The sequence below is a fragment of the Lissotriton helveticus genome, chromosome 9 (genome assembly GCF_964261635.1).
Source record: "Lissotriton helveticus chromosome 9, aLisHel1.1, whole genome shotgun sequence".
NCBI lineage: Eukaryota > Metazoa > Chordata > Amphibia > Caudata > Salamandridae > Lissotriton > Lissotriton helveticus.
Genome location: NC_136070.1, coordinates 469,460,023 through 469,532,111, shown reverse-complemented (window position 1 = coordinate 469,532,111; position 72,089 = coordinate 469,460,023).

The following is a 72,089-nucleotide window of genomic DNA, read 5'->3' as shown; positions in this document are numbered from 1 at the left end:
ATGGCAAGAATGGTCTACACCTGTTTGGCCTATTTAATTTACCTGTCAGTCCCTTGTAAAGTGGTATCCCATATACACATGGCTGGTAAATGAAATGCTACTGGTGGGCTTGCAGCGCTGATTGGGCCAGCCACCACAGTAGCCTTTCAAACCTACCTGTCAGTCCCTTGTAAAGTGGTATCTCATATACCCAGGGCTGGTAAATTAAATGCTACTTGTGGGCTTGCAGCGCTGATTGCGCCACCCACCATGTAGCCTTTTAAACCTATCCCTGGCCTCTGCCATTGCAGGGCCTGTGCGCGCAGTGTTACTGCCGCTGTGACGTGGCACCTAAAGTGTGTGCCATGTCCGTGACCCCCTTTTACTACATGTCGGTCACCCCTAAGGTAGGTCCTAGCTAGGCCTATGGGAAGGGTGCATTGTAGGTAAAAGATAGGACATGTACCTTAAGTGTGTGACATGTTCTGGTAGTGACAAACAGCCATTTTGGTTTCTCACTACTCTGGGGCTGCCGCTCCCATAGGAATGCATTGGGGATTCCCTGATATGTGGTTCAGTGGTAATTCCTATATGAGAGGAGCAGCATGGTAAAGTTTGGCATGTTTGAAATAGTAATAATAAATGCTACGCAATGGTGCGCGCAGATTTATTATAACTATTTTAGACATGCCACTTTTAGAAGATGGCATTTCTGTGTGCTATATGTCTGCCTGCCTGATGTGAATTTCATGTCTGGCTTTTGAGTGACAAGGGCTGGTGAGCTGTGTGTAGCTCCAGGAGGGGCAGGGTGAGTCATCGCTAGGCTGAATGAGACATCTGCATTTGAAGTGGTGGGAGGAGAAGTCCTTGGTAGGTAAAAGATAGGACATGTACCTTAAGTGTGTGACATGTTCTGGTAGTGACAAACAGCTATTTTGGTTTCTCACTACTCTGGGGCTGTCGCTCCCATAGGAATGCATTGGGGATTCCCTGATATGTGGTTCAGTGGTAATTCCTATATGAGAGGAGCAGCATGGTAAAGTTTGGCATGTTTGAAATAGTAATAATAAATGCTACGCAATGGTGTGCACAGATGTATTATAACTATTTTAGACATGCCACTTTTAGAATATGGCATTTCTGTGGGCTATGTGTCTGCCTGCCTGATGTGAATTTCATGTCTGGCTTTTGAGTGACAGGGGCTGGTGAGCTGTGTGTAGCTCCAGGAGGGGCAGGGTGAGTCATCGCTAGGCTAAATGAGACATCTGCATTTGAAGTGGTGGGAGGAGAAGTCCCTGAATAGGATCATGCCTGCACCAGTGAATGCTGGCTCCACCGCCCCTGTGGTGTGTCTAATGACGAGCCCTCACCTAACAATGGAGAAGAGGAGCCCTGTCAACAGAGTGCTCCAAACCCCCCTGAACCAGTTGGATCTTGTTCCCCCAACGCCCTGTCCTGCAGACAAAGGGAATGGTGATATAAATGTAGGGACTGTGACCCCATGGGTTGTGCATGGGTGCTTACTGGGAGCCGTGAGGCCGAAGGACTGCTGGGCAAAGAGGAACTGCCGTGGGACCCAGCTGTTGCTACCTGGGGCGGCCCCTACATGCTGGCCTGCCTGTGCCCAGCTCTTGCCTTGGTGGCATTGGACTTTCCCCCTGGTTTGCTGGGAAGCTGCCTGCCATTACACCAAAGGAAGCACACTCTGTGCAAGGAGAACACTGCCAGGAGTGAGGAAAGTGATCTGCTGAGAGCGCGGGCTGAGCGCTTTTTGCTCCTTGCCCCCACTGTACCCCTAGTGCTGTGCTTGTGTACCAGGAGTGTGTGGTGGTCTATTTTCCTGGGAGCCCTAGGAGGGGCTCCTGCCTTCCGGCACTCGTGATTTCCCTGCTCATGGTAGGAGAGAAGGGGCCACAGGAGTAGCGGAGACTTTGCTTCGAGAAACACATCTGGCCAGGAAGCCAGGCAGCTGTGGCCTGGTTGTTGGCGTGGCTGCAGGCCAAAAAGCAGGAAGTGAAGCCGCGGCAAGAGACCCTGCGAATATCCACATGTTGCCTGGAAGCCGTGTGAGGCCGGAAGACAGGCAGGTGGTGGGCGGGTGTTAAGAACGTAGATACAAATTCTATGTTGAAAGTTCCTTTATTATATGAGCCAACACATTTGATCCTACAGTGGTTGGAGCGGAACTGCCATCAGCTCGGCACAAAGTCAAAGTCACAAAGTCAAAAAGATTTTATTTGTATTGGTACTCAACAGAGGACCACAAATATAGCATTAAACAATTAATAGAGAACAAAAGAAAAGAAAATTTACATCATTGATCAGTATAAAAATAACAAGAATTTAAAAAATGTATAGAAATTATAACATACAAGTTCGTTCGGAGGCTGTTTACACACTGTTAATAGTTCTTTTACCTTTGCGATCCTGCAAATGCGATATATTGGATCAAGATACATAGCACGTGCTACTATTACATTAGAACTAGGGCATACAAATAATAAATGCTCAATGGTCTGGTCACCCCCTTGACAGAGAGAACATAGTGGGGATTCTCCGGATGACCATCTCGATTTAAAAGATTGCACAGGCAATATGCCCAGTCGTAGCATTGTGATCGCCCTCCTCGCGCAATGCGTAAGGGAAAACCCAATGTACGGCTGGATATGTTTATACTCCAATAAGTCCGTGAAAGATTTGTAGGTTGATAGTTTATCGCTATGTGCAAGATCGAGGTCATAACTCAATTTTGGGGTAAAACATTTAAGAAAAAGTTTCAATTGTGATACAGACCAGGTGAGTAGCATGTCTGGACAGATTTTGGCCATTCGAAATGCGACAGTCATGGTCCCTAGAAAAGTTTGTTTAGCAGCTTCTGAATCGAAAGTTTCGTTTTTCAACAGGAATCTTAGCGTTCCCTCCTTTGCATGGAGGAGGTTGTAAGCCCACCTAATAACGTTAGCCACGGCCGTAGCATAAGAGCTTGTTATGGAAAATTCTAGTCTTAAAACTTGAACTGGTATAGAGTCTGATACCTTCATAATTCTTTTCAGGATTTTTCCTTCTTTACGATCCATGTAACCCCACTGCTTTATAGGAATGTATTCCGTTGCATAGGATAGGACGGCAGGAATCTTTACTCTGTATATTTTTAACAGTGAGGAAAAATGCCTGCTACCAGTAGCACTATAAAGTCTAGAAAGTGCTCCAGCATGTAGATCGGTTTTCTTTATTAAGTTATCTATATGTTTTGTGTTTTTTAAATTCTTTGAGAGAGTCCTGCCAAGATATATATATTCATCTACTTCATCTATCTTTTCTCCACCAAGCCTCCAGATGTATTTAGCACTTGATTTCCTCCCAGAAAAGGCTACAACTTTTGTTTTCTTTATATTTGGGATTAGAAAGTTTTCTTTTGAGTATTTATACAGGATGTCTAGTAGTTTTTGCAAGCCAAAGGGAGTAAGAACAAACATCACTATATCATCAGCATAAAGCAACGCATGAATACTTTGTTTATTGATTTTTGGAGGCAAACTCGAGCCCTGTTGTAGCTGATATGGTAAGTCACTGAGATATAGAGAAAATAACATTGGGGCTAAGAGACACCCTTGCTTAAGACCATTGGCTGTTTTTATTATTTTCGTTAAACCTTTTTCACCCCCCATTTGTACTTGACACCAGGTATTGGTGTGGAGGCTTACTATGACCTGTAGCAGTTGTTCAGAGATGCCAAGACTCCTTAATTTGTTCCATAGTGTAGGTCGATCGACGCGGTCAAACGCGGTAGAGTAGTCGATGAATGCTGTATAAACAGTCTGAGTTTTCCGTGTTACGTATTTATCGAGGATAACCTGGATGATTGCAATGTTATCCGTAACAGAGTGCTTAGGTCTAAAGCCAGCTTGAAACATAGGTATTAGACCCATCGAGAAAGCCCAATTTTTAAAATGTTGTAATACCTCTGCAGCGAAAAAATTTCCGGTGGCATCCATCAGTGCTATTTGACGATAATTTCCTGCTACTATTTTGCTCCCTTTTTTATGTATGGGGATGATGATACTCCCCTGCCATGATTTTGGTACTTGTCCAGTATTAAAAATGTGGTTGAAGAGTGGTGTTAACATGTGACTCCATTCCTTGGGGTCTACCTGCAGGACCTTGATGGATATTTGGTCAGGTCCAGAGGCACCAGTGTTTCTAGCTTTTCGAATATGTGCTTCTACCATTATTGCGGTTGTTTTGGGAATTGGTGGTTGATGCTTTTTCTTGATGTTTTCTGCACTGTTTTCATTTGGTTTAGCCAAATTTGCTTTATAAAGATCGGTCAAATAAATTTCCCAATCCTTAGGCGGAACCGGTATGGCTTGTAGTTTCTTTTTTGTTCCGGTTAATTTGGCTATTAGGGACCAATATTTGCGCTGGTTATATTCTTTTGCGGCTATTTGTATATCGACCCAATTGCGATCTTGAAGAGTTTTTTTCTGACTAAATTTCTCTCTTCTCAACTGATTTTTTAATTTGTTTATTTCTTTCTCTCTTGAAGGAGAAGAGTTTATATATTGAGCACGTATCAGTTTGTTAAGTTTTTTCCTAGTTAATGAATTCCGGGTTTTATTTTTGTTTATATTTTTCTTCGTTTTGTTTCCTGTAGTGTCCTGATGTAACTTATTAAATAGTGCCTCTTTAAGATCCTTAATTATGTACTCAAGATTTGCTATAGGGTCGACAGAATAAGTTTTCCTTAAAAATTGTGTATATTTAATCAAAGCTGATATTTTGTCCATCATCGATGAGTTCCAAAAAATGCGTCTCTGTTTGCTGTTTACCAAGGTTGTATTTCTATATAGGATGATCTGTCCTACAGCTGTAGGGTGAGCTGACCAGCAGGTGGTTAATTGCATCAGTGCATGATCGCTATCTGCTGTAAAGTTAGAGTGCAAATACATAACTGTTTCAAATAAATCCATACCGCAGATGATGTAGTCTATAATAGAAAGGGTCCCATTTCCCCGTCTAGTGTATGATGCCGGAATATCTCCTTCGACGTTACCATTCAGGATTACCCCATTTATGTTAGGCAGTACTGATAGCAACATTTTACCTCTTTTATCTGAGTGAATTGTTTTGGGGAATTGTGGAGTTGAAATATCCAGTATTTCCTCATCATATATACTTTCCCACTTTCTTATTTCAGAGTTTGAAATTTTTCCGTTAAAGTCACCCATAATTATATAAGACAGAAAAAATTGGTCCTCTATTATCTGCTTGATGGTTTCCATGATATCTACAAATAGGGTGTCCTGCTTTTTCCCGGGTGGAGCGTATATATTGAAGAGCAGAATTGTGTTTTTGGGGGCAGTATTATGAGTGCTTAAAAAGAACTTAATGCATTGTAAGTTGTCACGGTTAGTCTCGACTATTTCCTGAGCCCACAGTTATTCTCCCCTCATTAGAATAGCCAGACCTCCTTTGGCGTGGCCCCGGTTAGTTGCTTTAGCTGGTATATCATAGACATAGTAGCCTTTCTGAGAGAAGGGTTCAATTGCCCAAGTTTCTTGCAATGTCAGGATATCAGGCTGGTTAATTAGAGCTTCAATCATTTTGTTTTTAGTTCTCCCAGCCATGTTCCACGATGTAATCTTTAATCCATTGTTAAACAGGGTGTTTCGGGCAAGTGGAAATTTTATTGCTATTCAGTGTCTCCGATATCCAAGACCAGGACTTTACAGTATCAGTGGCTCTATCCTCGCTTGAGTCTAGATACCAGACTGCCCTTTCCCCATTGTTCACTTGAATTTTCAAAATATCCTCCCTTGGATGCATACCTCCTGAGTAACTTGATCCTGAATCTACTGGCGTAGAGGGAATTCTGAGAATATTTTTAGATTGCGCACTAGAGATTGATCGCGTATGATCCTTAAACATTTTGTAGGTTTTGTTTTCTTTAGGTTCAGATTTTTCGATTACATCGTATCCTAATTTGTGTAGTGTCTCTTTTTCATTAAGAATGATCCCAGGTAGGACTGGTGACCAGAAGGAAACCAATGCAATTTTGTTGTAATCTTTTTTGGGAAAAGTCACTAAATCTATTTCATTACTGGTCAATGATTGGAGAGGCCATATATGTTGCAGAAGATTGAGTATCCTACCTCTATTGAGTGGAACGTTATCATTTGGAAAAAGTTCTTCGAATTGGAGTAGTTTAGACTGTGTCTTTTCACCGCATTGGGAATACCTCTCGTCACCTCCTCCGACCCCTATGTTTCTGTGTCCTGTTGTTATAAGTGTCCTTACTGGAAAGTATTCATCTGCTCTTGGGTTCAATATTTGTATTTTGTCTACGATGTTTCTATTAGTGGATCCCGCTTTTTTCGTGGTGTGAGGCTTTATAATTTCTTCTTCTTGATCCTCTCGATGTTTTTGAGGTGTAATAGATTTTTGAAATTTTAGCTTGCGGGTTTTCTTTTTGTGGATCCTTCTTAGAGGTTTTTTCTCCTCTTTTTTCTTCCTTCTTGCTCAATTTCCATATTTGTATTTATTATTTCTCCTTTTACAGTTTCTGATATGTTTTTAGTGCTGGTGTCCTGATCGTCTTTGACAGAATCATTATCATACATATCCGTTTTTTTTGATTTTGAGAAAATTGAAAATTGTTTTACGTTTTTTTGAGGTTTTTCTCTAAATAATTTTTTTAAGGAGTAAAGTGTAGATTCATTTTGAGTTTCCAACTTTTCCCTTTTTTGTGCTTCTATTAGTGCAATTTCTGAGGTCTGAGTACTAGAGTCGCATTTTATTTGTTTCTGGACGTTTTCCACTTGCTTAGTATTATTGCTTAATTGATTTTCCGTTAATTTGAGGGACTCTTTTTTCCTTTTCTCTTCTACTAGGAACTTTAGTATACCTATTTGGACATCTAAAGTTTGATCTGAATTTTCTAGAATATTTCCTAGGAAGGAGAGAACCGATTCTAATATTTCTTGTAGCGAAAATAGAGCCTTTGACATTGGTGTTGCGGAATTAGCAAAATTATTGTTTTCAAATAAGAGAGGATCCAGAAAAGAGTCAATTTGCAAAAATTGTTCTGATGTTTTTTTTGAAAAACTATTAGATAGCTTAAATTCAAAGTTGTATTCTACTGACTTCAAATTGTTTGCACTTGGATCCTCAGGCTTGTGTAGGCTCCCAGTGCCTCTTATAGGAGTTGAGGATTTTAGGAGAATTGCCTCGTTGTCCAATGAGTCTCGATCCTGTAAGGAGTGGTTGGACTTATTGTTAGGAACCAAATCGCTTAAATTTAGAGTCAAATGAGGTGTCACTGATGAGCTCGTTTGTTCCCCAATACTTAGGTGTGGATTAAGTTTAATTTCTGTTTCCGGCATATTCGTATTGAGTTCCCTTTTAGATGGTAGAGCTGAAAAGTAATTACTAATTGCCGGGGTTAAGGTAATTTGGCCGTGTTTTATTGCTTTATCTGTAGATTTCCTAACAGCTTCCTCAGTACCCATTCGCTTCATGAATATTGTGCGCGAACGTAATTTTTTAAATCCCATTTCACTTTCCTGTTGAAAACGTATTGATGTTGATAGTACTGATTTCCCAATGGATCAAGTTCTTACTACTAGTGACGAGTCAGTGCGAATCTCTGTCAACCCCACCTTACCGGCGAATGTTTGGTAGAACACGGACCACCTTTGTATTTGTGTGGAAGTCCTTTTTGCAAGAATGCACTGTAGATGTGAATTTTGGACACAGATGTTAGTAGGGTGGCCCGTCCCGTCCTCGTACGTCCCCGGACGGCCTCAGACGGCCCGCCCTTTGCCTGGGCTTAGCCCCGGGCGCTCCCGCGCGCTCCCGCGCAGCGTAGCTTCAACGTATTTATAATGGGGGTGAAAGGAGGTGGGCGGGGCGGTCAGGGAGAGCGGGCCAGGTCACACGGCCAGTGGAAGAACCGGGACTCCTGGGAAAGCGAGTCCGGGTTTCCACGCTCGCAGCCCTGCCCTGTCGCACACCCCTCTGGCACCACGGCGAACAGGCGCTCAGTCCTTAGAGCGAAGCGGGACCCGCGGAGCGAGTTCCGCAAGGTGTTGGTTTAAAAGAGAGAGTTTCTGCAAAGTCTTGACTGTGGCGGCTGGAAGCACAATCAGAAGGTATCCCACAGCGCTAAGGCGTCCTCGCCTTTTCTGCTGGATGGAGGTGGGCGGGGCGGTCAGGGAGAGCGGGCCAGGTCACACGGCCAGTGGAAGAACCGGGACTCCTGGGAAAGCGAGTCCCGGTTTCCACGCTCGCAGCCCTGCCCTGTCGCACACCCCTCTGGCACCACGGCGAACAGGCGCTCAGTCCTTAGAGCGAAGCGGGACCCGCGGAGCGGGTTCCGCAAGGTGTTGGTTTAAAAGAGAGAGTTTCTGCAAAGTCTTGACTGTGGCGGCTGGAAGCACAATCAGAAGGTATCCCACAGCGCTAAGGCGTCCTCGCCTTTTCTGCTGGATGGAGGTGGGCGGGGCGGTCAGGGAGAGCGGGCCAGGTCACACGGCCAGTGGAAGAACCGGGACTCCTGGGAAAGCGAGTCCCGGTTTCCACGCTCGCAGCCCTGCCCTGTCGCACACCCCTCTGGCACCACGGCGAACAGGCGCTCAGTCCTTAGAGCGAAGCGGGACCCGCGGAGCGGGTTCCGCAAGGTGTTGGTTTAAAAGAGAGAGTTTCTGCAAAGTCTTGACTGTGGCGGCTGGAAGCACAATCAGAAGGTATCCCACAGCGCTAAGGCGTCCTCGCCTTTTCTGCTGGATGGAGGTGGGCGGGGCGGTCAGGGAGAGCGGGCCAGGTCACACGGCCAGTGGAAGAACCGGGACTCCTGGGAAAGCGAGTCCCGGTTTCCACGCTCGCAGCCCTGCCCTGTCGCACACCCCTCTGGCACCACGGCGAACAGGCGCTCAGTCCTTAGAGCGAAGCGGGACCCGCGGAGCGGGTTCCGCAAGGTGTTGGTTTAAAAGAGAGAGTTTCTGCAAAGTCTTGACTGTGGCGGCTGGAAGCACAATCAGAAGGTATCCCACAGCGCTAAGGCGTCCTGGCCTTTTCTGCTGGATGGAGGTGGGCGGGGCGGTCAGGGAGAGCGGGCCAGGTCACACGGCCAGTGGAAGAACTGGGACTCCTGGGAAAGCGAGTCCCGGTTTCCACGCTCGCAGCCCTGCCCTGTCGCACACCCCTCTGGCACCACGGCGAACAGCCGCTCAGTCCTTAGAGCGAAGCGGGACCCGCGGAGCGGGTTCCGCAAGGTGTTGGTTTAAAAGAGAGAGTTTCTGCAAAGTCGTGACTGTGGCGGCTGGAAGCACAATCAGAAGGTATCCCACAGCGCTAAGGCGTCCTCGCCTTTTCTGCTCGATGGAGGTGGGCGGGGCGGTCAGGGAGAGCGGGCCAGGTCACACGGCCAGTGGAAGAACCGGGACTCCTGGGAAAGCGAGTCCCGGTTTCCACGCTCGCAGCCCTGCCCTGTCGCACACCCCTCTGGCACCACGGCGAACAGCCGCTCAGTCCTTAGAGCGAAGCGGGACCCGCGGAGCGGGTTCCGCAAGGTGTTGGTTTAAAAGAGAGAGTTTCTGCAAAGTCTTGACTGTGGCGGCTGGAAGCACAATCAGAAGGTATCCCACAGCGCTAAGGCGTCCTCGCCTTTTCTGCTGGATGGAGGTGGGCGGGGCGGTCAGGGAGAGCGGGCCAGGTCACACGGCCAGTGGAAGAACCGGGACTCCTGGGAAAGCGAGTCCCGGTTTCCACGCTCGCAGCCCTGCCCTGTCGCACACCCCTCTGGCACCACGGCGAACAGGCGCTCAGTCCTTAGAGCGAAGCGGGACCCGCGGAGCGGGTTCCGCAAGGTGTTGGTTTAAAAGAGAGAGTTTCTGCAAAGTCTTGACTGTGGCGGCTGGAAGCATAATCAGAAGGTATCCCACAGCGCTAAGGCGTCCTCGCCTTTTCTGCTGGATGGAGGTGGGCGGGGCGGTCAGAGAGAGCGGGCCAGGTCACACGGCCAGTGGAAGAACCGGGACTCCTGGGAAAGCGAGTCCCGGTTTCCACGCTCGCAGCCCTGCCCTGTCGCACACCCCTCTGGCACCACGGCGAACAGGCGCTCAGTCCTTAGAGCGAAGCGGGAGCCGCGGAGCGGGTTCCGCAAGGTGTTGGTTTAAAAGAGAGAGTTTCTGCAAAGTCTTGACTGTGGCGGCTGGAAGCACAATCAGAAGGTATCCCACAGCGCTAAGGCGTCCTCGCCTTTTCTGCTGGATGGAGGTGGGCGGGGCGGTCAGGGAGAGCGGGCCAGGTCACACGGCCAGTGGAAGAACCGGGACTCCTGGGAAAGCGAGTCCCGGTTTCCACGCTCGCAGCCCTGCCCTGTCGCACACCCCTCTGGCACCACGGCGAACAGGCGCTCAGTCCTTAGAGCGAAGCGGGTCCCGCGGAGCGGGTTCCGCAAGGTGTTGCTTTAAAAGAGAGAGTTTCTGCAAAGTCTTGACTGTGGCGGCTGGAAGCACAATCAGAAGGTATCCCACAGCGCTAAGGCGTCCTCGCCTTTTCTGCTGGATGGAGGTGGGCGGGGCGGTCAGGGAGAGCGGGCCAGGTCACACGGCCAGTGGAAGAACCGGGACTCCTGGGAAAGCGAGTCCCGGTTTCCACGCTCGCAGCCCTGCCCTGTCGCACACCCCTCTGGCACCACGGCGAACAGCCGCTCAGTCCTTAGAGCGAAGCGGGACCCGCGGAGCGGGTTCCGCAAGGTGTTGGTTTAAAAGAGAGAGTTTCTGCAAAGTCTTGACTGTGGCGGCTGGAAGCACAATCAGAAGGTATCCCACAGCGCTAAGGCGTCCTCGCCTTTTCTGCTGGATGGAGGTGGGCGGGGCGGTCAGGGAGAGCGGGCCAGGTCACACGGCCAGTGGAAGAACCGGGACTCCTGGGAAAGCGAGTCCCGGTTCCACGCTCGCAGCCCTGCCCTGTCGCACACCCCTCTGGCACCACGGCGAACAGGCGCTCAGTCCTTAGAGCGAAGCGGGACCCGCGGAGCGGGTTCCGCAAGGTGTTGGTTTAAAAGAGAGAGTTTCTGCAAAGTCTTGACTGTGGCGGCTGGAAGCATAATCAGAAGGTATCCCACAGCGCTAAGGCGTCCTCGCCTTTTCTGCTGGATGGAGGTGGGCGGGGCGGTCAGGGAGAGCGGGCCAGGTCACACGGCCAGTGGAAGAACCGGGACTCCTGGGAAAGCGAGTCCCGGTTTCCACGCTCGCAGCCCTGCCCTGTCGCACACCCCTCTGGCACCACGGCGAACAGGCGCTCAGTCCTTAGAGCGAAGCGGGAGCCGCGGAGCGGGTTCCGCAAGGTGTTGGTTTAAAAGAGAGAGTTTCTGCAAAGTCTTGACTGTGGCGGCTGGGAGCACAATCAGAAGGTATCCCACAGCGCTAAGGCGTCCTCGCCTTTTCTGCTGGATGGAGGTGGGCGGGGCGGTCAGGGAGAGCGGGCCAGGTCACACGGCCAGTGGAAGAACCGGGACTCCTGGGAAAGCGAGTCCCGGTTTCCACGCTCGCAGCCCTGCCCTGTCGCACACCCCTCTGGCACCACGGCGAACAGGCGCTCAGTCCTTAGAGCGAAGCGGGTCCCGCGGAGCGGGTTCCGCAAGGTGTTGCTTTAAAAGAGAGAGTTTCTGCAAAGTCTTGACTGTGGCGGCTGGAAGCACAATCAGAAGGTATCCCACAGCGCTAAGGCGTCCTCGCCTTTTCTGCTGGATGGAGGTGGGCGAGGCGGTCAGGGAGAGCGGGCCAGGTCACACGGCCAGTGGAAGAACCGGGACTCCTGGGAAAGCGAGTCCCGGTTTCCACGCTCGCAGCCCTGCCCTGTCGCACACCCCTCTGGCACCACGGCGAACAGGCGCTCAGTCCTTAGAGCGAAGAGGGACCCGCGGAGCGGGTTCCGCAAGGTGTTGGTTTAAAAGAGAGAGTTTCTGCAAAGTCTTGACTGTGGCGGCTGGAAGCACAATCAGAAGGTATCCCACAGCGCTAAGGCGTCCTCGCCTTTTCTGCTGGATGGAGGTGGGCGGGGCGGTCAGGGAGAGCGGGCCAGGTCACACGGCCAGTGGAAGAACCGGGACTCCTGGGAAAGCGAGTCCCGGTTTCCACGCTCGCAGCCCTGCCCTGTTGCACACCCCTCTGGCACCACGGCGAACAGGCGCTCAGTCCTTAGAGCGAAGCGGGACCCGCGGAGAGGGTTCCGCATGGTGTTGGTTTAAAAGAGAGAGTTTCTGCAAAGTCTTGACTGTGGCTGCTGGAAGCACAATCAGAAGGTATCCCACAGCGCTAAGGCGTCCTCGCCTTTTCTGCTGGATGGAGGTGGGCGGGCGGTCAGGGAGAGCGGGCCAGGTCACATGGCCAGTGGAAGAACCGGGACTCCTGGGAAAGCGAGTCCCGGTTTCCACGCTCGCAGCCCTGCCCTGTCGCACACCCCTCTGGCACCACGGCGAACAGGCGCTCAGTCCTTAGAGGGAAGCGGGACCCGCGGAGCGGGTTCCGCAAGGTGTTGGTTTAAAAGAGAGAGTTTCTGCAAAGTCTTTACTGTGGCGGCTTGAAGCACAATCAGAAGGTATCCCACAGCGCTAAGGCGTCCTCGCCTTTTCTGCTGGATGGAGGTGGGCGGGGCGGTCAGGGAGAGCGGGCCAGGTCACACGGCCAGTGGAAGAACTGGGACTCCTGGGAAAGCGAGTCCCGGTTTCCACGCTCGCAGCCCTGCCCTGTCGCACACCCCTCTGGCACCACGGCGAACAGGCGCTCAGTCCTTAGAGCGAAGCGGGATCCACGGAGCGGGTTCCGCAAGGTGTTGGTTTAAAAGAGAGAGTTTCTGCAAAGTCTTGACTGTGGCGGCTGGAAGCACAATCAGAAGGTATCCCACAGCGCTAAGGCGTCCTCGCTTTTTCTGCTGAATGGAGGTGGGCGGGGCGGTCAGGGAGAGCGGGCCAGGTCACACGGCCAGTGGAAGAACCGGGACTCCTGGGAAAGCGAGTCCCGGTTTCCACGCTCGCAGCCCTGCCCTGTCGCACACCCCTCTGGCACCACGGCGAACAGCCGCTCAGTCCTTAGAGCGAAGCGGGACCCGCGGAGCGGGTTCCGCAAGGTGTTGGTTTAAAAGAGAGAGTTTCTGAAAAGTCTTGACTGTGGCGGCTGGAAGCACAATCAGAAGGTATCCCACAGCGCTAAGGCGTCCTCGCCTTTTCTGCTGGATGGAGGTGGGCGGGGCGGTCAGGGAGAGCGGGCCAGGTCACACGGCCAGTGGAAGAACCGGGACTCCTGGGAAAGCGAGTCCCGGTTTCCACGCTGGCAGCCCTGCCCTGTCGCACACCCCTCTGGCACCACGGCGAACAGCCGCTCAGTCCTTAGAGCGAAGCGGGACCCGCGGAGCGGGTTCCGCAAGGTGTTGGTTTAAAAGAGAGAGTTTCTGCAAAGTCTTGACTGTGGCGGCTGGAAGCACAATCAGAAGGTATCCCAGCTCGGCGATCATCTGGGAACTGTCAAACGGCACAGTTGCCCAGCTGATGACTTCACTGCGGACGGTGTCCTCGCAGGGACACACCGCAAGCATACTGGTACGGTGTCCGGTAGTGGACACCAGCATGTTAAACACAACACACCCCCCTCCTATAGGGAGAAAACAGAACAGAGAACTGGAATGAGGGAAAGCTCCCTTAACTACATATATAGTCCTTAAGATTAGCAGGCGGCCCTAACAGTCTGCCTGCCCTGCTCCTGACGATGGGTTGCGCAGGTTCGCACACCGGGACGGTGGGTAAACTGCGTCTTGTACCTACTGGCAACGTTGGAATGGTCGTGCGGTCTTCGGGTAGTGTGTCTCCGTGCACCCCTTCATCACTCCGTTCTCCTTGGTGGGCTGGAATGTCAAGGTCAGATTCAGTGTCTGAAAAATATTGAGTAGCAGGGCCACCTTTCCGCGTTCTTGTACGCTCATCATTGGGTGCAACAGACGTGTCTTCTTCCATCTCTCCTACAGGATGTTTTTGGGGAGACAGCGCTGAGAAATGCTAAACCTTCCCATCACTTAGGCGCGCCAAATTGCAAAATACCTCTAGTACGACCAGTGGTTTGGTGTATCTCTCTAGACCTTTGCCGATGTGTCCGCTTTTCTTTACCTTCACAGTATCTCCAGCCTTGATCACCACTTCCTTGCATCCGTGCTTGTTATCGTAGGTACTCTTGCTCTTGAATTGCGCTTTAGTTAGTCTCTCCATCATTGTTTTGGATGACCAGTGTACTCTGCGGGCAGCCGTAACCCAACCCACATTGTCCTTCGTGAGTGGAGTTCGTCCACGCATCAGTTCGAATGGACTGTGGCCCGTAGACTCACAAGGTGTAATCCTGTAGGCCCACACAGTTTTCATTATTTCTTTCTTCCAGTCCAGTTGGTTTGAGTTGGCTATCTGAATGATACCTTTCAGTACTCTGTTAAATCTTTCTACTGCTCCGTTGCCAGCTGGGTGGTACAGTGAAGTTGTTTTGTGTTCGATGTTGTGCTTCTTCATGTACTCCTTGAACGAATCCGAGCTAAATTGTACGCCGTTGAAACTTACTACTTTTTTAGGTAGTCCCTCTCGTGTAAAAGTGTCCTCTAAAACTTGGACAACATGCTGTGTGTCCGCCTTTCTGGTGACCTTTAACTCTGGCCACTTCGTGTAGTGGTCGATTAGGACTGTAATGTACTTTTGTTCGTACCCATCGGACACTGGTTCCATTATGTCAATCCCAATTCTTTCCCAAGGCATGGACGGGCACTGTATTGGCTGCAGGGGAGGTCTGAGAGTCACTTAAGTTGTGTCTGCCTCCACACATAACTTACAGTTTCTCACTGTTCTTTCTACATCCCGGCAGATACCTGGCCACCAATACATGTTTTTAACTCTACTCTTGCTTTTTGCTATGCCCAAGTGTCCTTCATGGCATATTTCCAATATTTTTTCCCGGATAACCATCGGCGGTACATATTGACCGCCTCTCATAAGCAGTCCGTTCTCCATGGACAATTCATCCTTCACTTCCCTGAAAGGTTTCATTCCATCTTTCAATTTATTTTTGCTAGACCAACCTTCTTTGGTCATTTGAACTACCCTTCCAATGTCTTCGTCCTTCATTTGTTCTTCCAACCATTCATCCTTCGTTATTCCGCTCGAACATTCCCACAAATTTGCTATGCACAACTCATCTGTTTCATTTGTCTCAGTCTTGTTGTATGCCTTGATGGGCATTCTGCTTAAAAAGTCGGCCAACACGATCTTTCCGCCAGGAACATATTGTATGTTGTACATGTAATCGAATCATCGCATCGAGATTCTCGCAAGACGTGGTGAAGCTGTGTGTAGACCTTTTGCAGTGAGCACCTTCATTAGGGGTTTGTGATCTGTGCATAGTTTTATTTTCCTTCCCCAGATGTGCTGCCTAAAGTGTTCGAGTGCCCAGACACAGGCTAAAGCTTCCCATTAAATTACTGCATATTTTTCTTCGGCTGGTGTCAAGGAACGTGAAGCAAATGCGATTGTGTATTCCTTTCCTTTTGCATCCTTCTGTGTTAAAACTGCTCCTATGCCTTTGTTGCTGGCATCTGTTGTTACGTAGTTTTCTAGAGTAGGATCAAATCCCTGTAGAGGTAGTGTCTTGCACATATATGTTAAACACAACAGCGGGGCTCCCGTGGTATCGATGAGAGCCCCGCGTGCTGCCCCTGCCTGGTGATTGACAAGGAAAAAGAAGTCTAACCCTGTGAGGGGAAGCCAGTCGACAGAGATCTCGCTGCGTGGAGATCAACCGGCCCTACTTTTCTGGCAGAAGGAGGAGGGCACAGGGTGACCGGAACCCTACTTCACTGAGCAGCAGACGTCTGCGACCGGAACCGCTCCGCCCCCTGTGTTTGGTGAGTTGGAAGGAGCAAGGGTGTTTTGCGGCCGCACTTGTGAGTCTCCCGGGATGGGGGAGCTCCCAGAGCTCGGTTGGTGCCGGTGACCAATGGTTTACAGCTGCACCGTGGGGACCTTCTTTGAAGGGGACCAGGGAGAGTTGCACCCCGCTCCCTCCCTCATATTATGGGCATTGTCTCTGCTGCAACTGCAACCAAGGCGCTAATGGAAGCTTCGTGAAGGGGCCTGGAGTTGGCAAAGCCCACACATGGTAAGGGGCACTGCGGGGCGAGCCCAGGACAGGGCCTCCGTCTGAGAATGTCCTGATTTGGGGACAACAACACTGGGTGGTAACACACCTATTGAGGGGCTGAGGCTCCCAACGGGTGAACAGTAGTGAAGGGACCCTGATGGATTTATAACAAGTGACACCTATATCCTACTGTAATGTGTTTGCATAGTATGTGCCCCCTTTGAGAGTGGGTACTTTGGTGTACTATTACTAATGGTAATATGAAAACGCACTAAGCTAAGTACCCATGTGTCCAGGGTTAATGGTGCATTGCACTACTACTGATTATGTTGCACCTAATAAGCGGTGCCAGGTGCTGTTAAGATGTATGCCTAAAGTGATTTATGCATGATATGTTTATGCTAAGGGCTTGTACCAGTTCTTACTGGTTGTGTTATTACTTAACTGTCCTAATGGTTCTGACAGTGGCCCGATTGGCCCCTTTTTTTTTATAATCCCTGTGAATATTGCCTAGTGCCAGTTGGCACAGTGTAACTGTGTGATTATGTTTCTATTGTGTTTATGATAATGCAAAGACTATTTTTTATATAATCTTCTGTGGAGTTCCCTTTTATAGTGTGCCTAGTGTGTTGCTGCTGTGTGTGTGTGTTGCGCAAACGCTTTACACATTGCCTCTGGGATAAGCCTGACTGCTCGTCCCAAGCTACCAAGGGGGTGAGCAGGGGTTATCTTCAGCGTGTAACTCTCTTGCCCTGACTAGAGTGGTGGTTTCTGCCTGGCTTTGGCGCAAGCCTTAACCAACCAGAAATCCCATTTCTAACAACAAGCATAACAGATTTTGACGTTGACTGACTTTTAGTCGGATGTATGGCTTTAGTCACTATGCCCCGAATCATGTTCCACACATCACCTGCCATTAATAGTGCAGGATTCTGAGGCGATCTAGCCCTCCTGCGATTCTTCTGACTATGTTGCTCATCCTTGCTTACTGAAGAAGAATTCATATGTCTCCGTTTCCTGTCTCTCTTTGCCTCCATATCGTGTTCTGTTCACCACCAGTATTTAAAAAAACACTGACCACCAGTATTTAAAAAAACACTGACTGCAAACACTGCAGCATGTTCAATACCCTTGAACATGCAAAGCAATGGCTCAAACGTACCAATGAGAAACAAGCCTAGCTTTTAAAGCGTGCCCCCTCACTTACTTGGTGGAAATCTCCTTTGTACATGTTTTTGGGGCATTTTGCTGCCTCTGTTACAGCCGACATCCTTACAAGCTCCCCTCTCCCTGAGAAGCCAGAAAGTACACCACGCACATGTGCGACTGTCGGGGATCCATCTGGGAAGCCCCACTTTACAAAAGAGGAGACTACCCAGCCACGTCTCAGTCTACCCCTGGTTACAAAAAAAGAAATCAAAAGCTGCACCGCCACTAAATGTGTCTAGGTGAATGTCTAAGACACAACCAAAAATACAGGACTTGGCTAGGGTGGGTGGAGATTGTATACCTTCACTGTCAGTTATTGGGTGTGTCTGAGGCTGATCCACTTTCAAATAGTAATTAATCAAGTCAAAGCACCCTTGAGGGGGTAATCAAATAAACCAAAGTCAAATTCAGATTACGCCTGGAGAAGTTTCTTTTAGTAATAATACATCTGCTTTTCTGAACTATCCATAAATGGAAGCAATTGATAGTTTGTAGTTAAACAGTGAAATGCCAGAGACTACTGATACACTAGTCAGTCCAAAGCACAATATTGATGTTGCAGGAGATATTGGAAGAGGTATGGGATTGCAATCCTCAAATGCCTCCAATGTATTCACTTTTACAATTTACGCTTCTCTCAATTAACAAAAAATGTTTAGGCATGTTCATCACGCAGGACCTGATTCAAAAAAGACATTGTAAACAGGTTGTGCGATTAGCTAGACATTCGAATCAAAAGTCTAACTCACACATTTGGAGAACAATTCAGTTTTTTAAGGGGCCAATAGGGATCTCAGGAATATACAAAGAAATTGACAACTGTAACACATTTCCCTGTGCACACCAAGGCAAATCATGTATCAATGGACACTTTGAGATTCAGTCAATGACTTGTTAGGTTCTTTTTCCCTACTGAGATTTGTTTTACTTGCAGAGAAATAATTTCTTCTTATACACACCGATTAAATAATTGTGTGTTTTCTCTCCATTATAACTCATGAGAATTACTTAGGGTCTTGGCTGCTTACCCAAGGTGACAGCTGATTTTGGGCACAATACTGCAGACATCTGCCATAGAAATTTCCGCATCAAAAACATTCTCTGGAGTTTAGCGGGTGGATCCCAAATGAAACCCATTGAAAGCCTACAAATGCTGCATATCCCCAAACTCAGGAAACCTAGGGGCAGCTGTGGTCCGTGCAGGTAACAGTGGTGGGGCTGTGGGACCGGGTTAGGGGGTATTTCGAAGGACGATGCAGAGGGAAAATCAAATAAATAATTATTTTTCCCTTGGCATCCTTCCTCCAAATTCCCCCTTACCCGGCCCTACCGCCCCACTGATGTTACCTGCACAGACTGCAGGTGCCTACAGGAATTCTCATATGGGTCATCCTGTAAAAGCATGGGTCATCACAAGGCTGGGATAGATTCCTGTGTGAGGATGATCTGGTGTGGATCAGCATGGATTGGGTGAAAATTGCAGGCCAGCTAATCTAGGTGACGGAGGTTAGGATTAGAATATATGTATGATGAAAATATATGGTTGTGGTATGTTTCCCTACATGCAACGGGTGGGTTCTTGTTCTGTTATATTCCATATTTTCTGAATGTATTGCACTGACTATGTCCCCTGAGGAAACACCAAACTCATTGAAAATGCATATGCGTCTCAAACCCCATTCTCAAGAGACCCAGGGAAAAACAGAAGACAGGCCTTTGCAGACGTTGGTTCATATATGGGCGAGGTTAGGCAAACTAATCATGTTTTGGAAATATGACTAACTTCATGGTCAGCATGTTCTCCCAGCTAGCCAATCAGGGAAAGGAAGGTGGGGCACCCTGCGATTGACACCAGGATGTATAGGTGTTGAAAACATACAGCTGTAGTATATTTCCAGACAGCCATGGGATGACACCGGTGATGACTAAAATATGTCATGTGAGTGCCTACTCACAGCCAGCCAATCAGGGATAGGGACTTCTGACTTAAAGCACATTCCATACTCAGTACACAAATAGAAACTATATAATTGTTGTACTTTCCATAGAGTCCTGAGTTGAATATTGCCCATCAAATGAGCAGTGATTTGGCCGCAATTTAGTGGCTGCATTAATGTTACAAAATTGTACATTCTTCATTTCCCAGGAGAATCCATATATTTGATATTTCTATGCTCCAAATATTCAGGAATTCATTTTTAATTAGCATTTTCCGATTTATGTTTTACATTTTATAAATATAACAAAATATTTTACTAATTTGTCAAAAAGTTTAAATATTGTCCACAGCACATTAGGTCTTGAGACTACAGTGAGATATTGATGCAGAACTTTGCGCCCTTAGTTACCCCTAAATGTACAAAAAAAAAAATATATTCTGTATTGGTGCACAAAGAGACTAAAAGGGTGCACGGTCTTGACGAACCTAATGAAGACTTGTTGGAAACCCACAGAGATGATCAAATACCCAGCAATTAAAAGGTTAAACGTTCTTCTTGCTTATTAGTGATACATTTTTAACATCAGGTAACGTACCGAGTTACTATGTAGCATGCCAATTAGCTATGAATGCGTGCATCTCTTAATAAAGAAAAACACTGTATAGAGACATACTAGCGAGGATGAATTGCGTGCAGTGTACTGAAAAGTGAAAGTAGAGAACGGTTACCACTGGCTACCAGCAGCCCACTGAAAACACTAATTAAACTGCAGGCATCCCCCCCAAGAGACTCCAATGCGTGATCACGCCATCTCCTGCTGAGGTTAAAAATAGTAATTGCTTCTATTCTTTACCTTATGGTTGTAATAACTGCCAGGTTACAACTTACGTTGCTTATCAAACGAAACCTGCTTTTTTTATAACTTAACAAAAGGCAATACATGTCTTTGGATTCGGCCATAGATGTATCGTTGGTCATCTTTGCTGAAGAAAAATAACAGATTATTTTTTTTTTAATCTGGTTTTGATAGAATTTAACTAACTTTATAAAAACAATATCATCATTTAATATTTTGAAAAAAAAACAAAAGGGCAAGGAGCTTACAATGGGTCTTGGGGGCAGCCAACCAACGGGAGGTCTGGCCCCTGGGATATTTGGGGAAGTGGAGCAGTTCAAGACTGCTGTGGGTTGGGCTGGTTTAAACTATTATATAGTCCAAGGAATATATTTTGATTTGCCAGCCACCATTGTATTGTGTTGGGTGATAGGGTGGCTATAGATTAGCGTTTTTGGTGTGCAGTAGTTGTGAGTTTATGGCGTTGTCAATGCGGTATTGCATAGTAAAATGTTTAATCTAGTTAGGGCTTACCGCATGTGTAAGGACAGCAGCGGATAAAGTGACCTAGGCATTGCGGCGGGAGTGCAGTGTCGTGAAAGCTGCCCGGTGTGTCCCTGCGCAGGAACAGGTACAAGTGAGTAGTTGGGGCTGCTCTCGCGTTACGAAAGCTGCCCCAAGAGGAAGTGACGCAGACCATAGGGCACGACCAAGGCCCGAGCAGCCTGCAGTTGAGTTTCACACCGCTAAGGGGGGCTTGGGGGGGGGCAGCCGACCGCAGGGAGGTCCCCACCCCCGGGCTGATTGGGAGGGGCTAGTGGGGGGGGGTTGCATCAGGGCACCGGCCTTGGGCTGGTTTTGGGCTGGTTTTGGGCTCCCTCGGTTCCTACTGGGGGAGCCCAGCTATATGTCCCTCTGGCCCCTCCTCCCGGCCACCATTTTAGGTTGAATGACCTGGTGGCCGGGAGCTCATTAGATATTGGAAATTTTAGTCAGTTAAAAAAATTTTTGTGGTTTATTCTTTAATATGTCTGGTGAGGATTACCGGGTTCTGGAGGCGATCCGCCTCCTCAGTGAGGCTGGACGCCTGGACTTGGTGTTAGGAGACGTGCCTGGAGCGGCGCGTCCTCGGCGGCAGGCCTCGGCGCGGGTTGCGGCGGCGGTCGCGGCGTGTGGTTCGCCGAAGAGGTCACGTAGGGAGGCGGTAAGTGAGAGGGGCCGCCCGCGCTCTAGGAGGGCGGCCCCTGGTACCGTGCTGCTTGCGGGGGGGGAACCGGGTGCGTCGCACGAAGCGGGATTGGGTGAGGGTGTGGTGCCGGCTCCCCTGGGGGCTGTGGGGCAGCCGGCGAGGTCGCTTTCGGTCCCCGCTGTCAAGGGCAGGCGGGCCGGTAAGCGCGGAGGCAGAAAGCGCTCGGCTTCTGCCTCCGTGGTGCATGACGCAGAGCCATTGCGTGGGGAGCTGGCGGTTGATGCGCATTTCGAATTCTGTGCGCCGCGCGCTCAGGTTGAATGTGGTTTCTCTGCATCAGTGCCGGCTGGCATATCTGGTGCACCCTCGGTTTTGGGGGAAACTGGTTTGCGTCAGGAGGCTGATTTGTTGGGTACTCGTGAGGGGCTTACTAATGACCGTGTTTTCCCGCCAGCTTCCGCTTCTGGGCCGCAATTGGTGAGTGAGGTTGTGCTTCAGCCTACAGTACATCCTGGACTGTTAGGGGACGGGGAGGTTTTTGTGCCTTATAGCCCCCTGTTGTTTTCCCCCCCTGTTTCTACCCGGGGGGAGGTACTGTCAGTCCTTAGTGGTTCTGTGGGGGAGGGGGAGTGGGCGCAGATGGAAAGGAGGGCGGGGGCAGGTTTGCTGGGACAGCAGTCTGGTGGTGTTTTGTTGGGTGATCCACAGGATGTTTCTGGGTCTGGCAGGGGGTTCATTGAGCCTTGTGAGGGTGGTGCTGTTACTTTTCCTCGGCAGGGGAGTTGCGATAGGCAGGTGGGTGTTAGATCTTGGGAGGGCCTAGATGTTTTTCCTTCTTGGGCTGAGGGGGTTCGTGATGCGGGCAGGGTTACACCCATCCAGGGCACTGATATGCGGAGTGGTTTTGGGGGCACTTTGAGTTTTCCGGGTTTGCCTGTTGGGGTCAGATCACTTGGGAGGTTGGAGCAGCCCCGCGCTGATATCCAGCAGAAAGGGCAGGGTGGACTGGCATCGGGTCCTGCGTCCAAGATTGTTCAAGAGTTGCTGGACTGGAGTAGTGGAGATGAGGTGGTGGAGCCTTCCCCTCCTCGGAGGGGCTTATCGGTTCAATATAGGGGGTCTGTTGCTAGGGAGGTTGGTAGGGTGCAGTTTCAGGATTCTGGTTTTTGTATGGCTAGTGGTGTCGATAGCTTTGGCCGTTCTGGTAGTAAGGGTCCCGGCACATCAGTTCAGCCTTTTGCTTTGCAGGTCAGGGAGCGTCGTGGAGAGGCAGACTTGGTAGGGTGGAGTGCGGCCCAGTTGCACCGAGGAGAAGGGAGGGTGGAGCCTGGCGCGGCATACCCCGTACCGGCGAGGGACCCCGGCGCGGTCAACATAAGCAGGTCAGGCGCGACCTCGTTGGCCCCAACGTCTTCATTACAGGATCTCGGCGCGGTCAGCAGAAGCAGGTCGGGCGCGGCCTCGCTGGCCCCAACTTCTCTTTCTACAGGTATCGGCGGGGTCGGCAGAAGCGGACCCGGCGCGTCCTCGCTGGCCCCATTGTCAGGTTCCTTGGATATCGGCGGGGTTGGCAGAAGCAGGACCGGCGCGTCCTCGCTGGCCCCACATGTTTCTTCTCATCAGCAAAGGGATTCATCGTTGGTTCAGTTGCACAAATCTGGTCAAAGTTTGGGGGAGTACAGACGGGTCCAGTCGGCTCCCCCGCCTCAAATGTCAGTACGGGCTGGTAAGGCCCGGGTTGGTTTCAGAAGTCCGTCAAAAGAGTTGGCCCCTCCGAGGTTGGAGGAATCTTTGGTTTTAGATTATGATGAGGAGAGCCCCGAGGAGGGCGAGATACCTGCTAAGGGTGCAAGGGGGGGGCTTTTTCACGCTTCTGATGATGTTTTACAGGCACCGGTGGTGGTGCGTCCGAGAGCTACAGTTTCCAGACCAACTCGAGAGAGCGGCCCCGTGGTGAGGGTTCCTCGGTCAGGCGTTGATGTTGAACAGATGGCATGGAGAGAGAGGCCGGCCCAACTGCCTTTATTGAATCCAGGTGAGCTTGCTGGGCCGCGGAACAAGCCTTTGATGGTTTCTGTTGGAACGGGGGGGGATCCTCCTTCAGAGGGTGTGGATTTTAAGCTCCACAAGGGTCGTTATGTTAAGGATCAAGGAGTGGGTACGAGTGACGGGGGGGTGGGTTCTAAGGTGGATTCCGGGACTGTTACGGAGCCCATGGAGGTAGGTAAGGACCCCCCACACAGCAAGGAGCTTAAAATAAAGAAATTGCCTTACATGGGCGTCACAAAACCTTTGGGCGCTCATTTAATGCTGTCTACTAAGGAAAGGATTTGGAAAGGGGAGTACGTTGAATTATTGAAGCTTTTACACAGGGAGGTTAGGTCTAAGGAGGGGTCTAAGGAGGAAGAGTATGAGTTGGCCAAGCGCCCAAAGGTTCCTTTGACCATAGAAAACTGGACAGCGGCATTTCTTATATACGCTAGTGTGTATTGTGAGAAATTCCCTGAGCGCTGTGTGGCACTTTTTAAGTATATGGATGTGATCAGGAAAGCGCAGATTACTGGTAGTGGTTATGCCTGGTCACAGTATGATGAGGAATTCCGGGCTCGGATGGCTTGGGATCCTGAAGCGAAATGGGGGGAGTTGGATAATGACTTGTGGCAACACACTATGGGTGCCTCGGCGGGTGGTAAGACAATTTTCACAGCTAGTGGGTATCCATTACCTTCACGGCCCTTTCAGGGTAGGCCCACTCGGGGAGGGGTGGGTGCAGCTGTGTCAGTACAATCTGCCAATGGGACATGTTGGGATTTTAACAGAGGATATTGCCCAAGAGACTATTGCAAATTTCGACACGAATGCTCCCAATGTGGTAAACCGCACCCACTGTCCAAGTGTTGGGGGCCTCGGGTTACAGGGGGTAGACAGTGGTCACAACAGACAGCCAATGCCCCTGCTCCTGCACAGCAGCCTCAATCTTACAGGGGGGGGGAAGAATACTTCTGGAACTGGGCCCAAAGGCTCATACGCCAGTTAATCCTTTTCACTTGGCTGTGGCTCTGAGGGGCTACGGGAATGTCGAGGCTGCTAAGTTGTTGTTGGATGGTTTTCAGGAAGGTTTTCGTTTGGGTTACACAGGGCCGCGGTTGCGGCGTTGGTCAAAGAATCTAATGTCGGCCAATGAACATCCAGAGGTGGTGCAAGACAAATTGGATAAGGAAGTGCGGGAGGGAAGGATGGCGGGTCCTTTTGATGATTGGCCCTTGGAAAATCTTATTGTCTCCCCAATTGGTGTGGTGCCTAAGAAAGAGCCTGGGCAATTTCGTTTGATTCAACATTTGTCATGGCCGGAGGGCTCATCAGTTAACGATTTCATTGATGGTGAGGCTGCTTCAGTGTCTTATTCTTCAGTGGATGTGGCCATGGCCCTGGTTGTATCTGCCGGCACTGGTGCGGCGATGGCAAAATGTGACATCAAATCGGCATTCCGTTTATTGCCTGTACATCCTGGGGATTGGGATCTTTTGGGGATTCAATTTCAGGGGAAGTGGTATGTGGATAAGGCTCTACCAATGGGTTGTTCCATATCCTGTGCGTTATTTGAGACCTTTAGCACATTTCTCCAATGGTTTTTCACCGACACGTCAGGACATCAGCTTGTGACTCACTACCTGGATGATTTCTTTTTTGTAGGTGCTCCCAATTCCTCAGCATGCCAGAATGCTTTGCGAACATTCCAAACTCTGATGGAATTTTTAGGTGTGCCGTTGGCACCGGAAAAGACAATGGGCCCCTGCGCGACCATGTCTTTTTTGGGAATCGAGATTGATTCTAATGTTATGGAGGCACGTTTACCTGTGGATAAAAAAGAAAAAATGTTGGACCTCTTACATGTCATGTTGAACAAGGCAAAGGTGACAGTGAAGGAAGTTCAGGTGCTGCTGGGCCATCTTAACTTTGCTTGTAGGGTGGTCAGGGCAGGTAGAACTTTTTGCAGGCGTTTGGGTAGAGCTCTGTCTGGTCAGTTTTTACCTCACCATCACGTTCGCTTGTCAGCAGGTGTTAAGGAGGATCTGCGGATGTGGGTAGCCTTTCTGCACTCTTTCAATGGCATTCCTCTGTACAGAGAAGAGAATTGGATTTGGGACGTCCAAATTTTTTCAGATGCTGCAGGCAGTGATGGTTTCGGTCTTTACTGGCAGGGCAGATGGTGTGCTGAACAGTGGCCTGCTGCGTGGAAGAACGGAGGCAGGAGTATTGCCTTCCTGGAGCTTTTCCCTGTGGTGGTGGCGTTGACTTTGTGGGGTCAGGAGCTTTCTCACAAAAAAGTGCTGTTTCGAATTGATAATAAGGCTGTAGTGGACATTATCAATCGGCAGTCGGCCAGGGATGCTCACATCTTGAAGCTCTTGCGAGTCTTTGTGTTGGGGTGCTTGACGTATGACATCAGTTTTAAGGCCTTACACATTCCTGGGGTGGACAATGACATTGCGGATGCTTTGTCTCGTTCACAGTGGGAGAGATTCCATGGGCTAGCCTCGGAGGCGGACAGGACGCCGACCCGCATGCCGGAACATCTGTGGACTGTAGGCGAGACAGGGTTTTGCAGCTGGTGGTAGGTTCGCTTGCAGTTTCCACTAGGACAGCGTATGAATTGGCCTGGAAAGAGTTTTTAGAATCTGGGGCCGGCTGGCGCGCTCCGGGCTGGAGACGATCTGAAGATGTGGTACAGTTCATTCTTCACTTGATAGACAGGGGGCTGACACGTGTGACGATTGCTGGAAAATTGGCTGGTATTGCGTTCATGGGCAAATTGCTGTGGGGCTATTCTCCTTCGGCAGGGGAGGTGGGTAAGCGCATGCTAGAAGGTTGGTCTAGGGAGAGGGGTAGGGAACATATGGTTCGCCGACCTTTGTCCTGGCAGACGTTAGCCCGAGTTTTGCAGGTTTTGCCCTCTGTTTGTCTGAATGGGTTTGAGGTTTGTCTGTTTTCTACTCTTATGGTTTGGATGTTTTTTGGTGCTTTCAGAGTTTCTGAGTTACTGGGGTCGAAAGTTACGTTTGGGGTGGGGTGGGAGAATGTTCGATTTTTGGAAGCGGGGTTGCACATTTGGTTGGCTCGAGCAAAAACTGATCAACACAGCAAAGGGAGGGGCATCTGGCTGGAAGCTTCTTCCCCTCCTGAGACGTGTCCTTTGGGGTGGGCCAGGCGTCTGCGGGACTGTTCGGGGGCCGCCTTGGAGGGCCCTGTTTTTCGACATGTGGATGGTTCCAGGGTGACGGAGTACCAACTGCGCATGGTTTTGCGTAAAGCGCTGCGCTTCCTGGGCTTGGATGAGACACAGTATGGTACACATTCTTTCAGGATTGGGGCAGCTACAGAAGCCCATAACAGGGGTTGGTCGCAGCAAGACATTATGTCTCTGGGGCGTTGGTCCTCCAACTGTTTTAGGCGCTATGTGCGTACTGATCCTGTTATGGCGCCTGCGGATGATAGTTTTTCTTGAGTTTGATGCTGCTTTTCTTTTTCAGGTTCAGTGGCCGGCCCCCGTTCTACTGTCATGACGATCTGGATAGTGGGACATTCTTTCATTAGGCGCGCGGAAGATCAAGCTATAAGAAGCTATTTTGGTTCCACACTTGGTTTTAATTCTCGTCTTTTTCATGTTGTATGGAAGGGGAAGGGAGGTATGATCTGGAGGGAGCTTATCCCGGCCTTGAATTCTTGGTTGGTGGGAGGTGTTTGTCCTGACGTGCTGCTCTTACACCTTGGGGAGAATGACCTTTGTGGGGTGAAAGGGGTGGTTTTATTGAGAGCGATGAAGAAGGATCTTTCTCTTATTCGTCAACAATGGGCGGGTTGCCATGTTTTATGGACAGAATTGGTCCCTAGAAGAACCTGGAGGGGTGCGATCAAGCCTAGGGCGGTTGATAAGGCGAGAAGGAAGTTGAATCTGGAGGTTTCCCGTTTTTGTAGAGATCTGGGTTTTGGGCGGGTGTCCCATAAGGACATCCGTTATGACAATGTGGAATTCTTTCGCGGCGATGGTGTTCACTTATCTCGTATAGGGATGGATTTATATCTATTGGAATTGCGAGAGGTGCTCTCCAGGTGTTTGAAGATTCAACATTTCTTGGGTTGAGCTTCTAGTTCCTTGGTTGGTCGGTTTTGGGGGCCAGAAAGAGAGGAGGGTAATTCCTTCCCCCTCTTTTCTGGGTGGCGGAAATTGGGCGTTCTTGGTCAGCAGGGACATGAAGCTTGTTGGGTTTTTGCTAAAGTTGGGCTATGGCTGGAAAAGTTTAAATAGTTGTTTCGCGGGGTGGTTACAAGGTTTTGGGTAATGTAAGTTGTTGGGGGGTAAGTTTTGCAATGTGATGTTTTGCCGTGGGTTGGGATGATATTTAAATGATTATCAGGTTTTGGTATTGTTTGAATTGTAATTATGTTGTGCTGGGTGGGGGCGGGGTTTGTGACGTGGTAGGGGCGGGCCTGACGTTTGGGGTTGTAAGGTAACATCTTATTTAGTGAGGACTAGTTTTGTGAGGCGGTTGCCAGGTTGGTATTTTTGTAAATATGCACCTGTTTCAATAAAAGCGGCCTTTTGCACACTTTCAATTTGTCTGGTGTCTGCTCACCCCCCCTCACCCCTCCCTCCCAAGGGGGGCTTGGGGGGGGGCAGCCGACCGCAGGGAGGTCCCCACCCCCGGGCTGATTGGGAGGGGCTAGTGGGGGAGGGTTGCATCAGGGCACCGGCCTTGGGCTGGTTTTGGGCTGGTTTTGGGCTCCCTCGGTTCCTACTGGGGGAGCCCAGCTATATGTCCCTCTGGCCCCTCCTCCCGGCCACCATTTTAGGTTGAATGACCTGGTGGCCGGGAGCTCATTAGATATTGGAAATTTTCCCTCCCTCCCTCCCTTTTCTCAGTTAGGTTTTTCTCTTACTTTCCCCGGGTCTTTTATTTATTCATTTATTTATTTATTTTCATTATTTATTTGTTTATCTTCCATAATTTTAGGGTCTTTTGTCGGAACAGGTGGATATGGGGTAACAAAACATGTTGTTCATTGTCGCTTGGAACAGGTGCCGTGCGGAAATTGGGCGTTCTTGGTCAGCAGGGACATGAAGCTTGTTGGGTTTTTGCTAAAGTTGGGCTATGGCTGGAAAAGTTTAAATAGTTGTTTCGCGGGGTGGTTACAAGGTTTTGGGTAATGTAAGTTGTTGGGGGGTAAGTTTTGCAATGTGATGTTTTGCCGTGGGTTGGGATGATATTTAAATGATTATCAGGTTTTGGTATTGTTTGAATTGTAATTATGTTGTGCTGGGTGGGGGCGGGGTTTGTGACGTGGTAGGGGCGGGCCTGACGTTTGGGGTTGTAAGGTAACATCTTATTTAGTGAGGACTAGTTTTGTGAGGCGGTTGCCAGGTTGGTATTTTTGTAAATATGCACCTGTTTCAATAAAAGCGGCCTTTTGCACACTTTCAATTTGTCTGGTGTCTGCTCACCCCCCCTCACCCCTCCCTCCCAAGATCCTGTGTATGCAGCCCTCAAGGAATGGCGGTTTAGTTAATTGTGAGCGCATGGAGTCCCATTGGCCCAGAAAGGCTTCACGCATGATAGCGGGACATGTATGCGGGTACGCGCAGCTAGGGCGAGCGCTACAGCAATGTTGGTGGCGATGCCAAGGGGTGACAGGCAGATCACGTTGGGGAGACAGCGCAGAGGCCGCATTATTGACAAGAGATTTTACCTTGAGTCGTTACTCATTATTAAGGGCTGTCTGCATTGTATTAGTCACTTGCCTGTGGCTCAGGTTTATAGAGCATGTAGAGAGAGGTCTGTTATATATGTGGTCAATTCTGCTATACGGTAATCCCTTAATTTGGTCTCTTTCATGACATCTTAGAAAGATGATCAGGTGTTATTATTGTGGCCATTTGCAGGAGGTCATGCCCTAAATCCTGAACGGTCAGAGGATTAACTTCAATCACAATAATACAAGATTTTCTTAATCTTTCATTTGGCCCTGAAGATAAATTCACATATTTTTAGCATATGCGATATTGGAATTTTAATTTTACAATTCATTTACTATACTCCTTATTTAGAACAGATATTCATACTACAGGATGAGTCTCATTATTTTCAATTTAAATTTAGGATACAAAAGGTGGGTAAATCATTTTAGTGACTCAGCATTGCCATTGCATTGCTTAGTTATTGCTCTGTTTAGTTTCTTATCGTTTAGAGTTGAGTAGTGGTAGGTGGTTGCTGGAGTTCGGTCTAGGTTAGGTGTGTAGTGAATGAGTTAAAAGCCTCTGGACTCGTTTTCTTCTTTTCTGTAGCACTAATAGCAGTGGCAGACTTAGGAGAGCTTAGTGCGGCTCAAAGTCCCTGAGGTAAAGAGAAGGCAGGGCACCGTTTAGCAGACTGGACAGCGGCAGTGGACAACACGATATCTGCCCCAAGAAGGTCTTGCGTGGCCTCGGCGGTGAACCTGGCTGGAGGGTTAAGTACAATAGAAAACAGGCAGTAATGTGGGACGCAGCCTCCCGCTTCACAGAAGAGCCCGGGAGGGCAAGGTAAAACCCCTCAGAGCAGCATGGAAAAATGTTGGTGGTGCAATCGGAATAAATGGCGCAATGGTGGGCATAGAAAGATGTCAGGTGGGGGAGGGTAAAGAAGTGTTTAATGTTTCACTGTTAGATTATAATGAGGCTAGCATGGGCAGAAGGTGAACTATGGGACAATGTTGGCCCTCACTAAGAGGAGTCAGGTTGGTGGCAACAGGGGGCAGGCTGGGGGAGGGGGACAGGCTGCTAATACATGTCTGCAAAAACAACAATTGATGGACGGAATGTTGCACATTGGCAAAACATTGATCCCCAGTCACAGATCTGGGTTTAATCCATCGTTATTTGGCTCACCACACCACCCCAGTTCAGACATGGCCATATGCAAATCAGTCTTGACCCTGTGCCTCACGGGAACAGTCCAGCCCGAACTGCCAAGCCATGTCTTCCTTGGACCGGAATCAAGCATCCTAGGACCGGTTTCTGGATATCAGCCGTCATCAGCCAGGATAGCTTGATTCCAGTGGCATGGAGAGCACAGGACTCACGTCTGAGCATACCCGTCCCACTCGGGTGACAAATGCAAAAACAACAATTAATGGACGAAATGTTGAACAATGGCAAAACATTCACCACCAGTCACAGATCTCAGTTTAATCCATCGTTATTTTGCTCACCACACCACCCCAGTTCAGACATGGCCATATGCAAATCAGTCTTGACCCTGTGCTTCATGGGAACAGTCCAGCCCGAACTGCCAAGCCATGTCTTCTCTGGACAGGAATCAAGCATCCTAGGACCGGTTTCTGGATATCAGCCGTCATCAGCCAGGATAGCTTGATTCCAGTGGCATGGAGAGCACGGGACTCACGTCTGAGCATACCCGTCCCACTCGGGTGACAAATGCAAAAACAACAATTGATGGACGAATTGTTGCACAATGGCAAACATTCACCCCCAGTCACAGATCTCGGTTTAATCCATTGTTATTTTGCTCACCACACCACCCCAGTTCAGACATGGCCATATGTAAATCAGTCTTGACCCTTTGCCTCATGGGAACAGTCCAGCCCGAACTGCCAAGCCATGTCTTCCCTGGACCGGAATCAAGCATCCTAGGACCGGTTTCTGGCTATCAGCCGTCATCAGCCAGATAAGCTTGACTCCAGTGGCTTAGTGAGCAAGGGACCCACGTCTGGGCATACCCTTCCCACATAGAGTGAACAGAAAAACACACAAGATGATGGACGGAATGTTTCACAATGGCAAAACATTCACCCCCAGTCACAGATCTGGGTTTAATCCATTGTTCTTTTGCTCACCAAGCCACCCATTGTGCAACATTCCGTCCATCAATTGCTGTTTTTGCATTTGTCACCCCGAGTGGCACGGGTATGCTCAGACGCGAGTCCCGTGCTCTCCATGCCACTGGAATCAAGCTATCTTGGCATTCACTGGGAGTGAATGTTTTGCCATTTTGCAACATTCTGTCTATCAATTGTTGTTTTTGCATATGTCACTCCGAGTGGGACTCCATCATCTTGTGTATTTTGCTAATACATGTCTACCTGGTGTTTTACAGGATTCAGGAGTGCCCCCCAGGCAACAAGGACGAGGGGTTGAAGTACGTCCAGGGTGACTGGCAAGATGACAGGCTCCAAAACGGGCATTGACCTTGGAGCCAGGTAAGGAATTGTGGGCCATATGCTGCCAAAATGGTGTCTATTTACATAGCGAGGAGGCTCTTCTGTGCAAACGTCTATGTGTCAATTGGGGTAGAGGCCAGGGAGTGCCTGAGGAGAGAGGGGAGGCCCACCTACACAAATGTTTATGTTTTTATCGGTGTAGCGGCGAGGGAGCCTCAGAAGGGAGGGGGGACCCGCCCACGCAAAGGTGTATAGGTTAACGATACCAGAGTCCGTACAGGGTACCGGCTGCAGGGGTTAACTCGGTGCCTTAGGGAGAGGTGACTGGGGTTAAAAGAAAACAATGGGTTTCCTGAGCAGGGCAGAAGGAGAATGGAGATTCTCCGCAGGTGAGGTAGGAAAAGAGTCTATTGAGGGTTTGGGGGGCAGGAGGACAGGAAGCGGCAGGTCCACCAGTTGGCACTGAAAATCCAGCTTGGAGGGCAAGGGCCCCGAAAGTGCGGACCTAAAACGTAATAAAGTTGCCTTACATGGGGGTTGTCAAGACGCTTGGGACACATTCAATGCTTTTACAAGTGGTAGATGCTCTGGCAGTTTCCTCATTGGCAGCGTATTCACAGGTTTATTTATTTTTTAAACTTGTAGAGCGCACAAATGCCCAAGGGTGTCTCGGCAGAGGTTTGGGCAAAATGTTTAGCCGATGGGGAGCACAGGAGGCAGGAAGAATGATTTAGAGTGGGAGACATTGTCCAGTTTATCTTGAACTTGATAGATATCAGGCAGGCTCAAGTTACAATTGACAGCAACTGGCAGGTGTCACCTTCATGGGAAAGCCGTTGTGAGGGTAAGCCCCTTCAGTGGAGGAATTGGGTAGAGGAAAGTTCTAAGGATGGGCTAAGGAGGCAGGGCAGGTAGGACTGACAAGGAGACCTTTGAATTTTTGACATAGTATGTGGGGTCCTTTTGGCCTTGGCATGGTAATTATGCATTGTCCTTACCTGGTGGACAAGTTCTTTTTTTTTTAAACATAATTTTATTGGCATTTTTTGTAAAGGTGACAGTTCCACATCAGCATCTTGTTTGTGCACTTAACCTATAGCAGGACTAGTAGAGTGTTGCATTAATCATTTGGCTAGACAGTCAAATCACCTTCATAGTACAGCATTAATATTGTCATCACTAAGTACATGCAAAGAATGGGCGAATCATAACAAAACATATAAAGCAGTTGGTCTTCAGTGTCCACAGTCATCTACGTACAATCTCCACTCAACATGGGGAATTAAGCTTACACGACGGTTACAGCTGTTCAGCACTCCCGGTCCAGATCGAACAGATAGCGACAATTAGATCACATCATGTCTAGGGGCTTATCCATCCACCATACCTCTCATTACAGACCCCCTTTACTTCATCTCTCAACTTCGTGTGGGTGTGCCATCAAGTAGCATTGCAGTGGTGCCCATATATCCCTTGGCCTAGAGGCTAATGGTATCGATTCCGAATATGTTAATAATCTTTCCTGACATATCACCAGATCCGAGATCCAGTCCTTGAATTTGGAGGCACGCCCTCTGCCCCAGCGGCACGCCACCCTTCTCTTGGCCATGAGGAGTGCCAGTGCTGTGAACGAACGGTGCTCGGGTGGGAGTGGTTGAACATGTCCCATTAATGCCATCAGCGGTGTAGCCACTACAGGCGTATCAATCATTACACTCAGCGCCTGAAATACCTGTTCCCAGTATTCGTTTACCTCTGGGCATCCCCAAGCCAAATGTAAGAAGTCCGCCCCTACTGCACGGCACCTATCACATCTATCATCCCCTCGTAGCTTGAATCTGTACATCTTGGCCGGGGTATAATACAGTCTGTGTAAAAATGTATAATGGATTAAACGAAGTCTGCTACTAGCTGACACTCGCTCCATTTGTAGACAGCTCCACGCCCACTGCTCATCAGTCAGAACCAGCCAAAGCTCCTCATCCCATCTCCTGCGCGAGTTCGGTGGTGCCGTCTCTACTTGTGTATGGATCGTGTGATATAACACTGACACCAACCTTTTGGGTGTGTCTCTCTCAAGTATGAGTTGTAACGGAAGTAAAGCTGGCGTTTCTGTTGGGAACTCAGGGGTAATTGGTCATCACCCAGCCTTCTGTCTAATATATATAAATACATCCAGCGCTGTCATTTGCGTCTCTGGAAACATGTGAGCCATACTTCGAAATTGACCTGCATGGTATAGGTCTCCCCAGGTGTGCACCTGAGCCCGCCGCTAGAATTGCTTGAAAACCCCCTCCTGCAACAGTGGCATATCAGGGTGGTAAGCAAGGGGTAATAAGGGAGAGTAGACCATATGCATATCTAGCATGTTCTGTATACGTCTCCATGCTGCTATAGTTGCTGCTATTGGCATCCCTATCTCTATTCGTAGCTGCTACATATAATGCCCCTTCTATTGGGGTAGGGTGTGCCAGCCAATGTTCTGCTGCCACTTGTGGCATATATGTCGGTTGCTTCACCCAGGACCATGCGTACTGCGCCTGTGCGCTCGTAAAATATAGCTCAAAATTTGGAATACCGATCCCTCCCTTCTCATAAGGCCTTGTCATCACCTCCCATTGCAATCTAGGCTGCTTTCCCGTCCACACCAGCAGTATCATCTCCGATTTAAGTGACTTAAAAAAAAATGCACCGGGATAGAAGGGGATATTCAAGAAAAGGTATATTAACCTGGGAAGCACCACCATCTTAATCAACGACGCCCGTCCCGCCATGGAGAGGGGCAGTGCTATCCAACGTGTAACACAGTCTGTTATTCTAGCTATGGCCATACTGTAATACAGTCTCATAAGTTCCTCCCTATTCCTGGTGACTCTTATCCCCAAGTACTTCACCTCATCATCGCACCATTCCAGCGGAAAATCGAGGGGGAAAGGCGTCGTAGCTGAGGCCAATAGAAAAATACACGATTTCCCCCAGTTAATTTGCACTCTAGAGAGTTGCCCAAACACTATAAATTCTCTCCGCAATGGGTTATGGTTCTCCTGAGGGTCATCGGCATATAGCGATATGAACACTTGACGCAGATTACAACTTTGGGCCTTCTCATGGTGCTGCCTCAATTTAGCCACAAGTGGTTCCGTCACTATTGCATAGAGCAATGGGGAGATTGGGCACCCCTGTCACGTCCCTCTAGTAATATTAAAAGTCTGAGTTGTGTGGCCGTTGACTAGGACCTTAGCCACCGGCATGCAATATAATAATTTTAGACCCATTCGATAGAGTCGAATGCCTTGGTGACATCTAAGAAAATGGCCGCCATCGGTAATTCAGGCGATACGTTATTCAGGACGTCAAATAGTGGCCTATGGTTGTGGGAGGTGGCCCTGCCAGGTACAAATGCAGATTGGTCCGGTAATATCAGGTTTTCCATTAAAAGGCCCAAGCGTGTTGCAATTAATTTGGCCAAGATTTTCGCATCGCAATTCAGGAGCGATAATGGCCTATAGGAATCACACTGTGTGGGCTCCTTCCCTGGCTTCAGCTGGGACAGGATGAGCGCCTCCCTCATGGATGCTGGTAGATAACCCACTTTCAATGCGTCCTCGTAGACTTCCCTAAGAATAGGGGCCATCATGTCTATGTATGTCTTGTAAAATTCCGCCGGAATGCCGTCTGTGTCCGTGGCCTTCCCAGATTGTAGACTCATGATAGCTTCTCGCACCTCATCTAGCTCAAACGGTGCACACAGAAAAGCCCTCTGTCCGTCACTAAGCCAGCCAATGACACATCTCCCAAAACGCATCTAAATCCAATGCACCTGCCCTCTTAGTGGTGTACAACGTTCCATAATGTTTCAGAAAGGCATTGAGTATGTTAGGTGTCTCCTGGCATAGTCCCTCATCTGGGTACTTTACCTCCATCACATATGTGTTACATCTAGGTTTCCTCACCTTCTGCGCTAAGATCTTACCGGGCCTGTCCCCTTCACCGTACTGTCGGGCTTCCCAATGCTTCCCCCAAAACCGTACCTCTCTGCGAGCTTCTTCCATATATTCTGAAAGCTTCTCTCTGAACGCCGCTTGCGTGGCACTCCTTGGACCCTCCGCGAGTTCCATCTCCATAGCTTTCAGTTCCGTCTCCAGGGTCCGAAGGGTTTGTAGGATATCCCTAAGTATTCCGGTCCCCTTAGCCATGCAAAAGCCTCTCAGGGTTATCTTAAATGCCTCCCAGACAGTTTCAACACTGTCAACCATGCCTTTATTGCGTTAAAAAAAGTCGCTGATTTCAGTCCGTAACTCTTCCTGAAACACTGGGTCAAGTAGAGTGGGGGCATGTAGCCTCCAGGGACTGCAAGGAGTACTAAACTCAGGAGTGGATAGCACCATCACCACCGGTGCGTGATCCGAATAGGTCCGGGCCAGGTGACGTGCCGCAGCTATCACGGGCACCGTCCCCCTGGACACTAAAAAAAGTCTAATCGGGCCCATGAGTGTGCCTGTGCCGTAAAATGTGTGCCTTCCCTCCCACTGGGAATCTTATGTCTCCAGTCATCCGTCAACTGAAAGGCATTAATAATCTCTTGCGGCACTCCCTGCGCTTTGGTGTAGTGATGGGAGGCGACCTATGTAATCGGGGATTATAAGTCACATTAAAATCTCCACCCCATATGACATGGGTGGAACCTAATTTGAATATCTTTGCCCAAAGGGTGTCGAAGTACCCAGGGTCATCTGTATTTGGGCCATAGTTACATGCAAGTGTGATTGTTGTGGTACCCAGCCGACCCCATAAAAGGCAATACCTTCCCTCCGGATCCACCGGCACACCCTCCATCCGGAAGGGGACCTGTTTTTTTATCAATATCGCCATTCCCCGTGCATATGTAGACTAAGAGGAGAAGGCTCTATTCTCCGCCCACCGAACAGCAAACTCATGTTGTTTCTGACGTGCGAAGTAAGTTTCCTGGAGCATAGCTATATGAATAGTGTGTCTGTGCAAGTATGACAATATCTGCCTTCTCTTCCTGGGGTCGCCCAGCCCTCGAACATTCCATGTGATAATGTTTAATGTACCTATGGTCGGATTAGCCATAGCATTTGACGTCTAACCAGTGCATAAGTGTGGCTCTCGCAACGCGCTCCGAGTCCCGCATTTGCGTACGATCTTTGTAATAGTACTCTTTTCTGATGCTGTACTCTACCTACCATAACTAACCATTTTCCCCTGTGGGAAGCACCCTCACACATTTCTCCCTGTACAAACTGAATATCCCAACTGACCCCTCCTCCACCCCCCTCCCACTGAAGCAAGCCAATTTTGTCAGTATCAAGACCCCACCCCTCTCCCCTATCCCACAACTGCAACAAACACAACAGCCCACCACTCCCCAGCAGTGTATCATTGCTTTTCATGGGGGAATACCCATGGGAGGTCATGTCTAGGTGGCTACGTAATCTCTCCGCTGCCCTTAATCCCCCCCGACATCTCCCTCTGTAGCACTGTGGTGGGGGGGAAGCGGAGCCTGGAACTTTAACTTCAAATTAGCAAATGAGTCAATAGAGGATATCTCACCGCCCTTCAGTCCTCTGCTCGCCAGCGCATTTCAGGCTGCCACACAAACCTTTTGGCCCGAGGCAGTAATTCTGGGGAACAGTCATTCCATGTCATCTTTTTCTTCATCTCGTTCAGGATGTTGAGATGCCCCCAATCCTCCTACAGTCCGATTCACACACTTCACAGTGCGGAGAAAATCTTCTACTTGTTGAGGGTTCATGAAAAATCTCTGTTTCCCCTGATGCGTCACTCTAAGTTTCGCCGGGTACAGTAGTGCGTAGTCGGTCTGCGCCGCTCTCAGTTTCTTCTTGACGTCAATGAACTTGTGCTGCTCTTCCTGTACCATAGGAGTGAAATTCGGGTAAATCGAAAAAGTGACGCCATCATGTGTCAATGTCTGCTTGTGCCTTGCCGCATGGAGAGCTACATCACGGTCCCTGTAGTTTAGTAACCTGGCGATAATGGGGCCGTGGGGGGTTGCCCGGCATCGGCCGCGGACCAAGTGATCTATGTGCCCGTTCTACTATAAACTGTGTGGAAAGGTTTCTATATAGACCTCCATCCTACCAGTATTGGTCGATTCTGGCACGCCTACGACGCGGATGTTGGTACACCTACTGTGGGCTTCCAAATCCTCATTTTCCCCCGCCACTGTGCGCAGGATCTTTTCCATTCTCGTCAGTTGGGTGGTATGGCCCGCCGCCACATCATCTGCATCTGAAATCCGGTGCTCCGCCTCCTTGATACGGTATTCGTGCCCATCTAGCTTTTGAGCTACAGCATCCATCCTGGAAGACATCCGGTCTACTTTATCCACTACTGTTGCAAATCCCTGCCGTATCTCCTGCAGGATATTATTCATATCCAATGCTTGTGATGAGGTCCCTCCGTTATTGTGCGATCCAGCCTCCAAGTCCTGATCGTCTTGCGCAGGTCTGTTTCCCTTTTTCGCTGCGTCAAAGTTCAGTTTCGGTTGCCTGGTATCAGGCTTCCCCATGTCTGTCTCAATGTGCCGACCCAGGCAGGTGCCGCAGGCAAACTTTTGCAGTCGGTCAAACTGCTTATTCTAGCTGTAGTGCCGGACACCAGTGTGTGGGGGTTCAACATTAGGCTGGTGCTCCACCCCGTATGCTATCCGCGTGTGTGCCTGCATCTGCATTCCCGCCCAAGTTCCTGGCGCAATGTATTATTGGCTGCGCAGTGTTTCTCAGTACTGCCACACAGGTGCTCCCGCCTCTCTCAGTCAGCACCGCACTCTGCAATGTTCAAGCTTCGGTATCTAGTGCGACCCCAGCAACCCAGCACCGCCAGCGCACACTCTTCAATTAGCGCCTTCACCTGCAGTAGGAGTCATCAGGGCACCTCTGTCCCCTGTGAAGGCCCTTCCAGTCCGGGCAGCACCTGTATCCTGGAGGAAAGGGCGGGGAGATGGACGTCACCCTCTCGATTGTTTAAGTGCGCTCTCTAGGTCCACACAGGGCAGGGGACAGGAGGGGAGGGGGTTCTCCACCTCCACCACACTCCCAAGCGTCGTGAAGCACCACCAGCAGGCCCCAGGTGTCCCTCTGCACGGCCCTGCACACTCCTGCCTGCCGTCCAGTCACTGTGCAGGCAAAGCCCGAGCCCCTATGGTTGCCTTGACTCACTGTCTTAGCATAGCGCTCCCCAGCAGACTCTTCTATTGTCCAGGAGCACCATGTGCGATGTTTCCCAAAGACAGTGCTTCCCTCGGGTGGGCCCTCTCCTCACGGCCGCGCCCTTATCTGAACCGCTGGCAATGCCCCTTCACGATCTGCTGTCACCGTCCTGCAGAAGGGGTGGCCGCAATGCTCTGCCCGTGCCGCGTCCCGCTCCTGCTTGCATCCCTCCGGTTTCCGCCGCGTCTGTGCCGGTGTGGCAGCACTCACCCTGCCAGGATCACAGCGAGGGCCCAGTCTGGCCGCCCAAAATCCCTCACTCCAACAGGGACGTTTCCCTACTCACAGTCAACAAACGGAGCCTTGGTGCCTCTTTCCTGTACACCGCTGTAGCCCGTATTGCTTCCCCTGTGAACGCGGCTCTCCGCAGCACCGGTCCCCCTCCGCCAGCAAGTCAGCACACTGACGCAGTTCCTCTCCTGTTCCTTGCAAGTCGCGCGGCCCAGCAGCCGCGTGTGAAGCCGCGCCCTCTCCTGTGTTCGGCAGCCACTTCCCAGTTCGCGCTGCTCCAGCTCTCCACACGGCTCATGTTTCCAGCAGCTGAATGACCAGTTCCCGGTAAGCAATCACTTTGATACTGGCATTGAGTGTTGCAGGGGGCTAGTTCTCTACAATCCGCTCATTCTTACTGAAATAGACGATCATTTGCTAAGGATAATTACAGGATAATTAGTCCAGGACACAGGAGCCTCACAACAGTGCGGCCATTCTGCTTACGTGCCCTCTAGCCCCCCCCCCTGGTGGACAAGTTCTGCCCAGTTACATGGGGTTCCCACCTCTGGGCACGGGTGGGGGTTCATCAAGTGTTCAAGCAAAAGGATGGTAAGCCTTTGCCAGCTTTCCACCTGTTAGCTGTGTTATGTAAGGCACTGGTGCAGGTAGGAGTTGATGCCATCCACCCAAACCATGATACTGGCTTATGTTGTGAACGTATCTAGGACCCTATTTAAATATTCCCGATTTATGCCCTTATGTGGTTATAACAAATCATATCCTTATGAAGGCATAAGAATCGTATCCATATTTAGTCATAGCCAATGCAGTCCAAATACGGCAAGGCTACTCCCATAGATTCCTAGAAAGCACAACGCGTTCTTAAACAAACCAAGCCTCCAGCAGCCCGGGAATTCCCCCTGCTTCTGTATTGATTTGTCCTAGAACTCCTGGAGTCTTAGAAAGAACTGCGAGTTCTTAGGGAAGTCTTATGTCCAACCTTACGTCAAACTTGGCACCTTCCAGGTATAAATATACCAACAGCTGCCCTAGCAAACACACGGTGGTTTGGAGCAGATCAGCTATCTACTTGCCCGACGCCCTGCTGTGGCAAGTGCCGAAGGAAGCCGACCCTCCCATTGACGCACTGAGAGAGACGCTGTCTTTTCTCCTGCCGAGAAATCCAGCTCCAGTGTTTCCAGTCACCCTGGCGGGTTGCTGGGAAATCGAGTCCTGAGAACGAGATACAAGACCTCCTTCATTCTATAACCAAGGTACGGAGCTGATTAGATCCTTAGAGAATTCTTGATTCAGATTCTTGGCAAAAACTATCTTAACTTACCCTGCAGCTCACTTACTCCTTCCCACGTACTAGGCTTAGGTTAGGTACACCGGGGTAGGCATATCTTAGAAGCACCAGTTGAGTACGTTTAGTCAATGATTTTATACATGTATATATTTTATCTATTTTAAACACGGTATGGCTTAGAAACCGTACCATGCTTTTACAGTATTATTTCATAATACTCCTTTTACTGTACGCACTTTACTTTATGACAAGTATTGCAATTGTGGCAACTCACTTTTCTAGCATGAGAAAGAATACTGTTCAATAAATAACCACTTTTATTGAAAACGCCCGTCTCTCTATTTCTCTGTGCCTTTGGTGAAACTAAGTATGCACGATTGACTGAGTGAAATAGTTATCTATTGTTTCCGCGACTCTGGAGATATACTCCTTATTCTGGAGGGAGCAAATTTGTCATGTTTATGCGGTTGTCGGAAACTAATCCCTTCTTGTCTATTCAGGAAAGTTAACACCTTCTTGTGTACTCGAGAAAGTTTCTAGTGACCTCTGAGCTAGCTGGCATTCATAATTAAGTCTAACATATTCAATAGAGACCTAGTCGACCTCAGTTCTACTTCTAAACTATTGTTTATGTTATTCCAATGTGCAGAGTCTATTGGGAATATAGGAACTACACTACACTTAGACCAGCCTCTCGTGCCTGCCCCATCACAGCACCGATGCAGAAGGAATGAGTCCCTACCCATTGGTGTCAACACATTCCTTCAAGAACGGTGCAGCGATGGAGACAGGCAGGAGAGGCTGGTCTAGAGACAGTATCATGGGTTTGGTTAGATAGCCTTCACACTCTTTGGCGATATGTGCATGGAAGGGCATTGCTAAGACATTGCTGGTTGTTAACTGTTTGTATCTTTGAGGGTCCAACCGGGACCTGTAGACTTCCGGATTGTCATTATGGAGCATGGGGTACTCTGTTGTGGAGTGAGCGTACAGACCGGTTCACTGGAGCAGCCATGGGGTGCACCTGGGCCTTGACCCACAAATGTATCATGTGCGATGGCACGGGACAGGTGGTAGGCATTGAGGGGAATTGTTGCTTAGCTTGAAGGAGTTAGCGTTTGGGGTATGTACCCAGTTTTTACTGTTACTCCATCTGGGGAGAGCGATATAGTTCAGGAGAAAGGCTGGTCTCTGAGGAAGGCTATAAAAGAGAATTTGATGGATATTCAGAGCCAGTGGTCCAGTTGGCATAGGCTTTGGTCAGAGTTTATTCTGAGGAGGGTTCAGAGGTTATCCCTTATAACAGCAGCCATAGATAGGGCCTGGAGGCAGCTGAATAAGGACATGAGAATGTTTTGTAGGGTCCGTGGTATTTGTGGAGAGGATCTTGGATTTGAAGTACGATGCAGTGGAGTTTTTACCCTGGGGTCCATTTGTCTAATTGCTGTAGGTGAAGGAAGTTGTTGTAGGCATTGTACATCAGACAGCGACCTGCGGCCCGGTAGGGGGCAGTAAAAGTCACACAGGGAATTTTTCCTGGCTGGTGGTTGGCAGAGAAGTTGCCATGGTTTATTGTCGTTGACAGCTGCAATCCAGGCTGGGAGGGAACCGGTAGACAAGTTCATGTCTGGACAAGTCAGGAAGTTAAGCTAGTAAGAGGTTATTAGTGGCAGTAAAGCTGAAAGAGAGTGTAAAGGTCTCAGGCACAGAAGAGCAGCAGAGAAGGAAGCAAAGACTTACACAGTTAACCTTTTGGGGGAAGGATCATTTAGCGGTGGGGGTAGATTACATAGGTGATCAATTTTGTTTAGTGCGATTTTTAGTTTTGTAAGGCAAAAGGCTGAGGGTAATTTATATGATATGCATCTGTTTAATAAAGAGACCTTTTTACACAATCTTAGTGAAAGTGGTCCATGCTTCTCCCCCTCTTCCCCAATGAGGTCTTGGGGTAGGCCGATCATCGGGAGGTCTGCCCCCCTCGTATATTTGGGGAAGTGGATCAGTCCGAGACTGCTGCTGAATGGGCTGATTTGGGCTATTTTATAGCCCAAGGAGTATAAAAATGGCCATTTTGTTTTGCCAGCTACCATTTTGTTGGCTCACACAGAGGCTGGTATAGATTAGCCTTTATGCCTGCCCCCTTCTCTCTTTTTACTAGGTGCTTTATGCCTGCATACTCCAGTGAGCGGTTTATTGGGCACGCTTTGTCTGGACCAGGTGTGCAAGGGGAAAACCATTTGTATTCGGTTGTCGCTTTCAAGCAGGTGCAGAGGTGGTTGGCGAAGGAGTTGCCGTGGTTTATTGTTAGTGTCTGTTTCAATAAAGTGGCCTTTTTCACCCAATCTTGGTGTCAGTGGTACATGCTGTTCTCCCTCTTCCCCAAACACAAACATCAAACCATTCTCTACACCCACGACTTTAATGCGACCATATCGCATGGAAGCATGCTTGTCACATGGAAAGTACTCCGAGAAAGTTGACATAAACAACGTAAATCTCCTTGCGGTTTTGTTTGATTATTTTTTCAGAGATACAGTTAAGGTTGGCAGTGTATTTCTCAAGCAAAAGCAAAAACTGAAAGCAATATTTGAGGAACAGTACAAAGGTTCTCGGCAGCTAAACAAGGCGATGTTATTGCCAATATGCAAATCAACATTAGGAAAAAATACATCTCGATAGTATTTATTTTTTCCTTGTGTAAATAAACGCACAGCGTAAAATAAATAACCAGCTGCATACGACTGACCTTCCACTTTAAATTGAAACTGCACGTGTTACCACATTTAGCCACCCTTGCCATGGGTCCCTTTTCCCTTAATGGGGATGGTAAAACGGTACCGTTATTTGTCAGTAATCGCACCGGGGACCCTTATAATTTAATCTTTAGACTTTGACCAAGAGAAAGGAACAAAAGGGAAGGGAAAGTTAAGGCAAGAAAAATATCAACGAACGGCAGTTAAACCGCTAAGTAAAAAAAAAAAGCAAACATATTAATGCATTTCATTTAAGTTTTGAAAACGCATAAGAAGATTTAAATTCATATAAGTAGTCTTGAATCCTCTTCTACACTACGTTCATTATTCGAATGTTTTATAGCTTTGATGCAGTTGCCTGAGCATTATTTTGGTTTCATTAGTTTTGATGCCTGTGTTTGTGGATGTTCCCAATGCACTTATCGTTTTGTCATTTGAAGGACATTTTAATTCGTTTCTGACTGGATGTGGTCATGCTGCTGCAGTAATGCCCATACATAATATGACGAAGCTGGCTGCTCTGTTTCCTAGTTGTGGGATGATATGAGGAAAATAAATATGACACAATGGCAACACATTTCTTCCGTGTAGATCCATAATGTCAGATCTGATTACTGTTCTGCCTATATTTTCTTGTTTAAATTTCTTTCATTGATTTTGCAAAATGAAGAAACGGACGAGCCAGTGTGCTCAACAATCATTGGGTTGCAACCCGGCATTTCGCTGCTGCGTATGACAGGCATGAACATATAAAAAAAGAGAAAGCAACCCCCCCCCCCTCCTCCCCTCTTCCTCGAAAGAACAACACCCCAATAAAGTAAAGAAATGCACAACACCCCAGAGGGAAGCCTCCAAAACATGCTAAGTGGCAGACGTAGTGGGGGCAAGCGGTGAAGGAGGATCCGCAAGTCTCAAAAGTCGGAGGTATTTAGGGCCGGTGAACTCCGTAAATTCAGATGTCAACAGTGCGAGGAAGGGCTCCCACAATTCATGAAAGGAAGCCCCGTGATTAGTCAAGGAAAGGGAAATCTTCTCCATCCCTAAAATGGTCCATAGTCTATGAAGCCAGCCTAGGCATGTAGGGGCTGTCTTGGTACCCCAGTGCGTCAGAACATTTTGGACCACCGCGCCCAAGGCCTGCGCAATCTGTTTACCCCTCCTGGATGTAAGAGGGAAGGTGATGGCATTGGAGAGGCCCAGAAGGACGTAAACCGGAAATCTAGGAATCTGGGTATCAAAGTGAGAGTCCACCTCATCCAGGATTTGTTGCCAATATATCCCCACGGAAGGGCATTCCCAAAGTAGGTGGGTGAGGGTGCCCGGTGAACCGCAGGCTCACCAGCACAGCGAGCTACGTGAAGAATGACCCCAACGGAGTTAAATACCAATAGGTGGCCAATTTAGTGGCTGTTTCGATAGAGGCGACATTGCGTGCTGTGAGGCGGGCCCGGTGATAAATATCCTTCCATTCCTTCGGTGTGAGTTCCCTGCTCAACTCCCCCTTCCAGCGCAGTTGCACGGGGGTCGAGTTACCGCCGAGAGGTACAAGTTGCAAGGGCATCCCGTTAGGGCTGGCCAGAAGGGACCTATCCATAAACAACCAGCGCTTCTCAGATTCATGGAGCGACCACTCCACTAGCGCCCTCATCTGAGCCGCTCGCTAGTAAGCCAGGAGATGGGGGATACCCAGTCCCCCCTCCACCGGCTCTCGATAGGTAAGTTCACGGCTCAGCCGAGCCCTCTGGTCTCGTCAGATAAAATGCTCAATTACCCGCTGCACTGCCCGTATGACCCCAGATGGTGGTGTCAGCGGGAGAGTGTGAAATAGCCAAAGAATCTGGAACAATAGCACCCTTTTCACCGCTGCCATCGCGCGCAGCCAAGAAAGGGAATGGGGCCTCCACTTTCGGAGGGAATCCTGGACCTGCTTCAAAAGCGTCGTGTAGTTCGACTGTCTGGCTGCAGTGATGGTAGGGTCCACCTGTAGCCCTAAATAGTAGATAGAGTTATGGGCCCACTGAATCTGAAAGGTGTGCTGTAGGAGTTCCAACGTTTTGGGCTCTAATGACAAATTAAGGGCTTGTGACTTATGCACATTGATCTGGAAGCCCGAGGCGAGCGCAAACAGGTCTAGTTCATCTAAAAATGCTGGCAGTGATTCCCTAGGGTGTTCCAATGTTGCCACCATGTCATCCGTGTATAAGTAGAGTTTGTGCTCCGAGCCCCCAAAGCGCGCTCCTTTAATAACAGGATCGTCTCCGACTCTTTGAGCCAGAGGTTCCTTATAAAGAGCGAATAGGAGTGGCAACAGCGGACATCCCTGTCTAGTCCTCCTACGAATAGAGAAGGCCGCTGACACCATACCATTCCCCCGCACTGTAGCCGTAGGGTCTGCATAGCTCTGACAGATCCAATCGATAAATCAGTCTGGTAGGCCAAAATGGACCAGCCTCGCTCGAAGGTACGGCCAGTGGACCCTATGGAACGTTTTTTCTGCATCGACCGAAAGGATCAAACGCTCCGCGGGAAAGCGTTCCGAGCGGTCTACCAAGTGGAAAAGTCGTTTGGTCATATCGGAGCACTGACGACCGGGAACGAAGCCAGACTTGTCTGGATCTATCAACCCGGGGAGATGGCAAGAAAGTCTGGCTGCCAGGATTCGAGTGAAGATCTTTAAGTCTACGTTAAGAAGGGATATGGGCGGTAGGAGCTGCAAAGGCGTTTGTCTTTGCCTGGCTTAGGGATCACAGTTATTAAGGCCTCTAACATGGAGGGTGGAAAAGAAGAAATTGGTGTCAACCTGATCAAGTTAAAAACGCACACCAGAAGTAGGGCCAGTGTCGCGCAAAACTTAAAAAAAAAATCAGAGGTAAACCCATCTGGGCCAGGCGACTTGTTGAGTTTCAGGTGGGAGATCGCAGCGACAACCTCTTCCAGCTAAATGGGGGCCTCTAGATCAGCCACCTGGTTTGGAAATAATTTGGCTGTGGCCACATCTCGAAAATAATGGGCCGGTTCATTATCAGGCAGGACGTGGGCTGTATATAATGTTTCGTAGAATTGTCTGACAGCCTCCACAATCTCCGGGTCATCTTCACACTCTTTTCCCCAGGGATACCATACCTCAGCGACTCTGTGGACCTGCCGTTGCACCCGAAGTCGATTTGCAAGAAGGCGGCCACAGCGATCTCCCCCCACATAAAAAGCATCTTTGAGGCAAAGAGCTGCGTATTCAGCCCCGTCAACATCCAACCCCGCTAGTTGTACGCGGGCGGCTTTGAGGAGCTTCCTGACTCTGGGCGCCCCGGTTCTCTGGTGGATGCGCTCCAGCTCGGCGACCTCACCCATCAGACAATCCGGTTTTTCCAGTCTAACCCTGTTATCGGCCGCTGTTATGCCTATGAATTCCCCACAGACCACTGCTTTCATCGCCTCCCATAGGGTCATCATGGAGATATTAGGTGTGTCATTAATGGCCAAGTAAACTGTTATACACTTCTGAATCTGCTGCACCACTAAGGAACGCTGGAGCATGGTTTAACAAAGGTGCCAGATGCGATGAGTGGTGTACCGCGGGGCAGGTTCAGAGAGAGTCGTATTGCGAAGTGGTCAGCCAGGGGACAGGGGAGGATCTCTACATCTTGCGCCTGACATGTCAGGGGGTCGGAAGTGAGGACATAGTCAATTCTGGTGTACCTTTTATGAGGGTGTGAGCAAAATGTGTATGCCCTAGTATTGAGATGTCGGAGCCTCCAGATATCTCTAAGTCCGGCCTCCAAGACGTTTCCCCGTACTGGAGAGGGTCCCTGACTGTCCACATCTCTGTCCGGAGTGGTCCATGTCTCCATCAAACGCCAGATTGATGTCTTCCCCCAGTAGTATCGTTTTGTCCAGCAGGCCTGTGAGCTCTTGTATTACGATTTTAATAAAACTCTCCTGCCCACCATTAGGAACATACACCGTGGCTATCCTGAATGTGTGTGTATCTAAGGTGAAGGTGTGCACCAGGAGTCTCCCTTTGATTTCGGCCTGTGTACTGCCAATGTGGCCGGGGAACCTGGAGCACACTAGAATAGCGCCTCCCGTGTCTTGAAGGTAGCAGCGGAAAACATCTGGTGGGGGACGTCAACCGATGTGTATCAGAGGAAAGAAAAATGTATCCTGAAGTAGACATATATGAGCGTCTGAACGCTCAAGATAGGACAGGAGGGCTCGCCGATTGGTGGGGTTATTCAGCCCTTTCACATTCAGAGACACAATGTTAATATCAGAAGACATAAGAGTGGGATCCCATGTGTGCTATAGAGAAATGCCCCTGGTCCCATTGGAGTAGGAGTTGTGGTGAAATAGCAAATAACAGGCCCCTATCAAAATTTTGAGAAGGAGGAGAAAACCCAAAAACCCCAAACAAAGTACAAAGAGTAACAAGCATTTATATGTGTAGTCCATAAGTGTCCCGGGCAGTCCGACCGTGGTGAGGCACGAGATGGATAGCAGGAATTCCCGCCGCCCCCTCCCGCCCCAGGCCCGGCCTAGGAAATCTGCCAAGACCCTTCAAGAAAGCAAGAATTGGCACCTCTATGAAAACGTTTCAGTCTGTGGCATGTGAGTCTTCTGATAAGGAGTGGAGGATAGCTGAGTGTTCTTTGCCGATAGCGTCTGGATCTGGGCGTGAGCCCAGCGGCGAAGCTCCCACTCGCTGCCATCGGTTGTTGTCAGCTCAACGACTGGCATAAGTAGATTTCTCTGATCCGTTGCAATCCACCTCTGGGAGTCGGAGAAGAGAGGTTGCCTCCTCGAGAGAACAGATCTGGCAGAGCCTGCCCTTCCATTTGAAGATGAGCCAAAATGAATGCCCCTAGGATTAAGAGACATCTTTGGAGTGTTGAAATGCGGTGATAGGGCAGAGCTCACGCTGTTTATGCAGTGTAGAGGCCTCAAAGTCTTGGAAGAGAAGGGGCCTGCAGGAGCGGAATTCAATGGGGTGTTTGGCCCGTGCCTCCCGTAGAATGCGTTCTTTGAGCTTAAAATCATGGACTCACGTAAAAATATCTGGCGGGGGAGCCATTGGTAATTTCTTAAGTCCCATGCGGTGAGTCCAGTCAAGTTTGATCTCCTGGTCTGGGGAGCCTCCCAGAATGTGACGGAACAAGTACATAACAAAAGCCTCAATGTCCTGTTCTTCCGCCCCCTGAGGCACCACCCGAATACGTATGTTGTTGCGGCGGGAGCGATTCTCAAGATCTTCCGCGTGGGCTTGAAGATCTAAGTGCTGATCCCTAAGTCGTAGAACCTCCTGTTGGCGTTGGAATACTTCTTCATCTCTGGCGGCTGTCTGGTTCTCCAGATCGTCCACTCGCTCCCCCACTGAGTCGATATCCTCACGCATCTCTCTAATTTCAGCTGTAAGGTCCGTCTTCATGGTATGAAATTCTCGTGTAAGGTCCGCGAAGAGGGACTCCAAGACGCTGCACGGGACAGGCCCCTCTAGGTCCTCCGGCCCCTGCACCCCAGGTCCCGGCCTTAAGTAGTAGGTCCCTGACGGACCGGTCTTTTCGGGAAAAGGCAGCGGCCATCAGAAGAAATCACCACTCCACACCAATAGTCAATGGGCCTGCTGCTTGTAGGAAAATCATTTGCCAAGCCACCCAGTCCATGCTGCAGGGCAGGCCTCCAATCCCCCACCAACAGGGGCACCCCACCGCCTCCGGGGCCGCGTCAGTGAGGATAGGCGTGGCACGGGCCCCCCATGCAACACTTGGTAGGCCGTCCCGTGCGTGGTATAGCGTGGAGCAAGGGGCCCCAGGCAGGCTCACCTCCGCTTCTCGTAGGCCGGTATGCGGCTATTTTACTGCTCTGCCGTGCTCGCTCGAATGATGATGTCGGGCCTCACGCCGATATGTGCGTGCCTCCTCTCCTCTCTCCTTTGTTGGGCCCGGTCTCTGCCGCAGTCCTCGGCCCCAGTGCTCGGGGGCCAGCCACCACTCACGGAGTTGTGCCAGATGGGCCGCGGGCCGCTACTGCCGCAACGTGCTCAGGCTCTGGCCGTGCAGGGTCACCGCTGCACCAAAAGCAGGTCAGAGGTGCTGGGGCATTATCCAGACCCCAGTATGGTCCAAAGCTGCGGCCAGGGTCACTCTGGGCAAAGTCTGGAGGACTCATCGCGGTCGCTGCGGAACGGACTTTTGTTATTACAGATCGTGCATATTAGACCACGATCTGGGTCTCTCTTATACTTCTCATAACTCTACATAAGTGTATTCATGCTGTGGGACCATATTTGAGATATGGATAACAGTTAGATCTACTCATCATATATAGATCCATCTGTTTGGACCCACATATATTGGCAAATTGAACATTGTGGTCATTTTTGTTGGATTACCAACCTGACAAGACGATCCTCTTCATCGATAGCAACGCTACCTCTTCAGACCTTTACCTATTCACTTATCACATCGCCTTCTTGAAGACTCTTCTATTTGTGATAAGCCCTGAAGAAGTCCCTTTTAGGGACGGAACGCGTCGGCTGTATGGTGTCTCATTTTTCTACCTTGAAATAAAGAAATCAAACTGAAGAACTCCGATCTCCGTGACTCATTGTAACTGTAGATCAAACTTTAACTTGTTTTATGTTAACCATTGTGGTGCATCTGTGCTGTTATTCTTAACCAGTTGCGATCCCTACGGATCAAGCATTGTTACAGTGGGTGCTGATGCTATTCAGTGTGCACACAAACCCCTGTGAAATCTGTGGGGGAAATAATCACCATCTGGAGCTATTTGATGTTAGGTGCTGATCCTAAGAAGGTTCCACTGTAAAGTTTCTTACTTGCATCACTCTGGGCAAAGCTATGCAGGCTGGGCCCCGTTTGCAGGACGGAGCGGTGAGCAGGCATGTCCTACTCAGCCGCCATCTTGACCACGCCCCTCTGCCTATATTTAAAGCTTATATGGCCACGAAAGCAGCATTACGGTGCCAATTTCATTTAATGTTCTTTTTTTTAACAGGGCGTGTGAATATAACATTTATTCAAAATGGGAGGGAGGCATATTATCAAGAAACGCATATGCATGTTCTGATTCTGTTGATGACAGTCACTATATCACATTGGCATCGCAAAATAGTTTTTACAGCTTACAGTCTATGGGGCAGATTTACATGCCCCTTGCGCCACTTTTGCGTCACATTTAACATGGGAAAAGTGATGTACGGGTGGTGCAAGAGGCTTGTAAATAATCTCCAATGTTTTCAACTAGGGTCCTGATTACTCTCAGGTGGAGAAGAATTGCAAAATGGAATTCTACTATGTTTGATTCAGATTGAGCAGATGATCCAGCACACCATTTCCCCAGGTGTGGAAACACCGGACATAGGACCAAGTTTATCAACAATTCATGCAACGCAGCAAGGGCACCCTGCTGCGATGCATGAAAGGAAGATAGCAGTAATTCCCTGAATTTAACATTATGCAGCCATTCCTGCCTGTGTTGGTGCACAGTCTGCTGTCTAGTGGGAATATCTACTGTTCACCCATGGAACGCCTCCCTGGGGCAGAGTAGCACCATGCAGTGATTTGTGCTGCCTATTCACTTATCACATTGTCATCAGGGCTGGGTTATTAATGTTTCATGTTTAAAAATTCTCACTCACCATTTTTAATAAATACATTTCAAATAAATTGATGTGCTAAATTGAACATAATTGACACTATATATTTGTTGGTGGATGCTAGTAGCATCCTAATTTCTTTCTATTAATTTTTACCAAACAACTCCAATAAAATGATGAGTACCGGAACACAACAAGTTGATCCATTGTAATGTCAGGTATGAATGACACACTAAAAGTAACTAACTGCGCACATCCTAGTCGTTTTTTTTTACCCCTTTCGGTCTTCTTGTAGGATTTCACCTTGTAATCAAGTCACAAGTAGAGGCTGTGCCTAATACACATTGCATATTAGGGAAACACTATTTTTAGCTTCAATAATTCAATCCAAAATCTCCCAATAATTTAACAGTCTGAGGCCAGTGCCTGATTAAACTCGACTTTTTACAGCCCAAGGCAAGCAGTTTTTAAATTGCTCAGTAATCACAGAGATGTTTTGCCCTATTTGAGACTCACCAGTATGATGTGAAAAATAATTTAACCTGCAGTCCCTGGTGGATCAGCACGGAGGAGAGTGATATAGTGTTGATATACAGATTTAAAAAGAAAGTAGATAATGTGGGGTTCAAAATCCACAGACCTAGCATCCATGGAGGTCCTGGATTCCATGAAGGAGGACAGCCTGGGAAGTGAGACTCAGGAATGGAAGGAAACGAGACTCGCAGGGGTCAAGGTGAGAAAGAGAAAGTGAAGTGAAAGGAAAAAAAACACAGCCACCATGCCAAGACTCTGTACTCCTTCCTGATCATGATCACCCTGATAATCCAGAACTTGTCACAGTAGACGTTCATGCTCTTCCAGGTAAAATGATCGCGTCCCTCTACAATAGTGCCTTATGACTTGTTCACCATTAGGTTTGCTTTGAGGATGCGTTCTTACTGTATGCTGTAGAAGGTAATGCCACCACTCCAACCCACTCTTCTGGGGCCATACAGGCTGCATTTACCATCTCTTAATCTTTCAGGTCATTGTGACCAGGGCACAACTTTACCTTCAAAAGTACCAACTTCTGAGTGCTGTTTCGCCTGCAAAGTGCTTGGCTGCGCTTGAGAAATCTACTGTTTTTAATCTAAACTTATAAGGAACTTACATCCCGCCTCCTCTCTTTCCAGGCTTTTCATTGGTTCCCGTGCGTGCCATTCGCCTTTCCTCCATTACTGTTGGCTGTAGCATATTTTACTACATTTACCAATGCTTGTTTCTCGTCTGATTCTCTTATCAGTTTCCAACCACCGAAATACTGTTAACATCCACTTTGGTGGAACTATATTTTCGTAAAGTATTGCCTTTTACTCTTGCAGCATATTTAAATAACAATTTATCACCCAGGGAGATTAAGGGCCAGATGTACGACCAAGAGTATTGCGCATCGCAAATTGTGACTCATTTTCAAGGTGCAATTTCCGATGTACAACAGTGTATTTCACACTTTTTGCGATTCCCAATGGGGTCGCAAATTGGGAGGCTCATTAATATTAATGAGTCTCACACAATTTGCAAGCCTATTGGGAATAACAGCCCTCCCAGAGATGGTGGCCTGCAGCTCGTTTTCCTCAAAGGAAAACAGGATGCATTTCAGTTTCATTTTTTTAAGGGCAGGCATTGGTTTCTGGGACCACTGCCTGCTCTTAAAAAGTATTTTCCAACATACTCACAAAGGGGAAGAGGTCCCCTTGGGACCCCTTACCATCTACTTGAAGTAGGTGGTAAACTGTGAGTGTTTTTTGGTCGCAAAACACAAGTACATAGCATGTTGACTCGCTATTAGGATGGGACGCCCTTTCCTAATAACGAGAGTCGCAAATGCTATTTTGCGAGTCAGGGACTTGCAAAATAGCATTTGTACATGCTATTACCTTTTTTTGCGGCCGTAAACGGGAGGCTCTCCCGTTTGCGGCCGCAAAAAAGGGTCGTACATCTGGTCCTAAGTGATTTGCATAGAATCACAGGATGTTGCACGGAGCCACCGAGACTTGAACCAGGATCCCCAGTTCTCACTTCAGCCGCTCTGGCCACTGCACCACATCCTATGTACTCCCGTGTTATCTGCTGGCAGCTCTATTTTTCTCCCAGAAGATGATTGATGAAAACAGCTTTTTATTCATTACAAAGGCGAAACTAATGCATTACCAATGCCTGTTTAAACCTCGGGTTTAGGTGCCACTAGAATAAACAATTCATGTCATGATGGAGAGTATCTACATTGCAAAACTGTCTCACTTCCCCATTAAATGTAGCTCTATGCATAAAATGCACCTGCTTTCTCTGTTTTTGTAAACAAATGTTTGGAGTGGTGCTTGCCACAGATTTATTTAACTGAGCGCAGCCCTCACATGCATGATCCGTTCCTTGTTGCACATAGAATTGTCTACAGTGCAGAGAGAGCTTACACTGCCGCATACTGAGGAAAGATATTAGAGGGAACATTGCTCACAATCTCCTTTCTCCAACTTAACCTATGCTGATGCAGAAGCTTATATTTCCCATCTGCTTAGACCAGGCAGTAAATTAATAAATTAAACCCAAGAGTAATTCTGTGTAGTTTTACAGCTAGTAAATCCAGCACCACATGATATTTGTCCATTCACTTTAACTTTTTCACTTTTGCGCACCTATTAGGCTAATGCGTTAAGAATTTACTTTTCTAACGTTGCTCTTCGGTTAAGCTCTAAATTATTTGTTTTTCTTCATGCACTTAGGAACACTTTGAAAGATTCCGATGTTTGCACCCGCATAGTGTGTAATGCACAATGCATGTTTTTCACAGATTGTGGTGCACTTTTTTATTTGCGGCACAAACGTGTTTCACTCCAGCTCGATCTAAAAAACAGAACAACACTTATTTCTTTTGTAATTTCTGATCGATTTTCAATGCAAAGTTGACAAGACTTTTGTTTAAACTCCATATCATGTGTATGTATTTGAGAGGAGGGTGATTTGGTCTTTTTTCCACACATTGATTTGATTCTCAGACATTCATATGTCATAGGGCACCTATTAAAACTGTACAGTTTTCACAGTTATGTACTTGAGTGTGGCATGAGTAAGGTATTCATACTGAGTACAGAGTTGGCTCCTATCAAATTAGTCATTTGGTGATGGCAACATTGTTATAATCTTCTCTCTTGGTACACTCCCTCCACCCCAGCTCCTTGTTTTACCTTGGTTCGTTCCTAGAACCCTCAGGTGAAGGCGGCTTTAGAATGTTGACAAGCTGGGCTTCAGAGGACACAGGCAAGCAGAGGGTACAGTTTTTCTCCAACCAATAAAGTAATCATTTCCTACCTTCTGCGTGGATCATTACTTCATCTTGGCGACGAGAGAAGGGATGCTGTGACAGGGACAGCGCTGTACCTTCCCCTGATGCAATTTCGCCTTGCTAGTCGCCTGGAGGAACGGGTACTGGTACGGTCATGTGATGGCTGTCTTCAGAGGACCTTTCTCATCAAGTTTCCTCCAAGTGGTGAGGTGTTGTTTCACTATTCTGTCACCCGTGAACTTTATTTAATTACCCGCTCTCCTCAGGTGAGGGACTTGGGTTTCCTGACTGGCCCCTCTTAATTCCCTCGGGCAGCTTCTATCCTGCCGACATCCACGTTAACTTTGGGCGGCAATCCAGTGTTTAGCCCTGTTTGGTGTCTTCATCTGTGGTGAAGTCTAGCGGGAGGAGACTCTACCCCCTAGTTCCTCAGGCACAGAGGCTGGTAGCGGTTTCGTCCTCTTTTGAGACCGCAGTCTGTGGCAATTTTCCTAGCGAGCCCAGTGAAGTAATTTGGTGGTCTTGGGGCATCACAACCGCCATTTCAAAGAGGCAGTGTGCAGCTATTGACAAGCTTTTCCAAGTGGCACAGGAGCGAATGTTCACCCTCTAGCAGCGACTCCTGCAGCGGAGGTCAGCAGGCGTGGCAGCGAGGCTGCTCGGAGTCCGCGGAGAGGACACTGCGTGGGGGTGTTGGAGGAGCGTGTGTGGCTCTGGACGTGTCATCCTCCACAGTTGGCTTGTCGTGTGGTGAAGGGCCTGTCAGCGCGACTTCCAGTCTGTTCCACTTACGCATCGTTTGCAATTGGGTTAACATCCGACGCGAGGGCAAAACAGCTTCACAGCGGAAAAAAATAACAAGTTAGGAGCGTGCTGTTGGAGGTCATGAGGGTTATGAACCCGAAACCGGTCCCAGGATGCTTGTTTCCGGTCCAGGGAAGACATGGCTTGGCAGTTCGGGCTGGACTGTTCCCATAAGGCACATGGTCAGACTGATTTGCATATGGCCATGTCTGAACTGGGGGGGCTGAGTGAGCTAAAGAATGGTGATGGATTAAACCCAGATCAGTTGACTGGGGGTGAGTGTTTGATTTGCTCAAACGTTCCGTCCATTATCCCCTTTTGTATCGCTTTGCTCACCCTAAGTGTGGCAGAGTATGCTCAGACGTGAGTCCCTTGCTCACTTGGCCACTGGATTCAAGATAGCCTGGCTGTTGAGGATTATGAATCCGAGACCGGTCCCAGGATGCTTGCTTCCGGTTCAGGGAAGACATGGCTTGGCAGTTCGGGCTGGACTGTTCCCATGAGGCACAGGGTCAGACTGATTTGCATATAGCCATGTCTGAACTGGGATGGCTGAGTGAGCTAAAGAATGGTGATGGATTAAACCCAGATCAGTTGACTGAGGGTGAGTGTTTGATTTGCTCAAACGCTCCGTCCATTATCCCCTTTTGTATCTATGTAGACAACACAGCATATATCAACGAATTCGTGTAAGACCTCATTTAAATTGTAACGCAGCAGGAGCATTACAGAGTTCGAAGGGCATTACTTGGTATTCAAATAGGCCGAATTTTGTACGGAAAGCCGGTTTCCATTCATCGCCCTCTTGGACTCTCACAAGATGGTAAGCCCCGCGTAAATCCAATTTTGTATAAATAATGGCTTGCTTGACCTGATCTAGTAAGGTTGGAATTAGTGGTAAAGGATATCTGTTTTTGATAGTCACGTTGTTAAGAGCTCTATAGTCAATAAACAGGCGTAATTCTCTTCCTTTTTTTGGAATAAAGAATAAAGTAGAAGAGACCGGAGATTTGGAATGACGGATGAATCCGTTTGCAGGGTATTCGTCGAGATAGTTTCTTAGTTGCTCATTTTCAGCCTTTGTAAGTGCATAGATTCTACTGCATGGTAAAGTAGCCCCGGGTACAAGGCCTATCCTACAATCAAAATCCCTATGAGGGGGGAAGCGTATTTGCCCGTTGTTTATCAAATACATCAGTTAAGTCGTAGTATTCCTGTGGGACTTTTTCAAGAACCAACATATTCTGTGATTCTTTTGGGAAATCATATCCTTGAATAGTGTTTTCACTTATTGGTTCCACAAACCATTGAGTTCTGCAGGACTGAGAATTAAAAGTGATCTGTTTAGTTATCCAGTTAATAGCTAGATTATGTTTTACCAACCAAGGTATTCCTAGGATTCATTTAAACTGAGGTGCATCTATAACATCAAATCTCAGATGTTCCCTATGAACTGATGAACAGCCCATTTCCAACATTTCTGTCTGTTTCCGTATTGGGCCGGATGTAAGTTCTTTTTCATCTACTGCCCTGACTATTTCTGGCTGTTCTTTGTCTTCTGCGGCCATGCCTAGCCGTTTTACATATTGGGTGTCGATAAAGTTCCCGGCAGACCCAGAGTCTATGAGTGCGTCTACTTCCCACGACTGTATGGGATTGGTCATAGTTTTGAATTTGACTGATATACATAAATGCCGACACCCTTCTGTTGGGACTGTGGAGGCCAAATTAAAACTAGTACTCGACAAACTGACCTAGTCTTTTATCGAGTGTTCTAGTTTTCAGACTGTGAATGAACCAGTGCTACATCTGATGTCCGGATCGTATCCTTTTTGGGGCGAGTGGGACATTCCTTCACAAAGTGACCTGTTTTACCACAAAAGAGAAATTCATTCAATCTTCGCCTCTTTTCTTTTTCCTCTTTAGAAAGAGAACCACGAATCGTACCGATTTGCATCGGCTCCACAGGATCTACCTTAACGGATGTCTCTTTGGGGTTGGAGGGCTTCTCCTTAAACATTAACAATTTATGTTCTGATCGCCACGTTCTCCTTTCCTTTCCGTCAATCGTGATTTAGTTTAACCACTAAATCAATAAACTCGCTTATATCATCTGGGGATTCTAATATCTGCATTACCATGTCTTTCAGGTCTTCCCTTAAACCTCTGTAAAAAAGGGAAACTCTTTTTTCATAAGGCCAGTTGGCTTCTAACACTAAACGAATAAACACTGAAATGTAGTGAAGACGATCCAAGGATCCTTTTTTCAAGTTAAGCAGTTCAGTATCTGCTGACTGAACAAAGACATGTATGGCAAAAATCTTTTTTTGTTTTTTTTGTGTTTTTTTTTATAAACCTTTATTAGTACAGAAAGGATATACAAAGCAGGGCCTACAACCGATCCGGCCGGCCACGATACGATAAGCAGACAAAGAGTCCAAATGAAAAGTCACAGAATCAGACGTAAAGAGATGCGTTCAATACAATCGTAAAAAGGGGGGGGGAGGTAAGAGGATCTAGACGGCCAGCAATCAGGAGCAAAATAAGGTTAATTTTATATTATAGCAATAAGGCGTATGACAGGCTCAGCGACAACAAAGAAGTATCCGGATTCCCAAAACAGATCATTAGCAACAAAAGGAGAAAGGGCAGCAATGCAGAAGTGTCAGCACTGTAGACATCGGTATAAAAACAGATGTGGTGAACACAAATCAATATGCAAATAGTAACAACTTTGCATTCCCACCACCCAGTAGCACATTGGATACAGAACAGGGGGGCCGGAATAGCGACATCAACAAAACTAGCCCGTCATACTAACCTTGGGAGAGAAGGAAAAGGGGAGGAGGGGAGAGGGGAGAGGAAAGAGGAAAGGGAAGGAAAACACAGACTAAAAGAGAAGAATGCCGCGCTGAAACAGGCGCCCCGTAGCGAGGAACATATAAAAGAACAGGAATAGTAGCAGCGAAGAGGGCATGGGAGTCGCAATGGAAAGCAGCAGAACTATAAAAGAAGAGCAGCGATGTTACAGACCCCACCCTAATCATACCACGGAAGGCAAGGACAGACGCGGCACTCTCATAAAGATACACAAAAGGGCCATAGAACTGAGAAAAATAAAACATCAAAGAAGACCCAACCCACCCATCCCACCCAGCACCCCTGCAGAAGGCTACGGCCTACCCTCCAAACAGCGCGCCTGTCGCCCTAAACCAGAACCCGAAATGTAGTAGAGACAAGAGAGAAAAGGAAGAAAAAGACAAAAAGAAGATATGAAAACAAGGTAGTAAATAGGAGGGAGGAGCATGAGGGCAAAAATAAATACGGTCGGCCACAGCCCTCCGCCCAACCATACAATCATAATACGTGTGCACCAGAACGACACGAACTCAAGCGCCACAGAACTTCCAGAGGGGTCTCCCATAGCACTATGGATATGAGCCACGTCGTCACGAATCCGTATACCAGTAATCCAACGGGAGCCATGCATCTTACCCCAGTCCCTTCTTCACCGCAATTACCACCCACCAAAGAACAGTATGAATTGAGCAACACGATGCGAGGCAAGCACACAAATGAAAAAAATTACAAGAAAGACGCAGGTCAGAGAGGTCAATCAATAAGCAAGTGAACAAAAGGTCAAATAGGCAGTTCAAATGTCTCAATAACAGCAACAGGGGCAGTAAAAGACAAGAGTTCAGTCCCGCAGATCGAAAAGGCGTGGGTGTGCTAGCAAAATAGAAACAAGACCTCATCAAGGCAGAAACAAGCATCAGTCCGCCATTTTTCTCAGGCACCCGGGGATGATCGGGCCTCCGCACGACATCCAAGTCCCCAATTTCCAGACATCGAAGAGCAGGAGGTTCCAAAGCCGTCGGCCTGTAAATCCGTCGATGGACAGTAGCAGCATCCTTCGGAGCCACCGAGGGGGGCGAAGCAATGACATCTCCAAGGCAAGAGGGGACCATGAAGAAGCGTCCACCCAAGATGGCGGCGGATCGCAACGAGTCTCCAGGAGCACCGGGGGCCAAGGTCGCGTGCAAAGATCGCAAAGCATCAAGAACGTCGCCAATCGTAGGCTCACGCCCACATGACCCTGCTCCCGTGCCATCCAGCAACCGGAGACCGCCATCAAGAGGAAATCCACATCTCAGGTCATCGGCAGCCATTTTGTAGAATCAGCCCCCTCACTTCTCTCCGCCACTCCCGGAGCAGTCCACAAATGTAGGACTTTACAGATGTCCGGGGGGTCCCAGTAACGGCCGCTTCGGTGCAGAAAGGAGAGCCGCCCGAGGCGGAGGGTCGCCTATACGAGAGCTGGCGCTCCTCAAAGGTAGAGCCCGAGCGCGAGGGTCCAGGGTCGATGGACGGAGCAGCGGCGGGGGGACCCCTTCACACGGTCAGTCCACGGAGCATCGCGCCCCGCACCAGCCTCACGGCCGCCAAGGTAGGCCCGGTTCAGGGTCACCGGGAAGTTCTCACAGTGGCTCTCTCCAGTGGTGCAGTCTCTCGGCCGGGGCCGACGGTTACCGCAACGCCGGGCCGGATCCAATAGGCGATGCCCCGGTCCCAGCTCTACAAAGGCCCCGGTCCCCTCGGGGGGCACAGCTCCGGAACCACTGCAAGCCGGAGCCTCCAGGTCAAACGGTGAGTGAGAGCGAAATGTTGCGTTTCTATTTCTTCGAAAATATGTCGTCTCTGGGCAAGATATGCAGCAGGATATGTGAGTCAGGACGGAGGGCTGACGGAGCCGAGCTATAAGGCGACCATTTCGCTCGCGAGCTTGGCTCCTCCGGCAAAAATCTTTTTAATGAACTCTCAAACTGATTCAAATTTACAAAACGGGGTCATTACGTTCAACCAAAGGGACTGACCATAAGGCAGCATCCCCTCCCAAATATGACAAAATGAACGCTACTTTAGAAGAATCATCAGGAAAAGCTATAGGTTTCGCTAAGAAATGTAAGTGGCATTGATTCATGAAGATTGTGAATTTATTGCTATCGTCATAGAACCTTTCTGTTTGAGCAAGCGGGAAAGGCATCGGGGTAATAACCTGTATCTGTGTTGAACTATCAGACGTGGTAGATGAAGTTGGACCTGCGAAAGTGGGTTTAAAACTTGGAGGCTTAAGTATTGGTTTTCGTATCTCACCTTGCTATGCTGATAAATCCCAGCCCAAAGCTAAATTTTCTGTTTTTATTTCTTCTAGAATTGCGGCTATGTCCTGCAAGGAGATTTGTGAAGTTGGCTCCATTGCATCTGGGTGAAACTATTCACTCGGGCTTTGCCTTCTGTCAAGCTCTGCACCGTCTCTTACCTTGTCTTGCTTGTGTAGGCGCAATCAATCAATCAATCAATCACAGCATTTATATAGCGCACTACTCACCCGGAGAGTCTCAAGGCGCTGGGGGGAGGGGGTCCGCTACTGTTTGAACAGCCAGGTCTTGAACTGCTTCCTGAAGGCGAGGTGGTCTTGGGTCAGGCGGTGGTGGGTCGGAAGGGAGTTCCAAGTCTTGGCGGCCAGGTAGGAGAAGGACCTTCCTCCTGTGGTGGCTCTTCGGATGCGGGGGACGGCGGCGAGGGCGTGGCTGGTCGATCGAAGCTGGCGTTTGGGGGCGTAGACGTTGAGGCAGCTGTTGAGGTATCCTGGGCCTTGGTTGTGTAGGGCTTTGTGTGCGTGGGTGAGGAGCCGGAAGGTGATTCTCTTGTTGACCGGGAGCCAGTGCAGGTCTCTCAGGTGTCCGGAGATGTGGCTGCGGCGGGGGATGTCCAGGATGAGTCGTGCTGAGGTGTTCTGGATCCGCTGGAGTCTCTTCTGGAGTTTGGCGGTGGTTCCGGCTTAGAGGGAGTTGCCGTAGTCCAGACGGCTGGTGACGAGGGCCTGGGTGACCGTCTTCCTGGTCTCGGTGGGGATCCATCGGAAGATCTTACGTAGCATGCGCAGGATGTTGAAGCACGACGAGGAGACGGCGTTGACTTGTCTGGTCATGGAGAGGGAGGAGTCCAGGATGAAGCCCAGGTTGCGTGCATGGTTTGTTGGTTTGGGTGCGCTGCCTAGGGCGGGGGGCCACCAGGAGTCGTCCCAGGCGGAGGGTGAAGATCCCAGGATGAGGACTTCCGTCTTGTCCGAGTTCAGTTTCAGGCGGCTGTTCGACATCCATTTGGCTACGTCTGTCATCCCTTCGTGCAGGTTGGCTCTGGCGGTGGCGGGGTCGTTGGTGAGGGAGAGGATCAGCTGGGTGTCGTCGGCGTAGGAGATGATGTTGAGGTTGTGCTGGCGTGCGATGGTTGCGAGGGGGCTCATGTAGACGTTGAAGAGTGTTGGGCTGAGCGAGGAGCCTTGAGGAACGCCGCAGATGACTTCGGTGGCCTCCGATCTGAACGGGGGGAGGCGGACTCTCTGTGTCCTTCCGGCGAGAAAGGAGATGATCCACTCCAGTGCCTTCTCCTGGATTCCGACGTTGCTGAGGCGCTGTACTAGGGTACGATGGCAGACAGTGTCGAAGGCCGCGGAGAGGTCCAGGAGGATGAGGGCCGCTGTTTCTCCATTGTCGAGCAGGGCTCTGATGTCATCGGTGGCTGCGATCAGGGCGGTCTCGGTGCTGTGGTTGGCCCGGAAGCCAGACTGCGAGAGGTCGAGGGAACCGTTCGTCTCGAGGAAGGCGGCCAGTTGCTTGTTGACTGTCTTCTCGATGACTTTTGCCGGAAACGGGAGCAGCGAGATTGGGCGGTAGTTCTTGAGGTCGGTGGGGTCAGCTGATGGTTTCTTGAGTAGAGCGCTGAGTTCGGCGTGCTTCCAGCTCTCCGGGAAGGTGGCGTTGTCGAAGGAGGTGTTGATGATGTCCCGTAGGTGGGGTGCGATGACAGCGTCGGCCTTGTTGAAGACGTGGTGAGGGCAGGGGTCTGTTGGAGATCCGGAGTGGATGGAGTTCATCGTGCGGATGGTGTCTTCGGTGCTGATCGGGGTCCAGGTGCGGAGGGTGGTGGTGGGGGGCGGTGGTTCGGTCGTGGCGTGCATCGGTTGAGTGCTGAAACTGTTGTGTATGTCCGCGATCTTGTTGTGGAAGTAGGAGGCGAGGGAGTTGCAGAGGTCTTGCGAAGGGGTGATGTCGTTGTTTCCAGCGTTGGGGTTGGAGAGCTCTTTCACGATGTTGAAGAGTTCCTTGCTGTTGTGTGCGTTGTTGTCCAGTCGTTCCTTGAATGCGGTTTTCTTGGTGGCGTGGATCAGTTGGTGGTGTTTTCGGGTGGCGAGCTTGAGGGCAGTCATGTTGTCTGGTGTTGGGTCTCTTCGCCAGGTTTTCTCGAGTGCTCTGCAGTTCTTCTTGGAGCTCTTGAGTTCGTCGTTAAACCATGGGGCTATCTTGCTGCCGGGTCTGCTCGGCGGGGTCTTCAGAGGGGCGAGGTCGTCTGCGCAGTCGATGATCCATTTCGTGAGGTTGGTGGCCGCTTGGCTGGGGTTCGTTGTGCTGGTGGGCGGGTTCTTGCTCAGGGAAGTGGCGAGCTGGTCTGCCGTGATCTTATTCCAGCTTCTGCGGGGAGCCTGTTGCTGGTGATGGTGGAGCGTGGTCCTTCTGAAGCTGAAGTGGACGGCGTGGTGGGTGGGGGTGGTCACCAGTTGCTTGAGTCCGAGGTTGGCGAGGTTGTCCAGCAGGGTGGTGGTGTTGCGGTCATTGTTGTTCTCCAGGTGGAAGTTGAGGTCCCCGAGGAGGATGTAGTTGGCGGAGGGGAGGGCGTGTGGGCTGATGAAGTCGGCGATGTCTTCGCTGAATTGTGTGCGTGGTCCCGGGGGTCTGTAGATGAGGGTGCCTCTGAGGGTGGTCTTGGGGTTGACGTGGATCTGGAAGTGCAGGTGTTCGGCGGTTCTCAGGGTGTCGTCGGTGTTGGTCGTAATGCGGATGGAGTTACTGTGGATGATGGCGATGCCTCCTCCTGTCTGGTTGACGCGGTCCCTCCGGATGATCTTGTAGCCGTCTGGGATGGCGATGGCGATGTCGGGCGCTGAGGAGGCATTCATCCAGGTTTCCGTGAGGAAGGCGACGTCTGGGGCTGTGGTGTCGAGCAGGTTCCAGAGCTCGACGGCGTGTCTGTGGACGGAGCGGGTGTTGAGCAGGATGCACTTCAGGTGGGTGATGCTGGTGCTCGGCTTGCTGGGTGCTGGTGTGGCGTGGGTCCGGTTGCAGGTGAACTTGCAGGAGTGGCAGCTGAAGGGTCCGTGGGTGCGTCTCGGTGTGGCTCGGTAGCAGCCCGAGGTTCGGCTGGTGTTGAGTGCGATGAGTTCGGTGGCGTCGTAGGTCCGTCGGGTCGGTTTCCGTCGGTGGGGGCTAGGGGCCCCGCCAGGCGCGGACGGGCACAGACGGGCGTACCTTTGGCGCACCTTCGGCGCTCAATCGGTGCTCCCGCTGCGCGCGTCCGCTGCGCGGTCGCTCTGGGGGCGTCATAAATCAGGAGCCGGGAGGGCGGGTCAGCTGGGTGGCGGGAGCGGGGCAGCCAATGGGTAGACGGTGGGCGTGGCCGCAGGGGGCAGCGGCGGGAAACGGCACCGACGGGCGGCTCAGCGGCGGCTGGGTCGCTCGTGGCAGCGTCAGCAGGAGGCAGAGCAGGAGGCGCAGAAGAGTTTCACAGAGACGCAAGGGACCAACTTCCCCAAACCTCTAACAACTACTTGTGAAATTCTCATATACAACAAGTTAACTAATAGGGACCTAGGGAGAGGGCCGGATACGGACCCTGAAGGTTTCTTGCTGTCCACCTGCGAGGCAACAAGGAACCGTATAAGGAATGTGTACTTTATGTTATGCAGTATTGTCATTAATGCTAAATGTGCCTACCTGCGATCAGTGAACGACAATCCAACGCCCGTATTTGTAGTGAAGAGTGGAAAAGGAGTACACTGTCACTTCGGTAGTTGAGAGCTTTTCTGTGGTAGCACTACGTGATGCATGAACACTAGAACATAAACAAACAACAGTTGTTCTCTATATTCTTATTCGTTAGTCTTTCTTCATTAATATATATACAAGTATTCTCTTTCAATCACTTACTAATTGAAGCTCTGCTCCTTTTGACGTCTTATTCCTAAAAAATATAAAAGGCTAACACAAAACAATAGACCCAAAACTTTCTGCAATCACTAAAATTTTGAAACAATTGTCCGAACAGTTCTCAGCAACAAATAATAAGTATCAGTTCCTTGTTTTATCCTCTAAAATGTTCCTTTTCTTTGTTACAGGATTTTCCAGGATTTCCCTTTGCCAGATCACACTCTAAGACCTCATCAGGTAAGTCTTTGCATAGTTTAGTAAGGTGCTATCTTTCCTGCGAAGGGCTCCTTGGCTTTACTTATCTATGTTCCTTTGTTCCTTTTCAGGTCCGTCGTGAAGATTCCCTGGGCTTCTGCGCACGTTGCTGGATCACGCGGCTGCCGAAGACCTCCGACACCTCCTGAAGCTTGAAAACGCACGGAAGGCAAAGCGCCTTCCAAAAGGTGAGGTGTGTTTTTTATACCCAGCCGACGCCCCACGAAGAGCACGTTTACGTTTAAACGTGCACTGCTTGTCTTTTCAGGCCGCATTCAGAATCGGAGGTGAAACGCTCCGAAACAATCCCCGAAGTCAGTTCGGTTTTCTTGATGCCACATTTCAGACCACTACAACGTTACCATTTAGTCAATGCCCCCAAAGCAAAAGCGCATGACCATTCTCTAGAGGTAACAACCTTGATTTAAACAACGTTATCACATAGGCAACGACTGCAATTCAACAGTGCACAAAAACATAGGGGCATATTATCAAGGGGGTTTATCGCCGCTTTTTTGGCTTTAAAAGCCAAGAAAGCGGAGATAAAATTATCTCCCTATTACCAAGCTGTCGCTAACACCAGTTAGCGACAGCTAATAGGAGATAGCGACCATCTTGGGCCCCGCTTTGCATGTCAGTGATATTTATCACTAATGACATGCAAAGTGGGCGTGCCAAGATGTTAGCGACTGGAAACAGTCGCTAACATCGTTATCTCCTATTACCAACTTTTGGAGATATTCGCGCTAAGCGCGAATATCTCCAAAAGCTAACACCTGCCCTGAGCAGTTCTTAGCCATGTTATCCAATGGGAGGTGGATAACATGGCTAAGAGCATTTGCTCGATAATGCATGAATATCGCTGACTTTTCAGTGATATTCATGCATTGCGGCCGTTTTTTATCGCATTTGCGATAAACCTTGCTAATAGCAAGGTTTATCTGCGATAAAATTCGCCGATTTGTGGCGATAGTTTTTGTCTCTAAACAAGTTAGAGACAAAAATTATCTCTATTGGTTGGTAATATGCCCCATAATTCCTCAAACATAATGTAAATTAAAAACACAGTTCTGGAGCACGGAAAAGGGGTGGGTTTTTTCAATGAAGGCCTTATATTTACATTCTTTTGCAAATACGCACAAATGTGTGTTATACTAAGGGGCAAAGGATTGTTTGTTAAGGGTACGAAGGACTGCGTGTTTGCCAAGGGGCTAAGGACTGCTTTCATGACACAGAGTGAGCTAAAGAATGGTGATGGATTAAACCCAGATCAGTTGACTGGGGGTGAGTGTTTGATTTGCTCAAACGCTCCGTCCGTCATCCCCTTTTGTATCGCTATATAAGCTTCCTGGCAGCCATCTTATTCTTGATTTTTTTGCTGCTTATTTGTCTATTGAGTTTAAGGACATGTATTATTACTTTGTTATTTGTGTGTAAATTAAAATATGGATTTATTTCAGTTGATATAGAGTTTTAATATATTTTAAGTTAAATATGTGTTTTCTGTAAAGATTGTGGTTTTATTGATTATATAGTCTTGCTTAAATATATTTTTTAACAATATAGGACTGGTTTGGAAGTATTATTTTATTAAATGTACTGAAATACCTTGAGTAGGATTCGGGAAAGTGGAGGTTCTGGACCACGTCTTGTGTTTGCCGCTGCGTGTTGTGAAAAGGGCAATTTTGCCCAAATGAGCTTCAGTGAATGCTTAGAGCAGGAGGCCATCTTTGTTAAAGGTGAGCACCACATGTAACTGGTTTCTATGGGAATTTGAGCACGCTACTCATGCACAAGGGTTCAGAAATGAAATCCCTTGCATGCAACATTTGGAAAGCCTGTTTGCCCTAAAATTAATAAGTAATATTAAAACAAGGCAGTTTTTTAGCAAAGACATTTACCCAAGTATATGTTAAAGGAACAGGATTATAAGTAAGATTCATTCAACTTTGTTTTTTACTATGACGATAAACATTTGGATGTGTTTCTAAGGGAGATTGATGTTAGGCTTTGTTGCTAAGCAAATGCTTTAACAGTAACTGCCATTGCTGCAATTTTTAGTCATAGGAGTAGGAGTAAGGCAAGAGCCTTTTTTCAGTAATTTAAAAGTGTTTAGTTGGGAATTGTTAAGAATTGGTTAGGTTTGTGCATGTTAGAGAATGTTTCTCTTTTCAGTAGTTACAGTAGTTTTTTCAGGTACACTTAATACAGTTATCTTCAAATAGGTTTAAGGTTAAGGTTTGTTTGATTATTGGTACGGTTGGTATTATTTAAACATGACTGAGCAGGTAGATGGTGAGACTAGTCAGGGTGAAGGGGTAATAACTCAGGAGTTAAGGGAGTTGGAATAGGAGTCAGTGAGGAAGGTCTTAAAAGAGAGGTAAAGAGATCCCAGTAAAGTGCTGGATGAATATGTTTCAATTTCAGAAAGAGAGGACAGAGCTTTTAGGGGCCCAGAGGTTAAATGCTCTAAAAGGAGGAAACATGTGGTAGGTCCACATGAAGACAGAAGAGTCCCAAGTGACTCGCATATAGTTGGCGTCTAAAGCGACACTATATTTGAGCAGGATAATCCTGTATATGATGAGGATGTAGATGGCTACATCTTAGACTTGGATTACAAGGATTCCTTAGATGAGCAATTTGAAGGAAGTAGCTTGTGTAGAGATGCTAATAAAAGATCTATTGTAAACCCACTGGGGCAAAAATGTTTAATTCAAAGGTGATTAGCCATCCTCAAGGATCAGATTGGTGACCACTGGCTCTTGTGTCAGACTACATTAGGAAATGAATAAGGAAGCGATTAGAGAAGGAAGAAATCAGTCTTATGAAGGCTGAATGTTCTCCCCCTGTCATTAGTGAGAAGTCTTTAACACCAAATTTGGATCCTGAACTAATTACGTACATTTACAAATTGGGACAAGACCCTGAGAAAGGTTAATTAATGTGAGTGTAAACTGTTGGATGTATTAGGTCCTCTGGGGAGGATGTTTGATATGGTGGAGGAGACATATGTTAAAGGTACTGATTTGGATATACATTTGCTAAGAGGCTAGTGCTAGTGAGCAATTTGCTTTTTAGGTAATGCTATTGCTGGGTTGATTACTGATCATCAGAAGTCAGTGCTCCTTCGAATTAACTTGAAGTTGGGGGAGTTAGCCAGAAGGAGACAAGGGAGGAGGCAAAAGGATTACTTTTTGGGGAAGGAATGGTCAGGGCATTGGGAAAGTTTGAATATAGCACTTTACAATGCGATGTGTTACATTGTGTGCTTTTACAAAGTGGTTGTTACAACTGCATTGTTTGTATGCGATGCATTTATATTACAAGTCATTACGACTTGCAGTAGGGGGCGTGCTGGGATTAGGAATAGTATTATTTACTATTCCTACTCCAGTTTTCACAACAGTAGAGAAGGTGTTGCAATTAATTTCCAATACCTCAGCGCCCCCTACAGCAAGTCGTTTTAATGACTTACGATGTAATGCATTGCATACTTACAACGCGGTCGTTGTAACAACTGTGTTGTACTAGTAATGCGATGTAATATCAGCGTTGTAAAAGCTCTTTCCCTGAAAGTATGTGCAGACTTTCACAACTCTAGATGAGGTGCATTACTCAATCCGTAAAGTCTTCTCAGGAGCAAATATTTAATACGGCAAGGCTAGGAGGAGAGGGCAACCTCTCAGCTGTGGTTTTACAAGTCCTAATATGCTGGTAGAGGATCATATAGAGGAATCCAAGGATTATACAGCAATGATTTTTACCCTTGATGAGGAAGAGTGACCAGAGCAAGGACATCAAGGGGTAGAGGACAGTCTTCTACCTCAGGAACAGCTGAGTATGAACAGTATTTATGGTTGTATCCAAATAAAGGTGGAAGGAAGTTTGAGATTCCATTCGGAGAGATGGAAACAGATCACAAATGGTGCATCGGTTCTACCCATGGTACAGGATATTAAATAGAGTTTAGTTCAAACCAATTGCAAACTCAAGAACCAAAAGAACTTTGCTTCAACAAAGGAATACAAGAAATAGTGGGTTGTGAGATAGATTCTATGTTGGGGAAAGGTGCAATAGAGAAAGTGAATAGGGAGGAAGCTCTGTTTGTAGTAGAGAAGAAGGACAAGGGATGGCATCGAGTGATACATTTTATAGTACTGATTTCGTTTTTGTGTTAATTACAGACACTTCAAAATGGAGGGGATTTACCTTCTCGGGGATGTATTGTGTTGATTGGTTGATAAAGATGAATCTAAAAGGTGCTTATTTCGCTATCCCAGTTGCAAAGCAGAATCAACAATACTTACAGTTCAGATGAAAAGGGCAGTTATTTCAATTTCTGTGCCTTCTATTTGGTTTGTCCTCAGCCCCTTGGTGCTTTATGAAGGTTATGAGGGCTGTTGTAGCTTATATGAGAGAGAGAGGAGTTTGTCTAATAATTAATCTAGACAACATATTGTTAATGAATCAGTGTTCAACTGTCTTGATGGCTCAGATGTGCATGGCAAATGAGCTTTTAGTGTCCCTAGGGATTATACTAAAGTAGGAAAAGTCGATTTGACGCTCACTCATATAGATGTTTTGGGGTTTGTTGTAGACACCGTCGAGTCCAGCTTTTCATGCCAGAGAACAAAATTGTGAAGATAAGGAAAGGAGTGAGGATGGTCGGGAGGAGAGATTTGGTCAAGATGAGAGACATATTTCAAAAGGGGGTGGTGATGGACAGAGTATCTGAGTTAATCAGAACACTCCTACCCAGTCAACAGATCAGGGCTTAATCCATCACCATTTTTTAGCTCACTGCACCATCCCAGTTCAGAACCTGGCTATATGCAAATTAGTCTGTCCCTGGCCCAGTGCATCATGGGAACAGGGCAGACCAAACTACCAAGCCAATTCTTCACTGGAAAGGAAACAAGCTTCCGGGGACCGGTTTCTGGCATTACAGCCGTCTTCGGCCCGGCTTGCTTGAATCCTGATGGTGCAGTGAGCAAGGGACTCATGTCTGAGCATACCCTTCCACACTTGTGGTGGCCAAAATATTTCAAAAGGGGGTGGTGATGGACAGAGTATCTGAGTTAATAAGAACACTCCTACCCAGTCAACAGATCAGGGCTTAATCCATCACCGTTTTTTAGCTCACTGCACCATCCCAGTTCAGAACCTGGCTATATGCAAATTAGTCTGTCCCTGGCCCAGTGCATCATGGGAACAGGGCAGACCAAACTACCAAGCCAATTCTTCACTGGAAAGGAAACAAGCTTCCGGGGACTGGTTTCTGGCATTACAGCCGTCTTCGGCCCGGCTTGCTTGAATCCTGATGGTGCAGTGAGCAAGGGACTCATGTCTGAGCATACCCTTCCACACTTGTGGTGGCCAAAATATTTCAAAAGGGGGTGGTGATGGACAGAGTATCTGAGTTAATCAGAACACTCCTACCCAGTCAACAGATCAGGGCTTAATCCATCACCGTTTTTTAGCTCACTGCACCATCCCAGTTCAGAACCTGGCTATATGCAAATTAGTCTGTCCCTGGCCCAGTGCATCATGGGAACAGGGCAGACCAAACTACCAAGCCAATTCTTCACTGGAAAGGAAACAAGCTTCCGGGGACCGGTTTGTGGCATTACAGCCGTCTTCGGCCCGGCTTGCTTGAATCCTGATGGTGCAGTGAGCAAGGGACTCATGTCTGAGCATACCCTTCCACACTTGTGGTGGCCAAAATATTTAAAAGGGGGTGGTGATGGACAGAGTATCTGAGTTAATCAGAACACTCCTACCCAGTCAACAGATCAGGGCTTAATCCACCACCGTTTTTTAGCTCACTGCACCATCCCAGTTCAGAACCTGGCTATATGCAAATTAGTCTGTCCCTGGCCCAGTGCATCATGGGAACAGGGCAGACCAAACTACCAAGCCAATTCTTCACTGGAAAGGAAACAAGCTTCCGGGGACCGGTTTCTGGCATTACAGCCGTCTTCGGCCCGGCTTGCTTGAATCCTGATGGTGCAGTGAGCAAGGGACTCATGTCTGAGCATACCCTTCCACACTTGTGGTGGCCAAAATATTTCAAAAGGGGGTGGTGATGGACAGAGTATCTGAGTTAATCAGAACACTCCTACCCAGTCAACAGATCAGGGCTTAATCCATCACCGTTTTTTAGCTCACTGCACCATCCCAGTTCAGAACCTGGCTATATGCAAATTAGTCTGTCCCTGGCTCAGTGCATCATGGGAACAGGGCAGACCAAACTACCAAGCCAATTCTTCACTGGAAAGGAAACAAGCTTCCGGGGACCGGTTTCTGGCATTACAGCCGTCTTCGGCCCGGCTTGCTTGAACCCTGATGGTGCAGTGAGCAAGGGACTCATGTCTGAGCATACCCTTCCACACTTGTGGTGGCCAAAATATTTGAAAAGGGGGTGGTGATGGACAGAGTATCTGAGTTAATCAGAACACTCCTACCCAGTCAACAGATCAGGGCTTAATCCATCACCGTTTTTTAGCTCACTGCACCATCCCAGTTCAGAACCTGGCTATATGCAAATTAGTCTGTCCCTGGCCCAGTGCATCATGGGAACAGGGCAGACCAAACTACCAAGCCAATTCTTCACTGGAAAGGAAACAAGCTTCCGGGGACCGGTTTCTGGCAAGATGAGAGACATAGCCAGAGTGATAGGTCTTTTATCATCTTCAATTAGAACATTTTTCCCAGGTCTGCGTCATTACCGGGCCTTGCAGTGTCTGAAAATATGGGACCTTTCCAAAGGACAATGACATGAGAGCAAGGAAGGAGGTGGAACGATGGCTAGAGACTTGGAAGGGATGACCTAATTTTGGAATTAAAACAGATTTTGTATTAGAGACAAATGCGAGCAATTTAGGATGGGGAGTCATATTTTTAGTCCAATAGATGGGTGGTGTTTGGCGTTTATACAAATCAGAGATATTGTTTGGAGATGAAGGCTTGAATGTTTGTGTTGCAAAATTTCAGATTACAGTTCCAGGAATCTTCAGTTTTGTTAAAGATGGACAATATTACAGCAGTTACATACACAAACAGATTAGGAGGCAGCAGGTCAAAAAGGTTGGCAGATCAAGCGAAGGAAATATGGGGGTTCTGCCTGGAGCACAAGATAGGGTGAGGGCCCAGTACTTACCAGAGAAAGAGAACTGGATAGCAGATTGAAATTCCAGGAATTTAATAGACTTCAGCAAAGGAAGGTTATTTTATGAGGATACAGAAGTGCTTGGGACCTTTTCAGGTAGCTCTGTTTGCTTCCAGGTTGACACATTAGTTGGAGAGTTACTTCAGTTGGAAACTGGATCTGGAGGCTTTGACAGTAGATGCGTTTACCAGGATTCTCTCTTTTTGCCATGATGCAGAGATTGTTGGTTTAAGTTAAATAGCAGAGATGTCAATTAGCATTGGTAACTCCATTTTGGATGACTCAGGCTTGGTTTCCAATGGAAATGGAGATGGTGGTAGAGATTACATATTTAATAAGGTGTTGCAGGAGGTTGCTGAAAGGTGCAGATAGAGTAGAATATCTATTGGTAGAGACAAATGTGCTCAATCTTCTATATGGTGAGTATCAGGACATCAGTAAAATTCACAGATCTTAGGGAACAGCTTCAGGATTTCTCAATGACTCCTGGGCTCCTGGGACACTCAAGAGTTATAGGAGTGCTTGGAGTGTCTGGTTACGTTGGTGTGTGGCAAGAGATTTGGGTCCCATGGAAGCTGATGATGGTTGCCCATTTTTTGGCAGATTTGTTTAAAAAAGTTTTTTGGGTACAGAACTGTGAATTTGTACAGATCTGCAATTGGTGTGGGTCAGTCTTTAGTAAATGGAGTTTCTATTGGCAGCCACACCCTGATTTGTAGAGTATGAAAGGGATTCATATAAAGAGACCACCTGTGGCAAGATATGATTCAGTATGGGATGTGAAATTAGTTTTCAAGTTGTTTCAGGAATTGCCAGATAA